Below are 72089 nucleotides of genomic sequence, written 5' to 3'. Positions count from 1 at the left end.
TGTGGTTGTTGCATACTCTCCACACTTAGACTCAGTTGGCAGTCCTCTCTACCTCCTCCTCTGCTGTCTTTCACCTTGTGAAATCATTATTTCATTTACATTTATGTAAAGTGGATCCAAAACACTTCTGAATTACAATTGTCCCACATTGCGGACACTTGGCAAATGTGTGAATGGCCACGCTAGGGGGCAAGGAAACAGAATTTCCTGTCTAGGATTTCTGAGCTGCAGTTTTCTCATTTTTTTTATAGTGCAAATGTTCTAACAAAAGTTGTGCTGCTGAAACAAACTCCAGTGAGTGCTTTCCAATACACTCTTCATATGAACATATTAAAATGACCTTTGTGTCAGTTTGACAGTGAAAAATATTTCTATCTGTAGGTTGCAGAAAGCTGGAGAAGTTCAGGGGATAGATACAACATTCTGTTTTTTCATCTGGCTTATATTGTTAGTAGTATATAATATGACAATATAATAGAAGTAAAGCGCGTATGGAGGGATTCTAACACTCAGTTACTACATCTGTCTCTCTACATTATCATCATTAGAGTATTTAGATGCAATTTATCTCTCTTCCCATTTGAAGGATTCATGTTCCTTTCTGTGAACTGGGCATCAACCCAGCCATGATGGTTGTGTCCATAGGGGAACACCTTCACTTTGACACCTGCTAGTAGCTATCAGCAGCATGGCAAGCTCTATTTTGATGTTTTGTGTGTGTGCAATCTTTAGCCAAGCAGGGAAAGAAACAGTGCATGTTTCCCTGATACAGAAACATTTCCAGAAGAGGAAACTAAGGGAGAAAAAATAAAGGTATGTCCGTTTTCCCACAGCTAACAGATTTTACAGCTCAGATATACAGAAATCTTATATCAATTTAGCAAAGCTGGGCTCTTCTACTATTTTAATTAAATAGAAAAGAAAGATGCTGTTGGGGTTAAGACCATTGGATGAGGCACAAGAGATCAAGAGTCAGACACTAGCAACTGCCACAGACTTACTGTCTGACACTGGGCAAATCAACCTCTCTGTGTTCCAGATTTACTAAATAGCTTATGTATTTACACTTAGAGTTCCTTTGGGCAGGGATTGGCTTTTATTACATTTTTCCCAGCATCTAGTACCCTTAGGTCCTGATCTCAGTGAGGTCATCCAGTTTTTATCATAACACAAACACAACACACACATACAAGTCCCTTGTATGCCTCTGTTCTCTGGCCTATATCTTACCCTGAGAAGCTGCACGTAGAAAGAAACTGAGGAAAAACACTTAGCTGAACCACAAAAAGTTTTCCTTTCAGGTCAAAATTTTCAGCAAAATATCATATTTCCATCAACTTAAAACCAAATCACTCATAGCTAATTAAAGCACGATGCAGAAAATTGTGGATAAAACAACTCCCTGTGTCGTCCAGCTTCCGAAGGCAGGCACAGCAAAGTGAAAGTGCCCTAAGGTGATCGAAAGTTCCTTGTAATTGAGTTCCAACAACCTAATCTTAAAACAAAACAAAAAAAATGGAGACAGGGATATTATTGTATTCCATACTTTGTCATATCTGATAACTTTCTTTGATAGTGGTCATTAATACATGTTTTTGGAAGGAAACTGTAGGATGACCTGTATTTCTGCTAGCCTCATCTTACTGGGATGTATCTCTGTAGGCGGTGCAATGCCTGCAGCTCGCATAGGTGTTCTCATGCGAACTTTAATCTAGAATCCAGCCTACACACGTTGCAATGACATATCCAATTGCAGTATACACAGATGTTGGAGACCAAGAAAAAAAAAGAAAAGAAAAGAAAAAAAAAAAGTAATTTGAATCAGGAGATCTGGGTTCTGTTAGTGACTCTACTATATATTTCCTGTATTGCTCTAGGCAAAGCATGCAGGACCTGATCCAGCCTCTGCTTTAATTCAATCATTCCCCTGACAGCATCATGAGCTGGATTAGTCTTCTAGTCTATCACTTCCCTCACTTTCCATACTCCTGAAAGGTACAATAATACCTACTTATTCCACAGGTATGTGATGTGGCTTAAATCGTTTGCTTGTAAAGTGATTTGGTACTTAGGCATAGCAGGAATATGCAATTGAATTCAATTCTTGATTCAGCAAAACTCTTAGAACTCTCATAGGCTTAAATCAAGTAAATACATACTGAAGAACTTTAGGTTCTGTGTCATTAGGTGTCCATATGTACTCTTAAGAATGCAAGGAAGTAAATAATTTCAGTAGAACTACTTAAGAGGCCTAATGTTAAGCATATCCCTAAGCACCTTACCGAAGACAGTATTACTGTTGCCCATACCTATGGGCTTAAAGTTGAGCATCTGCTCAAACGCATTGCTCAAATCATCCCTAAAAGCATAATATTTGTATGCTTTTTGGCACTGCATATACAAACATTTGATACTAGAAAATAATAAAAATAATTTGCATCTGGTTGTATGATATGTCATTAGTAATTATCTTTCTAGTACTTCTAAAGAAACACACAAAACTTAAGGCCAGGTAGCCCATGAAAATTTCCAGGAATCTTGCTTACCCTATAACTCTTTACTTTTAGATAACACTGAAATCACAGTACGGATTTATATTTTGAGGTAATTGTGTTGGTGGTCCCTTCATGCTTTGTGAACATCTAACAGTTAGCTAAGCAAACACGTGACTGATTAAAAGAAGAAAGGGAACTATTTTTACAGGGACCATTAAACTTTAACTACCATCTGGCAGGGAATGATTAGAGAAGATCAAAATTAAGGCAGTCAACACAAATACTGTGTGGATACCTCAGGGAATTAATGTGGATAGAAGACGGTGGACTTGTTCCTATGTTAAGAGACAGACAGAGAAGGAAGTGGTGAACACATCCTTTATGACTGCTGCCCTAATGGCCACATTCATAGCAACAGGAGCAGAAAAAGAAGAAATCAGGAACACCTGGGAATAATCAGACACTAGCTGTCATAAAAAAAAAAGTTAAAGCATTATACAACAGCCACACCATTTTGCTCCCCAACAAGTCAGGAAGGAAATTTTTATGTGAAGGTGTGTTGAAGTTGGCAGGTAGTTAATATTCAAATTAGCATACTAACTTTACAGAAGCATTTTAAATGGGTTCTGTAATAAATCTTTTAATTGAATGACCTTATGGAACATGGGCCTGTGGTTGATCTAACTGAACACTGGATGTCACTATTTATACATACTATTAGTCATTTTAGAGGCATTAAAAATGATCCAGCCATGAATTGAAACAATCAAGCCATGACTTTTTCAAACTAACTAGCATAAGTATCTTTAATTATTGTTGTTCTTCAGACAGTGGTTTCAACAAGCCAAAGTTTCCAAGCTGCCTATACCAGCACAGGCCACCTTCTACAGTAATTCCACTACCTGCCTCAGCTACACTGCTGTTAAGTGCTTTCTAACAAGCATACTATGGCCCACTTCATATTTTGTGAGCAAGATCTGAGGTCTGGACAGAGAGATACTGGACTACCTACTCACTGCAATATCTCACAGCTGAGAGTGTTACCATGCAGTCATATAAATAATACCATAAAATATTTAATTGTAGGCTAATAATAATTGAATGTAGTATTTCCCAGCACATGGGGCAGGTCTCTCTGATAGGTAATGTTAACAATAAAGGGGAGGCCAGGCCATAATACTACTATGAGAGAGTACTTTTTGGAGCCAAGGGAGGGAGGAGGGGGAAAAAAAAGTATCTCTAAGTTTAAGCAATAGGGAAAACAATTCTGAGCCAGGTCTAACAGATTGGCTTAGCTGTGAGAAAGACTAAGGACAGAAGAAAGATCAGAGGAGAGAAAGTCTGGGAATGACGATTTAGTAATGTACTGTGAAATGAGACTGATCATTTTTGCTTCTTACTCTCAACACAACATTTTGTTTGGCTTTTTGATAGCATAACAAAAGCATGTTAAATATGTTTAAAAGCCTATGAAACCTTGCTAACTGTATTGGATTTCCTAAACTTACGCTAAACAAAAAGAAAATACAATTGGAAATGTACTTAATTCTGATTGACCCAGAATTTAAACTACTGCTCTCTGTTACTGATATCTAAATGATTTAGATCTAAATGAGATCTAAATCTTTGATCTAAAGATTATTTGTAAAGATAAAAACAAGCTTTAACTAAAAAGGAAAATTTTGCTGAGTAATAGTATCAGAAGTTGATGTCTTCTCTGTTCTTGTGGGGAATAATTCATGCTTACAAAGTCCATATACTGAAAATAATGCTGAAGGTTTCTTTATCATTAATTCAGTGAGGCATTTGACATATCCTGCTAATATCTCTGTAGTTTACTTGTAAAAATCATTGGCTCCGATGGTTCTTATAGCTTCCCCTCAAAGTAGAAGTATATATGCAGCTAAGAGATTTTCATCCTGGTCCCCATTAATCTCTTCTCCCAAGACAGTATCTCCTTCCACAAATGGGTCATTTAATTCTAATGTTAATGATTAGTAGTTCCTTAACGTCTGATCGTGGCTACTAGATGTTTACCAGCTCATATACTCCAGACTGCATGATGTAGTAGTGGCTAGGTAGCTATGAAGCTACACTCAGCACAATTTGTCTCAGATTTCTCCATCATCCTAGAATCCTCTCTGCTCAGAAGACCATGCCATGGCCAGCTCATGTTACTACTCTGAAATGTACAGTTGGAAAATATTTTGTAATTTTAGAATCTGATTCTCACCAAAATTTTCCAACATTTTCAGGTATCCATTTGTCACTCCACATCCTTGAAAATGTTAGGACCTTTAAAAATTTGTTTCTTCTGAACATTCTTAAATGTAATGTTCTTTCAGGAAGATGTAGAACAGAATTAATGGTGTTACTTTAGCTGCTTTCCTAGAAAAGATTTGCATGACTGGCAAGTATGTAGTTCCATGCAGCATGTCCAAACATGGCCTTTCCTAGTACTATACGGTAAACATTCTTAGACACTATGAATGCAGGGGTTTAGAGTTTTTTGGTTTCTTTTCCCCTGATCCTGTCTGGACAATGAAATATCTAAAAACCAGTAGCTCTGACTGAAATGTATAGTTGGAAATTATCTGCCCTAAATCTTAATCTGATCCATTAAAAAAAATACTATGGACAAAATATTCTTTTGCCCTAACTACAAAATGATATAATAAAGTTGAGCATAATGATCTGACAAGATGAGGTTCTTGAACAGATTTTGCTTTGCTAAGTAATTTTTAGCCTTATACAGTATAAAGGAATTTTGCTAACACAAGTAATCTTTCCAGTGAGGCAAAACATGAGTCAAGTACATCCATAATAAATTATTATAATATTAAAGTTATATGTTGAATATATTGTTATAATACTTATATATAAGTATTATATAAGTATATAATATTGTTATAATACTTATATATAATATATATAATATTATATATATAATTCTATATATTATATATATAGAATATATAATATATAGAATATGTAGAGAGTATTTATATATAATAGAACAGAATATAATGTTATAATAAGCAGTATTGATGTTGCTTTAAATACATGCCAGCTTGAAATTGAGTGGGGCTAGAATACTCCTTTTTCACAACACTATTCAGAATCTGGATAGGCAAAAGGCAAAGCTGTATCATTCTTTCCTCAGAATACGCTATAGATTCAAAGCAATTGAGGGCCACCTGAAAAAGCAGCGCACTCTGGTAAACTTCTGCAGTTTGTTAATTCAGCTTTGATGCAGAAACCTGTTAAGGCTGCTCAGAGCATATAACGGCCTATGTTTCTCTCTTGTTAACAAGGTGTAGAGCATTCATTCTCCACATGCAGAATTCCAAGCACAGAGCCAAACTGAAAGAGCAATACAGTAGACATTTGTTGATTTTTTTTTAATAATGCCCACAAGCATCCACAGATGTGATCCCATGTAATGAAGCATGTGGCCTTAAGCTGGAATTATTTGTAAACAGCAGGGTCTCATAGTATCACAAGGTTGGAAGGGACCTCTGGAAATCATCTAGTCCAACCCTCAGCGTAGCCCATATGGGGACTGAACCCGCAACCTTGGCATTAGCAGCACCACGCTCTAACCAACTGAGCTAAACCTGCCACCAAGAGATGGCACTTGCTGTGTTATGAAAGCTGTCCCTCTAAAACCGTGTTTGGTTAGCACCTATGCCCTGTAGAAATTGGCACAGATCATTGTGAGTGGGAACAATGCCAGCACAACAGATGGGAATGGATGTAGGCAGGCCAGAGAGACAGCGTGTTCATCAAGTTTGAATATTACGGACAGAGTCCCTTCCAAGAATTTACAAATGGCAGGCTGTCTAGAGTTTCTGTACCTTAGGCACAGAATATAAGAAAATGATATCTCTTTTGCAACTATGAGCAAAATTAATTATCATAAATTTAAAATAGCTCATTTGGGCCACTCAAAGCATGGCAGTAATCAGCTGAATTAGAACAACTGCTTCTCAGGATCAGACTGGCACCAGATCTCAGAGGGCAGAATCTGTGCACTGTAGTCAGATGATTCCACAGGTTTTCTGCTAAGTGGTTCAGAGTGAAGAGTTTTAGGATGATAATGAATATTCCTCATTTATACAGTGCCTTTCAGCCAGTGATCCCAAAGCAATTTGCAAGTGTATCAGAATTTAGACTCATAGTTGAAAGGTATGTCATTTACAATTAAGAAAATGAATTTTGCATATATTAATGTCTATCCTCCCATCTACCCTCCCACCAGGGATTAACTGGAACTATATTTTCTGTGGAGAGGTGGAGAAAGTGCCCTGGAATGATTCTGAAGGATCCTTCCCCCAGGATCCTGGCATATATATGCATATCCCATATTTGCTCTTTACATAGCACAAAACAGTCACAGTAAAACAGTTATCCAAAATACTAATTTACTTTTGAAACAGGAATTAGTAATTCCTGTGTTTTTGGAGCACTGGACAGCTACCTTACACCTTGTCAACAACCAAAGCCTCTACATATTGCTCTAGAAGATTTACTTAGAACCATTTACACAATTCTGAGAAACAGTAAGAACAGACTAATCTCACAAAAACAGATTGAGTATTACTGCTTAAAAACTAAGAATCTGGTGCTGCAGTTTCCCCTGCACAAAAGCTTGTACTTTTAAAAGAGCCCAGTAACAACATATCACTCCATTTTGTGTTTTTTTTCAACTTCAGCAATCAAAATTCATGTGTATTTTTTGAAATACTGGCTCTGCTATGGCCAAAGTCTTGGCTGCCTGTGCTATTCTTGTTTTATCAGAAAGTGTGTAACATATGAAAGTGGTTGTAATTGGGTTGCTGACATCATATTCTAAACAATGTAGCTAATATTGTCAACAAACACCTTCAGAAGTACTTTAATTCCAAAGGTTCTGAATTTTCTCTGTAATTATTATTTTAATTAAGCATCATTGGATTTTTTCATTACTGTTTTTCCTCAAAAATCAATTTCCCAGAAATATTGAGTAGATACATACTAACATTTTTTAAATATATGAAAGCCCAACCTAACAGTAGTGACCCTGACCCACATGGTCTAATACTTGTGAAAAACAGAGTGAAACTGTTCATAAATCTAAATAAAATTTTTAATTTCACTTTTTTTCTTATGCTTTCCTACAAAGCTTCCCTTCCAGTCCAGCCAACTCAGCAATTAGAACTTCAACAGTACTTATATCCAGTTTGCCGACTCCTAATAATTAACAAGATAAACAGGTATTAAGAGTGTGTTGCCCATAGAATTTCTACTCAAAGCAGAGCCATCTAATAATGGATTCCTTCCTTCTTTCCAGAACTGAATTGATTTAAAAAATCTACAGCATAAAATATTCTGCTTTAGATAGCTTCTTTCCACTGGCATTTACTCCATTTATGTGAGAACATCTATGCATTCATGAAAAGGAAGATCTGAGCACACAGCTATGAATGGAAGGGGTAGGTATGTAAGATATTCCCTGTTTTGAAACACAAGCTAGGCTGTGAAAAACACTGAAAACCCCTGACTTTGTAAGTCAATATTAATCAATGCCCTGCAAAGTACACCATAAATCTGAAAGTTCTAGAGTGCTAACCCTGAGGTAAAGACACCTTGCATTATATAATATTTCACAAATATTAGAACAGTCTCAGGAGGCCTTTGATCCAGTTTGGTCTTTTGGGGCTCTTCCAGCAATTAAAGGTTATTGGAACATACTAGTTTTCTGGACACATGGATTACTTTTTATTTAGACTTTGAACAATAGGATTTTTCCTGAGTAGCCATGATTTCTCCTTCAGCAAATCTAGAATAGCCATTCATCTTTTATAAGTTAATAGTAATAAATGTTAAATTCTGACAAGACCTTTGGTGCAAAGCACTCTGGATATATTCACTTATTCAACGTTGCACAGCATTTTACCTCTTCAGCTTCTAGATATATTACTCTGAACCAATCTGCAATTGCCAAAATTCATCCATCTCTGGAGAAAAAACCAATCCCTATACACCAGGTATGCCAGTTTACTGTTACTGTGACCAATTTCCTTGTTATCTACTTTCTGGATGACAAATTGAACAGATATAAAGGCTTGAGAGGTCTCTTTAAAAAGCCACTGAAAAAATGTCATTTGTATGCAATGTCTCTTCTTCCGATACTCATGTATTCTAATAATCACAGTCAGAATTGTATAAATATCAATTCATTTCAGAATTGCAAAGTGAAACTGTGTATTTTGCTGTAGGATTGGTCGGTCACATGGTGTGTCTAGGAAATCAGCTTCTCAGCAGTGAAGATGAAAGATTTTTCCAAAAATAAGGATGAAATGACTAGAAGTCTTTGTGGTTTCAGTGGAAATCTTCAGGAGGCTCAGGGCACCTGGGGAGATCTTTATCTTTCCTTATTTCTTATTCTCACTCCCCTCCCTGGGTCTTCTCTCTCAGCTCTTCTACCTACACCCAAAACTATGCAGCAAGCTACTATTTACTTCCTCTGTTTCCCATGATGCTGCCAAGCAAGTGGAGGTGGCAAGAAGGTATTTCTGCTTTAAGAAATGGGAAAAGCCATGCTAGTGAACCATAGCTAGTAGGACTTACTATTCTTACTGTCCTTATACAAATCTAGCTCAGCAGCAAGGAGTTCTAGGAGAGATGTGGATTAGCTCTTCAGGCACCATACACTGCTCAACAATTGCACCCTATCTCCCTTGTCATAGGCAAAACAGGGAGCAAACCTCTTCTGGCAGCCTTGGCTACTGCCTACATGTAAAACTTGTCCAGTCTGTGAAAGTCAGTTTGAAAACTGAGAAAGATGAAACTTCCAACAGATTTAGGGAGGTTGAGATAAAGCTCTTAGAATTTAAGAGTTTTACAAGTTTGCTGAGCACTTAGGTATTACATTGTTCTTCAGTGCACCAATATACTTCTTTGAGGACCTAACAGCAGGTCTGCCTGGTAGGAAATAATGTCAGACTGACAAAATGTTTTTATGAAGATCTGTTTGAATGAAACTTAACATGTTCCCCAGAGATCAATAACTGCTACTCTGACTCTGCCTAAAAGCAACAGCTGAGTTGCATGTTAAACATAATATCAGCTGTTGTGCCTTAACGGGAACTAAAAGCAACAATAAACAAGTGTTTAATGGTGGTTTTGATGTTGTTGAGATCAAGTGGCTTGTGAATGCATTTTTGCAAAGCATTCCAGAGGGAATCATGACAGAAAGTGCACAATACTCATGAGACTCAAGGATAGTCTTAGTAATGGATAAAAAAGCATGGTATCTGAGATAGTCTCGGGGAGGGGGGGGGATGAGATTGCTTGAGCAAAGACGTAGAAGTTGAGACAAATATAAAATACACCTTCAGATTGATAATAAAGTTATATTGAGGCATACAGAGCTTAAATGCTTCTTTATGCATAACATTATATGTAAAGTCCACAGTAATCAAATCCTTCTTTATGAACCTCTAAACAAATAAATAACCTTTACACAGAAGACAAAATCCTATGCTTAAAATGTGAAAAATCCATTTAAAAGGAACCTCTGCTTTTTAAAATTATGTATCCAAAGAAGACAGTAATTGAATTCATATTGTTTGGTACTAAAGTTCCACACTCAAGTTACTGTTCTAAGCATCTAATTCAAATTAAGTTGCAGTTAAATAAGGGTAATAGAAGATGGTTCCATTTAACCCTTTGACTTGTGCTGTGCATGAAAGTAATGTCCACTTCCTTTTCTGTTCAGGAGAGCTGTGAGAAGATCCATTTCACACCTGGAGGTCTGTCTAGATCATTAGGTTCCCAAGAAGAAAATATGTCTCTAACGCCAGTGCATCCGGTTTGGCTTCCTTCCAAGAGCAGGTGAATTTCTTTGTTGCAAATGGCCTATTAACTGCTGCACTTCATAAGGAAAGTACACCACTTCCTAAACAGTATACTTTGTACTTCAAGGTACTGCAAGTTACATTTAAGTAACTCCACCAATACAGTATCCACATTTGCTTTATACTGATTGGTGGTACTGGAAATGACTGTTAGCACGATGGTATGTAGATTGAAATTAAAAAAAAGAAAATGAAAATGAAAAGTTCTGACTAATCAGTAAGGGTTTTGCCCTGATGCTTATTTCTTAGTGTTTGACAGTGGAAGCACCATGTGACAGGCACTGCAGATCTGACCACTTAGCTCAGTTCCCCAACATGGATGTAAGACTGTAAAAATAACAAATAAAATATAACAAAAAAGGAAGTAACACATATAATCTCTTTCACGGCCTTCATAGACTCCCTTCTTGCTGCTCTATTACTAATCTTAGAATAGCCATCCATGAATTAAATCATGCTTGCTATTGTGTTTGAGGTAGAGCACAGAAAGTTGAGAATATTGAGAATGTACTTTTGCCTCTCACCTTAGGACCTGCATTTGAGTATAATTCCGTTGTACCTAAGAATCAGAAGTAAAAATTCCAATGTTGGGCAGATAAGCAACATTATCCTTAACATTAGTTTGCAGCTGTTGAAAGTGGATATTGATCATGTTTGCTGGTTGGTGTTCAAGTTGATGATAGGGAGTATGTCTCGTCTATGTAGCATCTGTGGTTTAATCAGCGAGAGCAACAATAGTCTCTGTAAGTTTGTAACCAGCAACTAACTATTAAGACACAAAACAGTCAGTATATTACATGCCAATGTCCAAATATAATGCACATATTCTCTTACTCTTTCACTGAGACAGTTGCTAGCACATGGGACTGTTTTTGAATTTTAAATCATTTTTGTAACACAGATTGTATCAGAAAAAAAATTATCACTGTTTAAAAGTATGCTCCCCACTGTTTTACTCAAAATGTGCATTTTTCTGTATTTTTCCTACTTGGCACCAACATTACTACAGTGGTAAAGAACCATTAATATAATTATACCCCAAATCATGTAGGAAGCATCCAACAGGTTTTAAAGTGCTAAAAACTGAAGTCTCTGGAACTCAGCTCAATAATGATAATTTTGGTCTGATTAAATTTATATGAATAGGAATTTGTTACCTGTGTGTGAACCTCCTCTTCACATACCTTGACTAATCAAATAGTAAGGATTTTCTGTTCTATGTTCAAAGTCTTCCTAGTGTTAGTATATATTTTAGCTTTCTTGCATGTGCCCTCTTTTTCTGTCTAGAAATCTTGTCCAGATGGGTAGGAGCATTTGAATATTATGCAGTTTCTGAATGTCTCCCATACTGACAGAAGCAGGAGTTCCAATCAGGCATTAGTTTTCCTAGACACTGATTTTTGTTTCGCCTTTCTTCACCAGGCTATAGAGAGCCTTCCTAGCACCTTACGCGTTAATTGTGTACTGCAGTCTCGCCATGCCTTTTTTTTTCCCCCAGCTAAACAGACTTCAGCTCTTAGAAGCTCTCCCTAGAAAACAGCTTCTTCACACCTTCCGTCGCTGCGGCAGCGCCTGCGGGCATGCCGCTGTCGGCCCCGCAGGCGCTCACTGAGTGCGTGCCAGCCCGCTCCAGCCTTGCCGAGGGCGAGGCAAGCTCGCCGGCCCCGCTCCGCTCCTGCGGGGGAGCCGCGTCACGCACGCACGGTCCCCGCCACCAGCTCGCGGCGGCTGCGGCCTGCGCAGCTGTGCGCAACGGTCGCAACGGTCACACGAGCGGCTGCCACAGCCCGCGCCGGGCCCCGCGCGAGGGCGGCTGCGCGCCGCTGCGTGACGTCACTGCGCGGCGGCGCGAGCGCGCGGCTGTCCGCCCCCGCACGTTGCCAATAAAGTTGCTACAAAGTGACCTTGGCGGCGCTGGCCGCCTCCCCCCTTCCGCCGCGCTGCATCCGGGCGCTCGCCGCCGGCCCCGCCGCGCCTGCGCAGAGACGCGCCGGCCCCTCGGCTCTGTGGTGCGGCCGCCGGAGCGGGTGAGCGGCGGCGCGGCGCCCGCCGCCCCATCGCGGCGCCATCCGCCCCCATCGCGGCGCCGCCCGCCGCCGCCGCGCCCCGCTCACCCTCTTGCTCTCCCCGCAGAGACGCCGGATCGTGCCCCGGGGACGCCGTCCGCCAAGATGCTCGCCGCCTCGCCCGCCCTGGTGAGTCGGGGCGGCCCGGCCCCGCGGGGGGCCCGGGCCCCTGAGGCGGGCGCGGAGCCGCGCTGGGGCGCGCCGGGCCGGCGGCGGGCCGCCCTAGGGCGAGGGCAGCGGGGGGCGAGCCGCCGCAGGGCCGCCCCCTCCGCCGCCCCCTCGGCGCCGGCCTGGACCCCCTGCCAAGGTGAGGGGCCTTCCGGCGCGGGCGGGCGGCGAAGGGCGCGGGCACCGCAGCGAGCCGCTCTGGGGCCTGGCGCGCTCCGCGCCCCGCTGTAGGTCAAACTCCAGCCTGCTGCTTGTCCCGTGCAAGGCCGGGATTTTCTGCCCTTTCAGAGATTCTCCTGCTTCAAAATGCCCTTCCTGGCCTGCGGAACATCCCCGCTGCTTAGCGCAGGCACAGCTTTGCGCTGCAGGAAGAGCTTTGTGCGGGAGCCGGTATGACCTTAGAGGGCTGGACGCCCAAGGACACATGCAGGCCGCTTGTGAAAGAGGATTCATTCATTCATGCCTTGCAAGACTTAGAACTCTAGGTTACGTCTTTGCATTGAACAGCTTTAAACTGCATTGCGGTTCTTTTCATCTTTTCTTTGCAAAATGTGGATTGTTACCTGCTGGTCTGTCTGTGCCTCTTTGTCTGTGCCTGCCTGATACTGCTATGGTGCAGTCATCAAACTGCATGGAAATGCCTTCTTCTGTATCTTCTATTGTGTATCAAGATATGTATTAATTGCTGTCTTTCTACTAGAAGAAGTGGTATAGTAGATAATAGGCTCTTAATCTTACAAAAAGACACTGGGTAGGAATTGCTGTAATCAAATCGATTTTTTTTTTCTTTTTATAACTTTTTTCCTCTTGCAGATCCGTGCTGGATCAAGAGTCTTGTACAGACCAATTTCGGCATCTGTGTTTTCTAGGCCAGAGGTCAGGACTGGAGAGGTACCTTATAAACAAAATTCTGTATCTTCCTAAATTACCTGGTGAGCCTAAATGTCCTCAATCTAGACTTCACACATACTAATGCAAATATCTACACTGTTACACTTGATGTAGATGGAATCTCTTGCAGTACTTGTTGCTTTCTTTCCCCTGAGAAGAATCTTTTAAGTTTAATGTTGACTGCTTTCAGGTGGAAATAGAATATTCTGAAGTTCTAACTCTTAGTTATAGACTCAACATTTAAAAGAGTAACCAGACATTGGATGTAAATCATCTTTTAAAATTGAAAAATAACATTATATCAAAGTGGTCTTACAAAATAGTCTGTGCCTGAATATAATGCTTTTTCCATGTTTTGTTTTCTTAGGGCAGCTCAACGCTTTATGGGGCCCAAAACACTGTCTCCCGACTAGCACTTAGAGAATTCCAAACTAGTGCTATCAGCAGAGACATTGACACTGCTGCCAAATTTATTGGTGCTGGGGCTGCCACAGTAGGTGTGGCTGGTTCTGGTGCTGGTATTGGAACAGTCTTCGGTAGTCTAATCATTGGTTATGCCAGGTAATCTCTCTCATGAAAGTCTTGAATTGCATGCAGATTTTCTTGACACAGCATTTCCAGATAAGATAACTGTGTTGCAGTAAGGATAGTAGAGCTGCAGTAAATTTCCTTAATAGTGATGCTAAACATGGCTGAATAAAATAATATGAAACTGCAGTATATTCAGCAGCATGGGACTCCTGCTGAATTCAAAACTCTGTATAGTCTGTTCTAGAGAACAGTCATGAAAAAGATGAGATCATTAGACCTACTCAATGTTTTAGTCCCTGAAGTTAATGTTTCCAGTATTCGGTTCCAGAACTTAATTCAAAATCTAGCCTGAATCCTTTTCCCCTTTGAGAAGGGAGAAGAACTATGAAGAGAAATTGTATACGAACTGTTAATATGTAATAGGATTTTACGTGCTTTATACCTAGTAATCAGGATTGTTTTGAAGACATGGTTGCTTAATTCTGCTTTCCAGTGCCTTCAGTTTTGCATCTCTGAGTATGAAATTGCTCTGAATGATTAATTATTCATTTTAGGAATCTGGAGTAAGGCTGGGGAAATATAGTAGGAGGATAAACTGAGAAACTTATAGTGTAGAGTTTACGTTGTTCCTGTAGTACTTACAGTTCACATAGCACCACTGAAGAGCAGAATTGATACAAGTATAAAAGACTTCCCTGGAGGTTTCATGTTTTTCATTACTGTTTGAACCAGATTTATTTGTCATAAATATTTAAGCTTTACTGAAGACAAGGAAGTTCACTTTGTACTTGAAGAAACAGAAGTATTTTTCATTACAAAACTAATTATTTTTTCTGAACTTGGCACTGTTTATAACATGTCAACATGTGCAGGAAATCACTTAATAGTTGCATTTTTTTACACATGTTGTTTTCCCCCTTCCCCCCGCCCCACTCCTTGCATGGATAACTAATTGCATATTTGTAACAAACTGCTGCATATTTGTTTCTTTGCTGTAGATGGTTTCAGTTCTTATATTTAACTATAAGCTACTTGAGATATTACAGATTTAGGAACTTCCTTGGAAGATAGTTCTCATGCCACAGGTGTGAAATAAACTTATAAAACATTGTGCTAACACTTTCTGCATGAGAGTGAAGAAATTGTATCCAAAAGGACATACAAACGTAGCCAAAACTACACTAATTTGGAGAAGCTTTGTACAAGTTCTTAAATACAATCTGCATAACCTGAATCCAGTCTTAATTGCTAAATGATTTGTCTTTGGTGAAATGTCTGCAAAAGACTACTTCTGCTTGGATTTATTGGATTTTTCTGTTATGGCACTTGTGGCATGAGATCTCGAATCTGTCAGATGCATCAATCTATATATGAATATCTTAGTAAAGATAAAAAGGTTGTCTTATGCCTTCACTTTCTTCTAGAAATCCTTCTCTGAAGCAGCAGCTGTTCTCATATGCTATCCTGGGATTCGCCCTGTCTGAAGCTATGGGTCTCTTCTGTCTGATGGTTGCTTTCTTGATCCTATTTGCCATGTGAAAGGAGATCTGCCTTTAATATTGGCATTGGAATGTAATACCGCATATTTTACGGGACTCCCAAAATGTTGGTGTCATGGAAATTGATACCATTTCCGAAGTCATTTCATTAAAGATAACAACTTTAACTGTCAAACTGTTGCCTGCATTTATTCTTTCTCATTAAGATATCTGGAAGACAGCATCTTGTCATTCAATCAGCATGGATTTCTCCTGATCAGTGAATTACATATAACATAGGACCTTAAAATAGTGGCTTAAAATCAAACATGGAAGCTATAGTGCTGGCCTTTTCTATCACCTATGCTGCAGACTTATTCAGAGCTGTTTCTATGCACAAATTGTTTCTTCTTGTACTAGCTTGTGCATAAAGTGTTGTGGCATCCCTTGATAGAAGGAGCTAAACAATTTACAAATGGTGATAGGGAAGTTTTTGCATCAGTTTTCAGATACACTATAAATTTTGACCCTAGTTGAAATTTTCCAAGTGATTCTGATTACTGTCCAGGTTGAGCTATTTTTTTAAATAAATCTTCGCATAACTTGGTCCAATGTATTTAATTGTGGCACTTGAAAATTATGCTGTTACTTAGTGACTGCATTCTTGGCATCCTTTAATTAAAAGGGAGTACTTCTAGCTTCATGATTTTTAAGTCACTCTTGCATTATTTTTCTACTTTTTGTCTTAAACAGCAGTAGGATCAAAGTGTTTTTAATAACAAAATACTTGCAGTATCGAGCTTTGCTTCTCTAAATGCATTTCAAGACACTGTCTACGCTTCTAGCAACAAGCTTTGTGCTACTATATACTAAGTGATGGAGGCTTTCTGATAACACATCAAGCTTTCTATTCAGGAGATCAAATAATAGATCTGCTCATTCAGCAAATACAGATAAACTGAACTTTGGAAGGAGAAAACTTTATTATGATCTTTGGCATCTTGCTGTTAGATGGGTACTGAATTAAATCTAGGATGCAATATACTATAAGCTATAAATAGCCTGTCCTCAGGGAAACGTAAGAAAGAGCCTAGTGACTCTCAGGTCAGTGCGAAATACAAATATAGTGGGGTTTTTTTTATTGGAATTCAGGTACCAAATTGATGTTCATATAGTCTAACTTGGGAACATAGCTTATGAGGCTAATCTTCCCATATTGTCTTTGGAGAAAATAATGATCTTCTCAAAAGGATTAAAAACTTGTAAATATGGAGAACATCCACATATATAACGTGTGTGTGTGCACGCAAGTTCAGGAGTGTAAAAGAAGCAGTATCTTTAAATATTCAGCTCTAGCATAGTATTATTAATATCTTAAATGCCTGGATCTGTGGTTTTCTTATTATTTATTTATTTTTTAAGAAACAGGAGGCAAGGCCTGTAGCTGTCTTCTATGTTTATTCTCAAGCAGTGTTTTTTCTATGAACTTGCTATTGGCTTTTCTCATAAGCTATTCTCTTACAGAGCTGACATACCATGTATTTGCTGTGGATGAAAGCTGGATAAAGGTTACTTCTGGTCTAAAGGTTATGCTGCTGTCCTGGTGGACAATGCAATGGCTGTGTCTATTTGCCTCAATTTCTGTGCTCCCCTTGAATCTTAAACTACATTCTACTCTTTCAGTACCACAGAAATCTAAGGGTTGGTACTGAGCTTGGACCATAGTTTATCTTTGGAGGCATCTGTGTTGGAAATACATATTTCTCCAAAGCTATGACTACCCTAGGCTGAACTGAATTGCTTAACAGCACTAGTAGAGTGCTTAATGAGATTGTTTAATACAAGCTTTGTATTTTCATATTACTGGGATTTGGCCAGACCAGGTTCTTCAGACTCATCTCAGTCAAACCTAGCTCCAGTTCTGTAAATTACATTTATCAATAAGTGTGCTTGGTGTATAAATGAGTTCTGGCTAAGCTATTGCTCCGTAACATCAAGAAAAAAGCATTTTAAGTTACCGCTATCAGCTTTGAGTGGCAATTTGTGAATTCACATCCCTTGTGGTTGACCCTATCAATATGTACCCTTTTCCTTACAATCAGCCTTGTCTGAAAAGCAACAAACATCTTGGATGGCCCAGGATATGGATGTGAAACCTGTCTGTCTTACTAGTAGCATCTCCCCAAGCTTGTTACATTTTAAAATCACTCTTAGACTGCTTAACGTGGTCCAAAAACAAGCAAAACTGTTGCTGGCTTATGCCAGTCTTGAAGGAATTGGATCTCAGTGTTGCAGATAAAGACTAATTAAGGTCTTTCAAAACATGGCAACAAACCTTCAGACAGGATTATCCTCCTTATGGATGCTAAAGGACTTAGAGTCAATAAAGGATGGGTAGATTTTCACATCTGAATGATCCTGGGGCACACTGACTTCATCTATTTTCCCTGTTCTCAAAAAGCCCAGATCTTGGCTCTTCTGGTAACCTGAGCACTTAACAGCTTGATCAATTCCAGTGGTCTCCTAAGGACAAAAAGTTTTACTGAAATGCTCACTAAAAGGACAACTATAAATGTGTAAAAGATGGGATTTTTTGCAGCAATTGGGCAGTAGCAAGAACCAAAGGGTTTTCAGCCCTCTCCATAAGAGATTACATTATCAGAAAACCTTTTTCATGGGTTAAAGAAACCAGATTAAGAGTCTCATGACACAGTGCTGTAGACTTCACTTTCTTGAAGCCTTTGTCATATTTTCTTCTGATATGGACTACATAGACCTTAGAGATTGTCAGCTCAAGAAAATTCTTGTTACGGGTTCTCCAAATCCGAAGACTGTTCCTCGTTTGTTGTTGAAGCCAGTTAGAGCAGAGACCTTCGTTATCTCTGACTTGGACTGCTCTGCCAGCTGTTCAAATAGATCTGATTCATTCTGCCATACATTGAAAGTAAGGTGTACAACAATGCTTCTGTAATGTATAATGAAGGAAATGTTTAAGTTACCAGTTATGTTCTTATGTCATTGCTGCAGGAAGAAATGATTCATCCTTTCTATCCTGCTTCTTTCTTTGATTTTTCTTGCCTCTTTCTCTCTGCTTATGTTTTTTGGGGGGCCAATTTCAGACTGAGGAAGGGCAAAGAACTTGCAGTTCAGTTCTCTGTTCAGATTCAGGACTGGTGCTACCATGTAAAGATCTGAAACACTGGACATTTGTCTACTATATAGTTCTTGGTTGCTCTGTGTGCAAAGCCTGTAACTGTAGAAAGTACAAGATTTCTGTTCCTCTCTTCTCAGCACTCAGATGAAAGTCCTTCAAAACATACAATTAATAATAATCCTAACTTTAGTAAACTCTGTATTTGTAGTCAGGGTCCTTTATCTCGCTTCATCTCAAAGTACTTTACACAAGTCCTGCATAGTGCCTAGCAAAACAGTTTACAGGAGAAAATGGAATTGCTGTATATATTCTTCTGCAAGTTCAGACTGAAAAATTTGCTTATGACATTTGGAGTTAATACTATTTTTTAGAATATTTATTTATTTTTATTTATAGTCTCTTAGACTGACCTGTATCCTGATCAGAGACTGAGGGTCGGAACAAGGAAGTTCCAAAGTGTAAATGAACACAGAATTAAAACTGCATCCTTTCTTCAGAGCGGTTACCAGCTAAGCTGTGTTGCCAGAAGTGATGTGGATATTTTTTGGTTAATCCAAAATGTGTCGTTTCTTACTTGTAAAATTAAGATAAAGATGCTTAGCTTTTTACAGTTCTGTAACATTTTTGGTATGTGTTAAATGTCGAATGCTTAGCGGAGCTATGGCTTCAGGCACACGCACGGCTGCCACCATGAGAAAGGCAACTGTAGTGGTTAGGAAGACTGGGAAACCAAAGCAAAGGAATATAACCAGTACAAAGTTTTAGGGGTTATTCCAAAACTCTGATATGCTTCAAGCATCGTCATTAAGCATCCTCAGATGCTCAAGATCCCTAGCAGGGGGAGTGGATTTACCACCAGTCTAGGTAGTGGATATTGCACTGGAGAGCACTTAATGTGACTCCTTGCTCGCCATGGAGTTGAGATAGTGGCAGTCAAGGAGGCTCCAGCAGGTTCGGCCTTCCCAGCTGTGAGGCCGTTATTAGCATCGTGCTGGTTACACAGGATACCGCCACCAGGCAGGCAGCGCGGCCCCCGGTCGCCCATCCACGCGCGAGACCGAGCAGGGCCTGCTTAGCTAGAGCAGCGCCACAGCTCCCCGCTCTGCCCCACCCAGTCATTTAGCACTTCCGGCCACACAGACACTCCGGCACTGCCAAGCGCCCCCGGCGGCGGCGGCCAATCAGCGGCGCGCCCCGCCTCGCCTCCCGCCCCTCTCTGCCACGTGACTCGCGTTCCCCCGCTGCCCAGGGAGATGTCAGTTGAGTTGTCGCGAGATGTGACGGAAGCCTGTGGGGGACCCGGCCTTTAATGTGCGGTTCGGCCCCCGTCCCCGGGGTGAGTTTGTAAACAGCGCGCGGCGGCGGCGGCTCCCGCCCCGCCATCTCCGCGCCGCTCCCCGCGTGCTGCAGCGGGCGCGCGCGCGCGCACCGGGGCGGGGGAGCGGCCCGGCGTAGCGGTAGGCGGGGGTTACCCGGGAGGCAGTAACATGGCGCCGCCGCTCCGCCGCCCCGCCGCCCCCTCCCCCACCGCGGCCTGCGGCTCCCGCCGGCCCTAGAGCCGCCGACGCCGCGGCGGGGCGGGCGGCCTGGCCGAAGCCGCCGCCGCCGCCGCCGAGACCGTTCCCGGCCCGGAGGTAGGGCCCCGCGCGGAGCGGGCGGCGGCGGCGGGGGGCGAGGGCCGCCCTGCCGTGGCCCGCACCCGGAAGCGGCGGTGCCCGCCGCGGGCCGGGCGCTGCGGGCGGCGCTGGCGGGGGGGGCGGCGGCCCCGCTCCGCGGCGGCCCCCGCGCGCGCAGCCGCGGCGCTGGCGGGAGCGCTGCGCGGCCGGGCCGGGAGGGGCCGCGGGGCCGAGGGCCGGGGGTGCCTGCCCCCGCTTTGGCCGTGGGTGCCGTCTGTCTGGACCCGGTGCCCCACTGGCTTTGCCTGCTGGCGTACGTGGGGCTCTAGAGCTCTCTCGGCAAAGGTCGGCAAAGCTTTCATATGAAAAACGGTGTTACAGGTACTGCAGGAATGATGGTTGCACATGATCACATTGGCAGAAATATTCTGTGCTCCAGTGCAGCTATATTTGGAGTTGAAGGATATGTGTGTTCTCATGCTGCTACTGCTGTTTTATTCATATTACAACCTTTTTCCATCCCCATTTGTGAAATGGGATCCATGAGGATGTTACCATGTCCCATCCATGTGGCATGAATTATACTTTTACTTTTTGTTATATTACCGTCTCTCAGAAATGGTGTTAATCTTCAAATAAAGATATTATCACCTATTGCTTTGCTCTAGAATGGGAAATTCCAATAAAGCTAAAAATTCTGGTCGTCCACTACTTTCTAACAGGTGAAGTCAAAGTGTTTGTGTTTTCTTTTCCACCTTTTAAAATGTTAGGGTTTTTTTCTTCTGTCATACTCTATTCATGAGGTCTTGAATATGTTGTCCTAAGCTGTTGCCAAGTATAAAGCTAGATAGAGAAAAACAAGAGCAAATAAAGACTGAAGTCCTAATACTGCCTAAGTTGACATCTAAGATAGATGTAGTATCAGTTAATAACAGGAAGAAAACTTTTTCATGTGGTCTTGGTTTTCCTGCAACTTTCCACTGAAACACCTAATTTTTATTGAGAGGAGCGCCACTGCGCACATACTTTCAGGTGACAACACATAGTCAAGTGAGGCATTCATTTGAGTTCGTCTAGTGTTTATAGTTCTGTGTTCTAGAACTAAAGTCTGAAGATCCTCTTATTAAAAAAAAAAAAAAAGACCAATAAGTTTATCAGGGACTGCTTGCTGTGGCTGCTTATAATGCATTAAAAGATATGTGAAACTTAAAAAAAAAAAAAAAAAAAAAAAAAAAAAAAATTGATATATGTATGGGGTGAGGTAGCTTTTTTTTTTAAAAAAAAATCTGCAATGAGTATATGTGTTAATAGTGATATTACATCCTAATATTTGATCAACTAGTTGAGCCTTTGGTCTTTTTCACAGTGTAACTAATATTTCTATCCTAATGTAAATTCTAGAAAACTTCTTTGGTATGCCTCTTTCCAGAATCTTCTTGACTATGCAGTATCTAATATAAGGTGCTCTGGTATCATATCTGGCATAATTTCATAAATCATTCTGGTTTTTTTTAATGCTGCTTCTGTGCTTTTGTGACAAATTTAAGTGTTGTGCAACCCCAACCCAAATAATTTGGTATTGTTTTGATTCTTATTTAGTTAAGCTTTATGTCTCTTACATAAAGTTCATCTTCTCTCATCAGCTATTCTGTTTTTTTTTCCACTGTGAATTAGCTTAAGCTTACAAATTTAAAGCTTACAAAAACCTTTACTGACTTTTAAAGCTTTATCTGTTAGTCTAGAAATAAAACTACAGAAAAATAACAATCTCAACATGTTTATGGTCTGTTAGAATGATGTTGATTTTCTATATAAAAATAATTGAATGAGTAAATGTGTTTCAATAATGTAACTTTTCTTCTTCTAACAGTGAATATAGTTCAAGTTATTGTCTCCATGAGTAACAAAACTGCATGTTTGTTTTAAATTGTTAATGTGCATTCTAAGGAGACATTGAATGTAAGTAGAAGATAGAAATATAAGACACTATCAAACAGTTATGCAGTAGCTCGTATTTTTCAAGTGTATGCTGTACTGGTTCTGACAGTATTCTGTGTTTGTTTTAGTTTAGAAATTCAGACAGCTATTGGCTGTGCCAGAGAACTCCTCTACTAGCTTCTGCTCTGTCTATTGTAAATGGGAGTCCTGTAGTGGACATGATACATTTTACAAAATCACTAAATAATTGGGGGTTGGAAGGGGCCTCAGTGGATTATCTGGTCCATCCCTCTGCACAAGCAGGATCACCTAGAGCAGGTTGCCCACGATCATGGCAGATTGAATTTCAAATACCTCCAAGGATGGAGAGGCCACAACCTGTTCCAACAACCACTCTCGCAGTGTAGAAGTGATTTAAGATATTTACAGAGTTTTAATTAAAATTCTTAATTATTCAAATTTGCACTTCATAGATGCAGTCTGGGAAAAGAAAGCATTAAGTAGCTTTCTATTAGCCTCCCCCCCCCTTTTAACTGGAAATTACGTAGTAAAAGGAGACTGGGTTTCTGATGTCTCTTAGATTAATTGAAAATAATAGAACCTTGAAACCTAGAAAAATGAATCGGGGAAGGTAAATCATAACCTCTCCTTAAGCAAATTCTTAAAGTATCGGGGAATACTAACCCTGTATATTTCTTCTCAGAAGTTCATGTGTCTTTCATTTAACTGTGAGAGTTGTATTTACGTAGCATGAATTTTCACTAAGACAAAGAAAGATCAAGGTGTCTCTGAAAAATATTTAAGCCCAGGGATTGAATTAGGAACTACCATACTCACCTAACAGGAAGTGTTAGGCCTAAATGTTTTCTGTTTGTGTGTCCCTGTTTACCAGAATTTTACCCTCATATGCCTGAAAGCCTGTTCCTTCAGCTGAATTGAAATAACTTAATTGCTTTGTTTCTGTACAGCAGAGTCTCTGGGCAACTGGCTTTCTTGTTCTTATTTGAAATTGTTAGGTCAATCATCTTCACTTCTCACCTTCCCCTCGCACCCCTTGTTCAGGCGCTCTCTCCCCATCATAGAATGCCAGTTATGTGTTTTGCTTGGTTTGTCATAGACATCTGTTGCAAACAGTTAACTAATAACATCAGCAAAAAGTGTTCCACATTTGACTTTTCTTAAGAAGAAAATTGAGCATAGTGCTGCAGGAATTACTTTCTTCCTGATTCTTCCCCAGAACTTTCTGGAACAGATTGTGTGTTTTCTAGGAAATAGAACAGCCACTTTAGTAAGCAGCGAAGTAGCAGCAGTGAAAAAAAAGCTCTGTTTCCTCTTTCATGATCTTTTAAATTTACATCCTTTAAATACTCTGGATTATGGCTAATAGTTATGTTACAGATTCTACTGAATAACATCCTCGTGATCCTACTTGCTTTATAAGGAGGAATGTTCTTAATTTTAAAATTTTTCTCCCTCAATTTCTTCATCATTCAGTTTTCTTTTTGATGAATGCTGAATTCTATGGTGAGGTTACACAAAGTCAGTCAGAACACTTTGGAAAGTGGACTTTAACAGTGAAGTAATAATTAGACTGACTTTCCTTCACCTTTCTTCTTTTGAATTATAGGAAAGCGAAAAGAGCTGTTCCAGTCCCTCCAGGTAAGTGGTTCAATTTTTCTTTTCCCTTTTTAATACAAGTGTTTTGGTTCTGCTTTGTTTTTTTTAAAAACTTCTTAGTAAGTTGTATATTCCGTATGCTAACTTACAATCTTTACTGAAAGCGTAAGTTACAAGTCAGCCTCTACAAAACTTGGGGAAATAAAAGATAAGGTCAAATGGGGGAGGTGGTTAAAATTTATGCTGTACAATATATTATACAAGTATTGAAGGAGAAAGCCAGCTGTTCTAATTTTGGAAATTTAAATTTGGAAAACAAAATAGCTACATTTTTGTTAGCATCTCTATTAACATTCCTGTGTGGAGTCCAGCAGATCACTACATTCATCTCACCACAGGTAACCACTAAAAGAATATTTTTTGCTGTGGCAAATGTAGTGAGTATACTTGACTACTTTGAACATGAATATTCAAAATGAAATAGTTATTCGCCTCTAGTAGACTCTTAGAATTGATAGACTTTTGTCAGTTTTTGACCTTGCCTTTCTATACCTCAGTTTTATATTATAAAATGAAGTTTATTTTTAAAACTTTTACAAACTTTATCTTTTTTTTTAAGGATACTTCTTAAAGCCGTGATACACCATGATAAGGTCTACAGAAAAGCCTATTTAGGGTTAATAATTGCATATGTAGAAAGAGTTTTGTTCCTTTTGTTCTTTGCAGTGATAAGGGACAAGATCTCTGTCAAATGTGGAAAGAAATGTTGAATAAACAGTATTAGTCTTGATGAAATGCACATCTGTTAAAAAAAAAAATCGATGATGCTGTAATTTAAGCATTTTGTGATATACAGACCCAGAGGAAACTTTGCGCCAGTGGATTACTTTAATTTTGGTTTGTCTCAATAGTCTAGCAGTTTTTTGTCTTAACTTTCTCAGCTTTTCAAACCAGAAGGTACAGGTGTTTCTGGAGATGGAGCCACACTGAACCACGTGTGAGTGGTCGGTATATTTGAAAACTTTTATGTTTACATGACAGAAGTTTAAGCAGTAAGAGCTAAATCAACTGTTGCTGTAATTGGCAAGTTGTCCTCTACAGATTGTCCAGTTTAGAGGGATGACACATGGGAATGTGAATCTTTTTGCTGGCCATGAGAGAAATGCTGAAGTCGAAGTGTCCTATATTTGCTTCAAGTTCTGCTTAAGTGTTATGGTTGTCTGTCTTTTTTTTTTTTTTTTCCAACATAAGTCTTGTTTCTGCATTCAATTTAGGTTGCTTTTGTGCATCTTGTTTATTTGACAGCACTGAAATTATAGATGGGGGCAGTCTCTGCATTGCTGCAGTGCCTAGAAAAGGTAATTATAGGGGAAGACTGCCCAACACTTGAACGAGTTAGTACGTAGAGGTCTTGTGGCATACAGCATGTTTAATGCAGGTAAAGTGTTCAGAGTCCTTAGCTGCAGCTCTAACAGACCTTACTAGGGGTGTGCAAAGAATAATTTTTCTCAGAAACTTGCATAGTCTTTTTTAAGGGACTATTAATACGCACCTATACACTTTAAACAAGTATTTAAATGTATTTAAACAAATATTTAAAAACTTTTGAGATGAAGTGTCCACTGTGTTTTTGTTGCCCCTGACGTGTAGGGAATTAAGAGAAAAGAAAAGAAGCTTTAGCAGAAGAAGTGTACAAGGCATTGGTTAAGTCAGTGCATGATTCTCTTTTACATGTTATCTTCAGGAACATATTTTAGAAGCAAGCTTCAAAATATGCAGTAATAGTTTTCAGAGTATGTACTTAAAATGTTTAAAATGTCCAAACAAAAATTGTTGAAAGCTATTTGTAGCACATTCAGATACATTGTTTTATAAAACAATGCTTATTTTGCAACCCTTATTATTTTTATTGCTCTTCATATAGATTTTAAACATACATATTTATATATTTTACTGTACAATGTTCCCCCAATGTGATAAAAAATAGGCTTATGACTTTTTAAATAAGAATGTGCCTGAAAATATCCTACCATGGTGTTGAAAGCATGGAGTGAATGAGCACCGAAAATGTGGGACTGCATTCTGATAAAAGTACCAAAACTGATAACACTGCCAATGTAATTAGATGCATTTCCTCTGTTCAGCTCTGATCCTGTTTCTCCATGTAATTCAGAAGACTACAATAGAATGTAATCTATGGGAGTTTTTTGCTCCTGAAAACAATTTAGGTGAGGAAGAATTGTAAAAAAACGTACTTTGTTGGACTGTAGTAGGAAACATTTGTTTGAAACCAGCAGGTTATCTGAAGAGATAATGTCAGGCTGAAGTTTCGTGTTCAGATTGAATTACTTCAGCCTGTTTTTTTTTTTCTATGTTAGCTTGTACCTGGGTTGCCATCCAAGATGGTTATAATTCTAGCTAATGGTAGCTATTGGCTTAGACGTTCACATACTTAATTTCTCATTTGGTTGGGTGGGTAACATTTTGGTCAAGAAGGCATTTAAGTTACTACTTTTTGGGGGGGGGAAGAATATTTTTAAATTTCTCTTTAATTGTGATTTTCTGTCTTACAAAACAGATAGTTTCCAATAGCCTTTTGAAATTAGAATGATGTAATCAAAAACTTCTCTCTTGAAAACGTGTCCTCTGTATATTAGTCTTGCTTGTTATTTGTCTTAGGAAATAAACAATCCAGAAGGAAAAGAGGAGGCAAAAACAACAGATTTTTTTTTAATCTGGCAGCTACAGTTTTATTTGTTAGGCTGTAAAGTTAATAACTTAAGTCATTTACCACTGTCAGAACATTACCTGAGTTTGAGTACTGTTTTGCTGTTGTTCACCTCTGTTTCTAGCTACGACAGTGTCTTTATGGTATAGAATAATTTAGGACTCTGTAAATCACTTACCCAAGCCCCTGTTCAAAGCAGAGCAAACATCAGAATTAGGCTGGGTTACTCAGTGTCTTGTCCACTTAAGTTTTACAAGTTCTACTGAAGTCTGCAAGGATGGAGATGCCACAGCCTCTCTGGGCAACTGGTTCTAGTGCTTAACCACACTCACTTATATATATTTTTTTCCTTCTATTTGCTTGCAATTTCTATGCTGTGGTTTGTGAACATCCCCTCTCCTCCTGTTGTTGCATGCCTCTCTGAGTCTGGATCTGTTTTCTCTATCATGGTGCATTAGGTAGTGTAAGACAGCAAATGGATTCCTCCTTTGCATTCCTCCTGAACAAATCGCGCTCCCTTACATTCCTCTTGTACCTCATGTAGTCCAGCACCCTAACTATCTTGATGGACTCTCCCCAGTTTGTCAATGTCTGTCTTGTCTTAAGGGATTCAGAACTGGACACAGTATTCAGCTGTAGCCTTGTAAGTGCCAAATATAGGAGGGTAATCACTTCCCTTGATCTGCTTGCTATGCTCTTGCTAATTCAGCCCAATACACAGATAGCTTTCACTGCTGCAAGGTTCAATTTGTTGTCTACCAAGACCTACAGGTTCTCCAAAGCTGTTTCATAGTCAGTTTGTCTTCAGCCTGCACTGTTGCACGAGGTTAATTCAGTTTCAGGCGCATGCTTTGTGTTGCCTTTGTGATAGGTAAATGCAATCCTTACAGATTTGACTGGACTAACGGACTTGAGGCCTTTGTTTTCCCATCCTCTTGGATTCGGTTTCTGTTTAGGTTTCTAATGTCCAAAATCTTAATGGAATGCGTAAGTGAATTTTCTATTCTCTTTTAAGTGCGAAAATTACAGTACTTGAAGGTGATTACAAAACAATTTTTTTCCTCAGATGATAGCTGGAATCTCTTTACAAGGCATTATTTCACAAAATTACTTCAGACTGTGGCCTGCAGTCAAGTATTATTGCGAAGTCCAGGAAATAAATTTGTCTCTGATCTTTTCCAGTAAGTTATTCTGGAAGATAACATTTTTTTTTTCATTTTTTTACAAGGATTGATGTTATTAAAATCCACAAGCTTCACAAACCTTCACAACCAAAACACTGAAACTAGATACCTACTTCATATGCAAGTACATGTTTTGGTAATGCTACTTTAAAAGAGAAATTGGGTGAGCAGAAAAATTGGTCTTTACAGACTAGCCTAAGAAAAATACTAATGAGTACCTAAGGTGGGGTGAGGTGGGTTTTTTTTGGCTGATACTATGCACTTGTCAGAGATTGACAAGGAGCAATAATAGTACAGTGAAAAAAGTGTCCCATATGCTAAAAAAAAAAAAAAATCATACTCTTGGAAACAAGAGAGGCTTTTGATAAGGTCAGCCATTTCTGATGTAGTTATAACTCTTATATGCACAATATACATACATGCATGTATATTATATCCATATCCCCATTATCAAGGTTTAACAAAGCTAATCTAATTTATTATTCTGAAAAATATTCCATTAACTGCTAGTTTCAAAACAGCATTAATAAAATTCTGGATGATGCATAACTTAGCAAAGATAATATGCCCCGGGGTATATTCTAAGTGCCTGTTGAAATTTTAAACAATAGAAGGATGTAATCCTAAAGCTTCATTGATGATACTCTGAAGTTTTAGTCACTAAGTATTCAGACTTGCCCATGACTTCATAAATGTTCTTTTAATCAAAGTTCATAGTTCTAACAGTTCACGAAATACTGAATTCCTTCACAAACTTGAGATAGGTTGTAAACTCCTTGAAAAGAACAGCAGAACAATCTCCATTCCTGATTTGCCTTGGCATTCATTCTTTGAGACATCAGTGTTTCTCTGAGTTGTTGGTGCCAAAGATTCTTAAGTTTCTAGCAGCCATTCATCCCTTCTTGGCTGGTGATCGCAGTCTTAATATCCTTATTCTGTTGAATGTGTATATTTAGAAGTGACACTTTGGAATCTCCTCCACTCCATGTTTTTGCTGCTTTGCTATTCAGTGCCCATGGCCAAGGACATTGGACTCTCCTTTCTCCTTGAAGAAATATCTAAGAATTCTATACAGTAGAAGTTGCAGTACAGGTCTAGACAAAAGGATCAAGTAGTGTGTCCGCTACACATACAAAGCTGAGGTACTGTGTTTGGTGTTCTTCCCTCTCCTAGAGAACTGCCAGAGCAGACTGATTGTACTAGAGGGTTCATTTTGGTTTTCTGGAACCAGAAGGGAAGTCTTGTGCTACAGTAAGGTCCAGAAACCAGGTAAGTAGAAAAAGAGAAGTGGAACCCAGCATTAATTTGATTTACTAGCCATCCAGCAGATTGAGATGGGACGAGAGGGTTCATAATGATGAGGGGGAAAGTTCCAACTCCTACACACAGTTTCCTAAAGCTGTGTTGACCATTTATTCAAAAAATTAATACAGTATCAAGGTAAGGTGTAGAATTACAATGTTTTTTTGGTATGGTATCGTGACAGATTCAAATAGATCCCCTAATTGGCATACCAACATTTGGTACGAATATGTTGTGTTCTTAGTGACTGTGGGGGAGGAATTTAATTTTCTTTCTTTTTTTCTTTTTTTTTTCTTGCCCTGCTATGAGGGCAAACAGCATATTTCTTTTCTTTTTTCCACTTTTTTTTGGCTTCTTTGCACATTTTAATTCTAAAATTCTGACCTAATTGATACACCTGAAGCTTAAAGGAAAGGCCCTCTTTGCTTGTAAAACTTAATTTTCCTGATACCACAGTTTGTTGCAGGCATCCAGCTTTGAGAAATTTAGTTAGAAAAGATGTTAGTCCTTAAGTATTTTTACTCTTTTCAGTATTTTCTTTTAAATTTTATTAGGACTTTCTTTGTCCTAATTGAGCTGTTAGATTAATTTAAGGTCTGGCTTTTTTTTTTTTTTTTTTTCTTTTTTTTTTTTTTTTTGAATACTCAAAAATAAGGGGTACTGAAACTTTTTAAATTTTTTTTTAAACAAGAATAAGTAGAATGAAAGAATCTTTCCAAAACAGTTAATTGTAGAAGTATGTCTCCCTGGGGAGAAGGTAATACCAACTAACCAGTGGATGAGTTGAGGTTAACTATATATTTGAGAAAGCATTGTTTCATGGATGAGTTGTGGTTCCATTGTATATTATTATTATATATTATTATAAATCATGCAGGGAGATTACAAAAGAACACTCACATATTATTACATGTTTATTATGCATAATAATTAATGTCTCTTTCAATTACAGTTCATTGCCATGAAAAGGAGGATATGATAGTTTGTCCTATGAAACCAGCTTACATGTGAAATTTGGCAGGTATGTGTATATATGAGTATAGAACACAAGGTAAAATAGTGTTAATTTTTATTACTTCTTAAATATTGTTTAGTCTGTCAAATAGTAGCTACATATAATCAAAAAATTAATAAAGTACATATTTTTGTAGTTGCATTTGTGCAAGATAAAAGAAAGGCCTATTTGCCAACTTAATTTTAAAGATGAGCTTTAAGGATCATGCAAAAAACTAAGAAATCAATGGCTTCCTCTCATCTGTCTGGAGTGTATTCTTGACTATTCAGTTCTGTCTGCTGCTTTGCTCTTTTTTGTGGGGATTAGGTAATTACTGCTAACTATTTTTGTCTCAATAGTAAGCTGTCTTGCTACATTTTCAGATAGTTTTTGCAATTAATCATTTCACATACAAATACTTATATTCTTGTTCAAAACCTAGTATGTCTTTGTTTGATTTTGTGCATCTTCCTTACAGAGCTCTGAAACCGTATGTCCTTGAATCTCAGATATTTAGATAATTCTCAGTGCAGCCAGAAGGCAGAATTGTTGCTTAGGGATTATTAACATCTCCTTTGGATGTTGATGAATTAATAATTTGTTGCAATTATTGTAAATTCTGCTCTCATTTTAATACAGGTAACACAACGACCTGTGGAATATGAGTGATGACAAACCCTTTTTATGCACTGCCCCTGGATGTGGCCAGGTAATGGGCTGACTTGAAGTTATTAACAAATGTCAAATAGAAATGAAAAGTGAAACATATTTCCAGAGACTGTAGGAAAGGGGTTTTATGGTAAGTGGTAGAAAGCATATATTTTTCAGCTCTGCTGAAAAAAAATGACAGCAAGAATTTCTAGCATTTTAACTATGTATTTATTCAGGAAATACTATGCTTAAAAGGAAAAACTAATTAAATTATCCTGTTTGAGCTGAAAATAACTTCTTTTAGCCCTGCCTTTTTTTTTTTTTTTTTTTTTTTTTTTTTTTTTTTGTAAACACTCTAATTTGTATTAGGTAACCTGCATTTTTCAGAATATTCAAATTTTAGTTGTTGTGAAGCTTACAGTCATTCCGTCCTTAAAAGTTTAAGAAAGTATCTCAATTTTTTCTTGCTTTGCAATAACTTAAAATTTTGGTTAATTTTTACATCCCTTGTGACTGCAAGTATTTAATGGCATAGAACTTTAAATATTTATACAGATAGATATATAGAAAGATATATAGATATATATATATAAGGAAGATGCTAACAATATGCATGCCATGAAACGTAGTTCAGTTCCTATCGTAATTTTAATGTGTTTTATTAAATAGAATGCTGAATGTGAGCTGAAGAGAAGAATTGTTATTAATGAGCGTCTTAACAGATGGTTGCTTAAAAGGAAGCTGTCTTAACTCTTTAATTTTGTAACCAGAAAACGAATGAATCGACATTATCTGCTGTATGAGATTAAGACATCCCTGCTGCCTTTATATAGAACTAATTTCTTGAGCAAGCTGCATTTTTTTCATTATGTTAATGTACTTGGATTTATTTGGATTTTGAGTTCAAAATATTTTCATTTTTATTCTGAAGACTTTAGATTTTACTGTGGTTGACAGTATTGTTTCATTAATGGATCCTTTTATATTTAAACTGGGAAAGGACTAAGATTTCTTATTATGTCTAATATGTTCAGAGACTTCAAAAGTAACAGAAGAGGCCTAAATGTGTTTGTCCCAATGCTATTTGAATCTGCTTTTTATATAAACTCTGAAATAGAAATGTTTTGGCACCTAAACCTCCTAAAAGACGCATCATGGAGCTACAATTATTGTTGATACCAGTGAAGGAGAAGAAAGAAATTCATGTTCCTGAATATGGGCAAGGCTCCTCTAGATGCCAGCTAATAGTGTAGAATAGAGAGGGAGTCAGGATCTGAAGACACCATTCCCTCCAAAGGAGCCTGTCTGCCACAGAGTGGGGACAGGAAGATGTACTGAAAGTGTCTTAGAGTGAAAGAACACAAAGTTTCTGGCTTATGTTGTATCTAGAGATATGACAGAGAGGACCTCTAGATAGCAGGACATTCAGAACCATGACAAGCAGACTTCCTTTTTTTCTTTTTTCTTTTCTTTCTTTTTTTTTTTTTTTTTAAGTGTCCTCTCAATAAATTTTGCACTTGTCTTTTTAAATCCCTCCTCTGCTCCATATCTTGTATGTCCTTTTTCACTGAAGTACTTTGTAAAACTATACTCTAAGGTCAAGAAAGCTTTTTGTATTGATTTCTATGACACTTGATGAGTATCTGTTACAGGATGTATGTGGAGTGACTTAATTTATTGGGGGATAGTCAGAAACATAACTTGGATTTCAAATATTCCCAGAATATTTTGTAAAAATGGGATTTCTTTGTTTGTTTTTAGGAAACCTGCGTGTTGCAAAACTTTTTCTTAGTTTATCTCAGTTAACTAACTTTGCTGTGCATTTGGAATAGTAGTAAACCTCAAGGTATATTCTAAGTATTTTACAGCATTTGGTTTGTATGCTTAATGCTTTTTTTATAATCTGTGCCCCAAATTTTGGAGAAAGTATGCACAAAGGTGCTGTTTTGCAAACTTGACAGCTTTTTAAGTTGTTTAGTTCATTCACAGCTGTAAATACGTGAAGTTGTGTCAGTGTTTCCCATTCTGTTTTTTTATATTAGACAGTGAACAGTCAAAGGAGCGATGTTTTACTTTGTTTTTAGACTATTAAATACAGCAAAGCTTATTTTTATGATTACTGATCGATTTTCATTGTTATGATAATACAAACAACACAGAAATCGAGTAGTTATAGTGAATTACTAAACATTGTCAGGCTCATTACTACAGCAAATAGCTGTTTGCTAATGATTAGTGAAGTCTGCAGCACTCTGAAATTTTATTTTGGTCTTTTGATAACTACAGGTACTTATATTATCATTTCCCTAATATTGTTACTATTTAGTTGCTATGAACATTATTTATTTGAGCTTTATTATATTTTTTGCTTGGTATTGTTGACCAAGAAACAGGAGAGCTGTCTGTTAGTGTAGTTTAATAATTCTACATGTTGTAAAAATGACTTTCTGTAGAATTGTATTCACTTTGTTCACATTCAAAATTACAACTTGTTTTAAAAACTTTCTGCCACAGCGTTTTACCAACGAGGATCACTTGGCTGTCCATAAACATAAACATGAGATGACACTGAAATTTGGTCCAGCTCGTAATGACAGTGTCATTGTAGCTGGTTAGTATATACTTTTATTAATAGTTTGTTCACTTTTCTGCTGCAATGTGCATACATTTTGTGTATTTTCTTTACATAATGCATAGACTTCTGTCAACAGAGTACGAAAGGTTTTCTTTACTGTGTTTGACCACAACATGTGCTTAGTCAGTGTTTCCCTACATTAGTAACTTCTATTGGGATCTGAAGCCAATATTTTATACCTAAGTAACTTTTATTTGGGCTTGATATATAATGTTTTTTAAATCATCAGTGCTTTAATAATTGATTACATTATGTAATAGTCTTTCACAAGAGAACACCCATTGCTAAAGACCATGCCTAATGTGATCTGTAACCAGACTAAAACATGTTTACAGCTTAATTATTCTTTTTTTTTAATTCCTAGTACATGTAATGACATCAGAAGAATCAATCAGTAATAACTCTTAACTCTTTACATGGGGTAGTAGATTGACCTTTTTTTTTTTTTTTTTAACTGTATTTCCACATCTGAATTCACAGTATTTTCTTGGTCAGTTATGGTGTTAACTTTTTTGTTTGTCTGGGATGAGAAGTAACCACTAATGGATAATTGCATTCTAACCGTGAAATTGTAGTTGGACTGTTTTTCAGTGGTGGAACAACCTAAACGGATCTCTCAAAGACTTTCAAAACTTCCTTTTCTCCAAGCAACTGATTTATAATGAAGAGTAGACAAATAAAACTTTGCTACTCTTAAGCTGACTGTTGCATGTTTTTAAAATACTAAATGTGATCCTCAGCAATTAAACCATAAATTGGTCACCTGTCAAAAAATCAGGTGTGTAAGAATAAAATCATGCCAGCATTCTCAGTGCATACACTGAAATGCAGTTACAAAATCAGTCAAAACCTCTCAGTTAAATTAGTAAGATTGCATATAACACCAGTTATAAGATTTAAAATGCATTTGCTTTGTAGCACAACTGGATAGGACATGATTTCTAGTGAAACAAGGAGAATATGCATACAATCAAGAATTTTATAGAAAGACTTCTTTTGAAACTGATTCTTATAATAGTCAGCAAGATACCAAAAGTCTTGGGTTTCCAGCTTGCTTATATAAACATCTTAGGAGTCAATAGAGTTTTGTGTACTGTCTCACACTTTACTTCTAGAACTTCAGCACGCTTGAGAATAATTGTTACTGTTTTCATTATATGAGAGGGGAAAAAGCAAACTGTCGATGAGATGTAAAAGCAGTTTTCTCTCATGTTTGAATGAAGTTTAAAAAGTTTGAAAACAGAGCCTGTTTGTTCGCTGGAGTAGTATGCTGTCGTAGGCTAGGCACTTCCAGTCTCTGGATGCAGACAGAAGGAAAACTTTGAGGTCTTCCCAGTGCTGTGAGGGGCTTAGTGGTGCGTGAATTTCAATTACTGGTTTCCAGCAGGTGGAGTAACCCTTCGGGTTGACCTGCATGCAAGACAGAAAGGAGTATGCGTTTAGGACATAGACTTTTCAACCATATTATTTCTCTCTTTCTGTCTTATATCTGTTATTTGAAACAAGGATGTTTTCTACATAACCAAGATCAGAAATGAATGTCAACTTACAAAAACTAAACATATTCATGTGAATACCATATTACCTTTTTTTATATATATAAAAAAAAAATAATAAAAAAAGATAATCCTTCACATCTCCATCACAGCTTGCTTCCTGTCAATATCTATATCATGTTGACTGGATAAGAGTGAGGAGATAATTCTATCTAGAAAAGAGCAAATTTAGTGACAGGCTGATAGTAAAATTGTAGTGCAATACTATCACAATCATAGGATTTGGAGTTTATGACTCATGCCAGGGCATACTGAACATTTCTGTGTCAAAGCACAAATCAGCATTCTTTCCACTGTAAAGTTCATTCGTATTTTGAGTATGTTATTCTGAATATTATACATCATGAGAAAATCAACACAAAGCTGATAAGTATTGATTTTTAAAGATTTCTTCCTTTAACTTCAAAATATGTATTTAATAAACAATTTGTAAGAAAACTGAATGTAGAAGCACCCCAAACAGCCACATATACTTAGGCTTTTCCATGCACTTTAGTTTTTTTTGGAGAAAGTGAAGTAATTGAAGTCAATTGCAAGACAGCTTAAAATATTAATATTCGCATTCATTTATTATAAATTCGTTTTAAATAAATAATGAACCTATTTATAAATCAACTTTGTGTAAACCAAATACAAGCTTCTTGAATTTAGAGAGTTCTTTGGTATTTTAATCGTATTTTTAAAATAAAGGATAAACCTCACTTTAATCAGGTTTTTTTGACTATTTCTTAAAGAAAACCTGGGGCTTTTGTTTTAGTGAGTCGCTGATATTTAATCAAACAATTAATTAGCTTGATATGTTAATGCTATTTTCTTACTTTTTTTCTGAAAAAAATTGTAAGTTCATAAATTTTTTTAAAAACAAAATTATGTTTTTTTACCCTTCAGATCAGACACCAACACCAACTCGATTCTTGAAGAACTGTGAAGAAGTGGGGTTATTCAATGAACTAGCAAGTCCTTTTGAAAATGAATTTAAAAAAGCATCTGAAGATGACATTAAGAAAGTATGTTGACAGTATGGAAAATTTCCTTCTAACACTTTTTTTTCTCAGATCTTCCACTTTTTTATATCAGAAAATTGTTTAAAAATCAGATTTTGATATCTGTATTGCTTTCTAAGCTATACCAATAATCATTGTCCAACTGCTTATATATATTGTACAGAGCGAAAACAAATTTAAGATCTACTCTTCTGAAGATAGGTTTACCTGATTAATTTTACCCAGTGAGCATTGTCTGATTGACTTAATTTTTTTTTTAAGCTTCTGGTCTATATCTGTTGAAGTTACTCATTAGTTATTAGTTTTGACAGAAATTTCATTAGGTCATGAATAAGCAAATTATCTGCAAAGTAATGAGTTCTTATAGAAAGAAATGCTTCTGCAAGAAAGCCATGTGAAAAGAGTAGTATATGAACACTGATTATTTTGAATAAATGTAATTTTAAGTATAGAGGTTATTTTTAGAATAAGCGGTAATGATGGTGAGACTTAAATCCCAACAAAATTTAGCAAAAGCTCCGATTTAAAGAAGTATCAATAACTTTATGATAATTATATTCAATTTCTCAGATAAGCAATGTTGAAATCACTTTTACCTAGAAATATATATTGATCACAACCCAATATCTACTTTATTTTTTTTAACTACACAGATTGAAATTTAAGGAAAACTTGGAACAAATCTGTTTAACAATTCATATTTTCATGAGGAACTTCCCATTTGTTTAGGTGTGGTTTCTTCTCTTTATTTTAGTACTTCCAGTTGCTACTGGTACATGCAAACAGTTCCGTAAATAAAAAAATTTTACGTAATGTACCCTTTGAGTAACTTTTGTCTTTGATTATCTGGTTAGCTGTCATAGGTAATGATCAAAATTTTACTTGTATGTAAAGATTTTTTAGAATTGGCATCCAGTTTTCTCCACATCAGTAAAGATTTCAGTAGACATAAATATGATGGATTATTATCCATTTCTGACAAAAGCTTGCACTTACTTTGTTCCCACAATTACTTCAGATAATGATTTTTATTAGTGCATATGCACTGTTTTTAAAATGATACATGTGATGATATTGATCCTGGATTTACTAATACCTAATTTTCTGGAGTAATTCACTGCTACCTTTGGAGGAGGTTACACAGGTATCACAAAATATTTAACTTTTTTACAGTTTCTTTAATTGGTATTCATTTTCCAAGCTGATCTCTGTGTTATGAGAAGAAACAGTCCTGCCGTATCTCTGGTTGTGTAGCATAGGTAAGCAATCATGGCAAGGGGTGGAAAAAATTACTGTAATAGCACACTTCCTAGTTTTTGATATTTTAGTCTTTTCTGTAGTGTGTCTCTGAAAAGAGATTCGACTTTAACAATCTTCACTCTCCTTTAATAACGTGTTCAGTAGGAAAATTAGGAATTGAATTTTAAAAAGCGTATTGAAGAGTATAATGGAGGCTAAGCTTTGAGGGACCTTTCTTCTAATGGTATTTGGCATAGCAGGCTAGGCAGCAGTATATGAGGCTTTCAGATCAATACCATTGGTTTAAATATATTTCTAACTTTATTTCTTTATAGCATTTTAGATGTCTTGTTTTTAAGCCTATGTATCAATATAAAATTTGCTTAAATATTTTGTTTTCTCAACAATTTCTTTGGCATTTTTAATAATCATTTGCTGTACTGAGTTTGAAATACTTTGTCCACAATAGCCTTCCTAATATGGAAATGAAGTTAGTATTTTGTGCTTTGTGAGATGTGATACAGTAATTTGTAGGAGGATAGTGTCTTATTTTAAGTCTGACTTTTACATTTGAGTTTATAGTGCAATAGATGTTGGAGTGTGGCAACTGGATACTTAGTAGCACTTAGACATATATTCTGTATCCTTATTCTGGAGGGCAGTATGTATGAGGGGAAAATGTGTTAACTGTTCTACAGCATTTGCAGAATGATAACTTTGGGGGAAAGGTAGTAAGCTTGTGGAAACCTGAATGCCCTCCATAACAGGGTATGTGTTATGCTTAAGCTGTCTACCACATTTCTTCCTCAGCTATAATCTTCATGTGACTCTCAGGAAAGGAGTGTTTTTAATGCTCAGAAAAAAATATTTAGTCTGATACATTAAAGTTGCACGACAATGTATTGGTGAAGATTGGCATTCATGCAGCTACTGAAAAAATATACTTGATTACTAATGTGTTTGCTTCAAGATCTGCCAAACATCAGCACATCAGTGTTGTTTTAAGGCTGATATTCCTCTTAGTTGTTTACAGTATTCTTAAGTTTTTTTTTAAGTGATTGAGTAGTTTTATTTTACACTGTTGCTTTTAGATGCCTCTAGATCTGTCTCCTCTTGCAACACCAATTATAAGAAATAAAATTGAAGAGCCTTCTGTTGTAGAGACAACTCATCAAGATAGTCCTTTACCTCATCCAGAGTCTACTACCAATGATGAAAAGGTCAGAACTTTTTTTTTTCCTTCTTGGAATTCATTTTTCAAATCTTCTGATGATCTGTAAGTTTGTGTGTTGAGGTAGCTGCACTACTCAGCTGGTTGAAAAGAAAGGACTTGTAGTTAATTTCTTCAATTCTTTGTTTTACTTCGCTCACCACGAATATTTCTTTGCATCCCACAGGTTATTCTGTAAAGCTAGAACAGAAATCAGCTTTAATATTCCTTTTCTGTTGTGTTTTTTTTAATTAAATAAAAAGAGCTAGAAGGACTTTGTTCTGTTTTGTGCATCATGAAATAACACTCATGAAAAAGCACAAAAAAGTGCAGATTATTTAAAAAAAAAACAGCTTTTGAAGTCTGAGTTTGACTCTTCATGTCTACATTTTGTGTTTATTGTATTTGACCCTACATTGTTTTGTAGAACAACTGGTCTTGTGAAACGTACAGGAATGAATGGGCTGTCTTTAAAAGTTAAGTTTCAAATAATTTTGTTCCAAAAAGTATAGCCTTTTTATAGGCTAGAGCAATGTATTTAGATGTCATGATTCTGGACATTTGCTTTTTTTGTGTTTACTTGAGTATCATTGAAGAGTGGGTTCCTGAAGTGTTGTCTGTCACTAGAGGATGTTACTTTCAAATCAGTTTTAGAACTACTGTTCTACAGAAGAAATAAATAGTCTAATATTAATGATAAATTTTTTATGTGACTTGTGACTAGTAATGTTTTCATCACATGGACTTCTCTTGGAGAGCACAAAACCAAGCCAAATCAGTGAAATGTTTCTATTCCTAATTTTGGAATTAAAAATATTATGAGCAGAACATAATAAGCACTATGGTTTTTCTAGTCAGTCTTTTCTATGTGTATTATTAGTGGGCAACCTGCGTTTGAGGGACTTAGCTACCTTATTCTCCAAAATCAGTAGAACTTTTCTAGGATCACAAGTATGAAGGTAACTCAAGAGGCTCCTAGCCCAACCTCCTGCTCAAAGCAGTGTCAGCTATGAGGTGAGACTGAGTTACTTGGGACTTTTCCCAGTCCGGTCTTGGAACCTTCAAGGACGGAGTCTGCACAGTGTCTCTGGGCAAGATGTTCCAATGCCTGATTGTCTTCATGGTGAAAAGGTTTTTCTTTATAGCCACTCTGTACCTCTCTTGTTTCAACTTATATCTGTTGTTTCTTATCCTTCCAACATGTATCAGTGCGAGAAGAGTCTTAAGTGTGTGATAGAAAACAATAAGTGTAATAAAATTTCACTTTAAGCTCTATCTTTTGAACACTTCACTGAGTTTTATAAGCTAGCAAAGATGAGTAATCGTAGGTAATCAAGGCAATGCTGAAATCAAAAATGTATATAATTAGTTTAAAAGAATATATGTAAAGAGCTGCTTTGATGAAGCAAATCATAGCCTAAATTTTAAATTTTCTTTATTTCATAGTTTACCAAGGCTCGTTTGTTTTTTTCCCTGTGAATACTTACTGTAAACAGTCTGATTTTGGCAGGAGATAATACTAGTCTTCTATTTTACAGTAGTGGTTCAATATCTCATTAGCATCATTACAAGTGAAAATTATTTCTAAATGCTTGGCAGTAGTTATAAACTTGTCTCATTCATGATGTAATTTCAGTGTTGTCACTGTATTAGTGCTGAAGTGAAAAGCTGCTGCTGCTTAATGCTGTTCTGATGTCTGATTGTAGAGACAAGCTGAGCAAGGATGAGGGTGCTGCTTGGAGTGTGCTGCTGCTGAATGTGGCCTGCAGAAGTTGAGAAATGTGAGCAGAGTGATGTTTTTTCAGTTAGATTTCTATATTCTCCTTCTATACATGTACTGAAGGAGGGAAAGTATTTTTTTCAGGGCATAGCTGGATTTAAAATGTATGCCACTGTAACCCTTTTGTTGGCTGATTATGTTTTAGTAGCCTGAAATGATTACAGCCTGTTAATGTATACGCAAAAATATTCTAATTTTCTTTACAGTTTTTGAAAGAATTTCTTAGAGGTTCTTTAAAATTATACTCAATTCTTCTTTTCCTTCTGAGAGAGTTCTCTTAGTTCCGTTAGGCTTCAGTAAGAGTTGAAATTCTGCTTGTAATGGACCAACATATCATTAGAAATAGAGGCTTTCAAACTTGAAATAATAAGCAAGTGAAACCCAATCTATTACTCGAGAACTTTCAAACACATTATAGTTTCTTAATAATATTTTTAAAAGTGACTGTCAACCAAGTTTCCCAAGAAAGTTGTTCAGTCGCTGCCAGATAGCTAATTCCCTGATTAACTTAGTTATTTTAAAATCAATTGTTTTCTAACAGTAGTCATCAGTTAGTGGCAGTTGCGATCACATTTTTGTACAAACAAATGCAATTGTGACCACATTTTTGTATAAACAATTCCATGAATTTACTGATAGCATGAGGAAGTTATTGCACGATGTTTGCCTTTATGTACAAAATACTTGCAAATATACATCTCCTGAAATAGCTTCCTCAAAAGAAAGTAACCATCATCTTCTGTAAAGTATTTTCCAAACTTCAATCTGTTTAATTTCAAGGATTAAAAGCTTAGTTGTGGAGGTCTTTTCAGTAAGTCTGTAGTATCTTTGAACAGACTTAAACTTTCTTGCAAAGGTAGGTACAGGTAAGATCACTTTGGCTTAATTTCGTGATTCTGCCAGTTCATCTCTCTTTTTCTTGTTCTTAAACAGAATATACCTATAAACCTGTTTTGTTTTAGGCAAAATCTCGTTTTTAAAGTACTTACTTTATGCTTAATAATAAGAGCAATTCTCTGGCTACCAAGTAGTATCTTCTATGAGACTGGTCTGTGGTTCTATTTTTATATGTTAATAAAGCATCAATTTCTTATAGCTCTGATACTTCTTAGATCTACGGCCTGTATTACTGCCACAGTAACTAGTATATGCATGTGTTCCGGAGTGTAACATAAAGCAGATTAGTCTGTTAATGTGTTACATTCCTTTAATGTTTGTGGATTGTTTCTGTATTTTTTTTTAACAAAGTTCAAATGTTTTGCTAAGTAAGGAAATAAGTATGGACATATGAGGCTTGTATGTTTTCAGAATTTTATAGATTCAGATTTTATTAGAAATTTGACCACTGATGAAATCTGTCTTCCATAGGGGTTACTTTGTGTAATAGCTGTAAATTTCCTCTTCCCTAGTAGGCAGTCAAGTCAGGGAGAGACCTAGGTTATAACAAATGTTTATTAGAATTATTAATTAAGCTATTGTTAATAATAACCAGTAAGTATTCACTCGCTGCATTAACTTGCTCACTTGCTCTCACATACTTGCCTGGTTGGAGCAGCAGTTGGGAGGCCAACACCAGCTGTTTGCTCAGAAGTGAAGAGTTGTATTGACATGCCAATGTTAGGTGTTCAGAAACTTCCTCAAGGGGTCTGTTTTTTTCACCAGGTGCGTGTATAATCCTGTAGTCTTTGTCTGCATATAGCAGCCACTGTGTTCTTGGATGTGATCCGAGTTATGCAGTATGCTGTGCTGCAAGTTTCTATTGCATGCTGGTGGCCTTGTACCATTAAGCTGATATTCTGAGTTTATGAGTTATTGCAGATTCAACAGGACCATTAGTCTCTGGAGCTTGGAAGTTCTTGGGAGACTTTGACACACTACAACTCAACACATACTTCTCTCTTCAGCCTTGTGTATTCTGGTAACTGTTTCTCTATCCACATACACAGGTGCTTAAGAACATGCATACTCCTACAGGAGGGGCTTCTGCTACATCACTGTGGTTGAGAATGTACAAATGTCAGGTTAATTTATGCTTTTGTTTTAAAGCTATGCAGATGGATACATGGCTGCTGTTAACTAACTGACTTTTTCCTCTCTTTAGGGAAATTAGAATGAGTTTGTGTTGCTACTTATTTTGTGGGTGATGTTTTAAAAAAAAGTGACTATACATAAAAATATAAAAATACATAAATGATGCATATATTTTATAAATATGTATATATAACTTTCATAAAATCTATTTATATAAATTATACAGTGCATGTGCACACCAAATTTTACTGGTAGGCTGGGAGGCAAGAGGCAAATCTTACATGATTCACGGCATCAAGCAGTAGAGTTAGCTTGACTGTCATATCTTTGTCAGAGCTTGGAGAGCAAAAGATTGAAGTCTTAATGCTGTCTTGAAAGTGTTGTCTGTGACAAGCCTGAAAGTGGGACTTTCTACTATTTTATACTTACCAATTGCTTAAGACTAGAGCACCACTACTGCAGGTCTGCAAGCTGTTGATGGTAGTCATATTTTCTGTATGTGCAGTTTCTAGACTGTTGAGAGCCGGATAACTATTTAGGAGTGTGGTTGCCATGTCTGAAGATCTTTCAGGTGAAGGGAAGAACAAGAAAATGAGCTCCTAGATCTGTGCTGCCACTGTTTGGGGCAGATGTGGCTGTTCTTGTGTCAGATCCCTAGAGCGAGAATGGACTTTTCTGGTGGCTATCACATCTGTAGTGGAAGACAAATAATAGTGGCAAGCAATAGGCAGGGAAAAGTGAAGTTGAAACCAGTAAGGAATCCTTCAGTACTAATTTCTGAATTAACCATTGCTAAAGTTAGGTTATCACATCAAATATCCTCCCCTTATGTCTCTTTCCTCATTTCTCACAGTAAAGCACTTCAGTCTTCTCCATTTTCTCCATGCAGCCCTTCTCACAGATTAAGACCTTGGTAGCTCTTAGGCCAAAGTCTTTAATTGCACAGCTTTAATGTTGTCCTAAGAAGATGCCTTAGTCAACTCTTTCTACATTTCTTTTTTGTCTCTGCATTTCTCTACTGTTGCTTTTCTTCCTTTGACTGAATACTCATCCATAACTCTAAGTACTGTGGTTAAATATTATAACATATGTAACTACACTAGATTGATGAGTAAAGAAAAAATTCTTCACTCTCTTGATATAGTTCACTCTGTTATTCTCCTAAAGCTCTTGTTTGCTGTAAATAGGATCTTTTAAGTCGTTAGGGGAAAAAACAGAACAAACTTACTGACTCTGATGACGAATATAGCCTCTGGACTCTTCAGGAGAGCAAATTTCATCACCTAAAGTCCTTCTTTTTTTTTTTCTTCTTTCCCCCCCCCCCCCCCCCCAAAACCCACAATTTGCCAGGCCACTTACACTTAAATAAATGCACTCTGCTGAACGCTTTGGGATGAGCACAATGGACATATGAAAAGAAAAACAATCTGTAAGACAGCTAAGGCCCTACTACTTAAAGTTTTGTTGATGAATATTAAAACTTTACCCTTAATTCAAAGGAAATGACAGTCATTGTAGCCTATGTGACATAGTTACATGTTCTCTTGGTGAAGCACTCTTTGTTTAACAGTGGGACAGATTACGGCTGTACTAGTCTTAAGAGTGTAGCTTTGTGTGCCATTGATTGCTCTAGTCAGTGACAAAGGAATAGGTAACTTGGAAAAATCCTGTCTTAAGGTAAATCACAAGTAATGCCTCACAATATGCAAGGTTCTTTGGGAAGAAAAACACTTCTTTCAATAAGGCGTTTTTAGGTTCTCATGAACTGTGAATGCAGGTATTATATTACAGTTCCTAATGTATTTGATTGCTAATCTAAGAATTGTAGTCAATTCTGTCTGCTGTTTACCTTCAACCAAGGAAATTTAATTTCCATGCTTAAATCATTTCTATTGCCTCAGGATACTTGAATATTTTGCAAAGCTATGAATGTAACACTCACTATTTTTTAACCTAATAGTGCTCTAGTTAATGGAGAAGTATGTACCTGAGAGGGAAATTTTTTGAAGAGAAAATGACTTTTTTTTCCTCCCTTTTTACTAATCAGTACACTACTTCTGTTTCTGTTTTTTAAATCTGGAACAAAGGAAACTGAAATGAGTGTAAGGACACTATGACATCCTCTTATTCGGAGTAAGGGCAGCCTGCAGCATTGATGGTGCTGAAAGCACTGTGCGTTTCTTGGTTGACATAAAATCTTCATACCTAATCAAAACTCAAGTATTAGTAATTGCAGCCTTATAAGTTGAGCCAGAATTTGTTATAAAAACTAACATAAATGTCACTTGAACAATTTGGTTTTGATGGTTTAAATGATCAAAGATTTTTTTCTGAATTTTTTAAATTATGTAACTTACAATACTTGCATAATGTTATAGGTATTCTGACTTGTCCCATTAAACTATGTTCATTGAACAGTCTGAATTAATGGTCTATGATTGTATTTTACAAACTGATTGATCTTTGTTTTTCCCCAGGAAGTGTCACTGCAACAGACTGCACAGCCTACATCAACAATAGTTCGTCCAGCATCGCTACAAGTTCCTAATGTGCTGCTTACAAGTTCCGACTCAAGTGTTATTATTCAGCAGGCGATACCATCACCAACGTCTAGTACTGTTATTACCCAGGCTCCATCCTCTAACAGACCAATAGTGTAAGATACATAAATCTTAGTAAGATGTTTTGTTACGGATTCTGAAAACAAGACTGTCTTGCTTATTGTGACTTACTGTTTCTATAATTAATGTTCAAATCTGAGATATTTTAGTGTAATGTGGCAGTGCAGCAGATGTGAAATAAACTGCTTTCATGATATTTAAAATATAGTCCAATGTGCTCTACATCACTGAATCTATATTTTTTTCTAAATAAGTATTATGTTACAGCTGTAAAGATTCTTTTTTGAGAGTTAAGTTTTAGTCAGGGTTAAAATAAAATGTATTAAATTAATAAAATTAATAATGTACCAAACTTGTTCTCTTCTCGGTACAAAATTCTTTCTATACATTTCATTCCTTTTTCAGACCAGTTCCAGGTCCTTTTCCTCTGCTGTTACATCTTCCTAATGGACAAACTATGCCTGTTGCTATTCCTGCCTCAATCACAAATTCTAATGTGCATGTCCCTGCTGCAGTTCCAGTAAGTAAGCATGATGCTCTATTAATTTGAAAGTGCTGCAGATTTGCTGAAATGCAGTATTTATAGTTTTATAAGAACTTGATAGATGTTTTAACTTCAGAGGATAGTGATGTCATATACTTTGTTGTATGATAACATACTCAGGTTTTCTTCACTTTTGTACTTTATCCGGTCAGCTTGTTAGACCTGTCACCATGGTGCCTAGTATCCCAGGGATCCCAGGGCCTTCCTCCCCACAGCCAGTGCAGTCTGAGGCTAAATTGGTAAGTGAAAACTCCATTATTTCTCTTGAAGAATGACTTGATAAATTAAATTCTATTGCTTTTTAAAGGACTTTAACTTATTTTTTTAATTTTTGTTACAGTTTAAATTCTACAAGTACAAAATTTAATGAAAACAAAAATAATAGCTACACATTCATTTTAGTTATTTCCAATGTATGTTAATTCTGTTGCTAATGGTCATTCTGATCTTATTTTGTATTACTCTTTGAAGTGAATCAGAATTTTTTTTTAACTCAACCCCTTGCTCCTTGTAGCGGAGGATAGGAACTCGTATTAGTTGGAGGAAAGAAGTCTACTGTCATGTTAGCACTGAACTTCACCTTCAGAGAAGACTGTAGGAACAGGCTTTTTAGAAATATTCTCAATTTCAATTGAACATAATCCATTTTGCAAGTCTTCTGTAACCAGATATGAATTATTGTTACACGTAGGAAGTTATATGGTATGTGGGTAGTTCTGTTGCAGGGTGCTAGGGGGAGGAAGAAATAGAGGGTAGGGTTGAGGATTGAGATTACCTGGGAATATTGTGAGTAAAATAGACAGCTTTTTTTTTTTTTTTTTTTTTTTGAAGTAGCAGGGGGTAGGTGGAACTTCTCGAATGCTTGTTTTCTACAAGATTAGGTAGTTGCTTCTGGTTTTGCTGTTTTGTTTGTTCCAGCTATTCTAAAGCAATGGGAAATCTATTATTAAACAATAATTAACCCATTTATGTATTTGTAAGACGCTTCTGTAAACTGTTGTATAAAGTAATGTTCTTCTGACTTTTAAGTTGTATTGAAAAAGAATCAGAAACCTCTGCTACGTAAAATGCTTTTTCATACATCGATATTGATAGGTGAAATGAGAGGATTAAAGAATGTCATATTTTTCAAGAAGGCTTTCTCATGGCATGAGTAAGTCAGCCTCATCGTTACAGATGTTATGTATGGAGCTGCTAACTGACTGATGGGATGGTATTGAGGGGAGAATTGTGAATCCCCTTATCATCCTTTGATGTTTTGCTTCTCTTGACCTTAACCTGTGAACTTTCTTTTCTTACCTGTTTTTTCTGCCTAAATCACAATATAGTCAACAGTGAATCTAGGAACACTGATTATGCTGCTGCCTGGAGTAACAGAACTGCAGTAGAGTGGAAATACTATGGTCCACCACTACCGAAATCACTGTGAGGAGTCAGTCACCAGTGCACTGACTTTTTGTGATGCTGTGAGGTCATACTTCATTCTTCTGCTCTCTTCAGCATGATGATTTTTAAAAGAGTTCCTCTAGGAATAGGAAAAGGAATCTTCAGAGCTAGGAGAGTACAGACATGAATTTATCTTATCTCTGGGAGAGAAGAATGTAAGAAAGTGAAAATGTGAAGTGCAGAAATGGCACATTGCTTTCAATCAGGAGACTCACTCACTAAATTCTGCTGTGTGATCTTCAGAAGAAATTAATTCCAAATAATTTTGTTTAGTTGGGCAAGGAATTAGCTGCTTAAGCATATTTACTGAGTGATCTTTCTTTAGAATGTTTTATGTGGGGCAAAAATATATGCATGCAGGGAAGATTGGATCTTGCGAAGAAAGTAGCTATCACTCAGATGCAAAGAAAAACAAAGATCGTTAGACTTAAAATTTAACAGTCTCATTAGTTTTCTCGTTAGAATTTAGCTAATATGTGCACTTCAGTGATTGCTTATCTTTTTTTAAATGAAATTGTAGAAGGATATTTCAATATTTTTTCTTTCTTTCTTGTCTCCTAATATAAAGCGTGAGCAGAATTCAAGAATATCAGACTTATGTACATTTCTAATGCTCATTTACTTTTATATAGTGCCTATTCACAAAAATAAAAAGCTTAATTTCTTACCACTCTTATAGTAAAAGCAATTTAATGAGAAACTCTAATGTTTACAGAGAAAAGCCGACAGGAAGACTAACTAAACTGTGCTATGTGATGCGTTGTTGGCTGATATGCCATGGTTTATTAACTTTGAAGTTTCATTTAATTTTCAAAATTTAAGTCTTTGTGATGCCAGATCCTTTCATTCTGATGTCTCCTCCTGAAGAGCTATATTTGCTTGCAGTGTATCAGATTCTACAAATATATGGCAATCACACATATTTTTCATTTGTGTTCTTTGTTTAAGGCAACAGAAGACTTAGCTAATTTTATTCATTAAAAGTTCCATTTTAAAGCTGAAATGCAAGCTACTATGTTTAATTAAATTTAATAAGTAAATATATATATTTTAAGTATTAACAGCAGGCTACAATCTGTAGATGTTAGCAGAACCTGGGAATACTTGATAAGTTTTTTGTCTCTGATTTCATTCCTCATCTCTCACCTGTTTACAAAAGGCTGCTCTGTAGGTTTCATCCTTTTTCTTTAAGATGAAGGTGAGAACTCTCTGACCTTTACAAAATCAAATCACAGATTGTAATTATTTTGTAATAGTTATGGAGTTTAAGTATTTAATATAGATTTGGGAAACTTAATTTCTGATTTTTATTAGTGCAAAAATAACTCTTCTGTTTTGATAAATACCTATTATTTCCTTAAGAGTTTTATATACCAAGTTGCACATACAGCATCATATATTTCTTTATATACAACCCTGAGTGAGCTTTGATAAAACAGACATTCTGGTTTTTAAAAGCTAAAGCTCAAAATAACTAGGAGAAGATCTGTTTGGTAATGGATATAGGATGCCTTTCTGTGACACTATAAAGTTTTACCTTCTGCGACCCTAGAAGCCTTAAAATCCTTTGTGGGAACTAATGTCTGGCATGCCAAATTAGCTTTATTTGTGAAGTTTCTAGAGAATATATTTGCTGAATGTTTTGGGTTTTTTTCACTATAGTCAACTTCTGGAAACTTCTTCAGTTCCTAAATATGCTCTTTTCAACATTGAGAATATTTTTAGCTTAGAGTTTCTAGCTTCATTTTCATTTTGATTGATTGGGCAGCATTCTCTTCAATATACATTGTTTTGGCATCTCACTGCAGTATTGAGATGACACATCTGTAAGTGTTTATCTAGTCACAGCCAAAAGGATCATTTTGCATGGTTTCTTACCAAATAAAATATATTTTTAAATGATTTAATTTCAGTGCCTGAACCATTTCAGTGGAATATTTTTACCAGTGGAAGTCTGACAAAACAAATAAGCCAGCACCGTGTATAATAATCAGAATTGTGCATTTATTTCTGTATCTGATAAAGCTTCCAGTCTGAAGTGCCAAACTCCTTCAGAATGAGAATTTTGATTACTCATGTAAAGAAAGTTACTGACATGTCAGTTCTAGAACTATATTCTTTCTTTGCTGCAATGCTCTTTGCTCTGATCTACAGTAAAGTTGCTTGATGCAAAATGGTTGCAAGAATTCTGTAGCGGGACAGCTGCATGTGAGAACAGGTTCACTGAGTTACAGAGCAATAAAAAAACTGGAAGAATAACAGCTAAGAGGAAAAAAAATAGAAACCATGTACTTCAATAAAATCAAATGCGTTAACTCAGTTTTGTGATATTTGAGATGCTTAGAAGGTAGATGTAATAGCTGCAGTTAAAAAGAAAGGAAAACTTCCTCAATAAGGTAAGGACACATGTTTCTAAATATTTCAACTCAATCAGAATTGCTTCTGATTTGTTTGGAAGAAGATCAGAAATTGTATACTCTTCATATATCAGTGAGCTACTCCAAGTTGTAAAACATCCTTTTTTTGAGTATGCAGATTGTGGATGCAAACTTAATGTTCAGATCCTTCTACATGAATTGCAGAAGTTTCTGAAGAAATCTAAAAATTACTTCAACTTTTACACAGAATGTTTCCCTTCTTTCCTCCTCGCCATGTAAAACCTTTTGTCACAAACTGAGAAATACCTTTGCACACAGTAGTTAACCAGTAGGTTTTCTGCAGGAGGTTTTTACTGAGAACTGACAGAGGGCAGCCTGGTAAATGTTCAGAAACCTACATTAACTTGCTCAAGCCCGGCATGGGACCTTGTGTTCAGCAGAATTCTTCTGACCTGTCTCTCTGCATGCCGAGCTAATCAGCAAATACCTAATGAGCCTGCTCTAAAGAAACAGACCCTCTCACAATCTACTTCATTTTCATATGTTCTCTAGGGGTGGGGAGACAAGACTTCATAAGGACTGATGATGCTGCAAAGACCACAATAATGATAATTAACTTGCTGAATTTAGAAGATTATGCTGTTAATTAGTTGCAAAATAAAGATAAGTAATAGAGCAGCAGATGGTAGGATAACACCCAGGAGAAGGAGGGTTATTACTCTGATGAGCTTTTGTGGCAGATATGAAATATGGATCTGAGTTTTTCATAAATTGTTTCTGGAGAATATTGTTTCTGTGTGTGGTTGATGGAATGATCTAGTCCTACCAAATTTTGACAGATGTGATGATTTGTTTTCAAGCATATATGTGAACAACAAAACCTTACTAATAAAGACTTCAAAAGCTGTTAAACTAGTTGAAAATACTACTTTTAGTTTTCTTCTAATAACAAAATTAAATTAAATAAACTTTGGCTGTAATCAAGATTCCCCACGTAATAATATATTTTTCTTCTAATATTTGTTACAATATATTTGATTTTTAAAACTGAGGTTCTTAGTATTTGGGATGACTACCTCATTACTCACTGGAAGTACAACATCCATATAGCACTTTACTTCAGCATTACCTTCTGAGTTGTGAAAATTTCTAAACACGATACCTGATTCTCCTTATAAAAAAAACTGTAGATTAGATATTGCTCTGATTTTCACAATATTTCTTTATTTGGGGATAATTTTAGGCATAATAAATCTGTTAGAGATTCAAAGTTTATGAAATTCAATGGTATAAAACAAAACCAATGATTTTGTGTTTTTTATTTCTGTAGTAACCTCCACTTTCAAGTGCACAGAATTACAATGTTTAAATGTTAAGAGTTACAAAATGGAAAGCAAAGTCCTGCTTTGACTCTTTGCACATCCATTATGCCTGATGATATATGTTTTATGGTGTAGATAGTACGGTGCTATTTCCTACACTTTCTACTGCTATTTTCAAGTTAAATGTTAAGTATAGAAATATAATATATATGAACTTTATTTCTTTTTTAGTTTAACTTTTCAAATATGATTAATTCATTTCTATAACAGAAATGAAGAGGTAGACAATAATATACAAATATTTGCTTTATATGAAAAAAACAAATGCTAGTCAGTTTTATTTCATTTTGCAAATCTTCTGAGCTTGGGCACTCTCTCACTAAGGAAATACATATACTAGTGAAACTTTTTCTGATTCCAAGCAAACACTACTGAGCATTTTCATGACTTTGCATGACTTTTTTTTTTTTTTTTTTTTTTTTTCCCTGTGGCAGATGCTCACATCAACGTTCACTCATTCGATCACAGGCAGAGTAGAACAGACATGCAAGCCATACACATAACCATATAAATATGTAATCACTGAACTTCAGTATCTGGACACTTTAATTGGATGAAATTTAATCATTTTCATTTCTTAGAGTGGCAGAGGAGCAGACGTATAGTAGGTTGCTATGTCTTCACTGAGTAATTTTTGAATGACAGTAACTTTCTAGAGCTTGCTAGAGTGCTGCCTTGAAAAAGAGAGCATATCTTCAGAAACCTCAGTAGAAGCTGAAATAGTGATGGGATAAATTAGTTAAAGTTTCTGCTGTCTTGGTTTTGCTTCTTGGTTATTTGTCATGCATCTTGCTAAGCAGTAAGTTATAATTTAAGAAATACTTCCTAAGGTAATTCAAATGATAAATGAAAATACTTTGGAAAAAAAACAGATTAATTTGTGAAAAGAATATTAAATAAAACTGTCAAACTAACATGAACTGTTTGTTTCTTTCTTTAAAAGCAAAAATTTGCTGAGGTGATACGTCTCCCTGGTAGTTTAGATTATTTCATCATTTAATTTTCAGAATTAGTTTGAACATTAAAGAAAATAAAATCATTGCCAAATCAACCCTTGAATTCTTGTATTGGGATCATATTTTTCAGTAATTTTAGTTAAATAAGCTTTTCTACCTTTCTCTTATTGTTTAGCTGAGAGAGGAACTGAGAGTATTTTTGGTTTTCATGCAATGATTTAGGAAGGTACAAGTTAATTCTTCATGTCAGTTTTAGTGCTGTAAAAGAGTTAAGCTAAATATCTAACGGGTTAGAATTTTCAGAGTACTGACCGTGTACTAAGAATTATGTGCATGTTTTATCTTTGTTTTGTGCCTTTCTACTCCAATGCCTGCAGTTATAGCAGCTATATTCTTTTACCAAGAGCTGGGAGGATTTGGGAAATGGTTTGGGGGAATTGCTGTAAATTTGTCTTACATACTTTTCTAAAAGCACCTTCTTTGGTCCTGATGTCTCATCCGTGTGCTTTACAGAACAAAAACTTGAAAAAAACTCCCTATCTCTGCATTTCTGTATGTCTGTTTTGTTTGTGGTTCATCCCTATGAGCGAATGGTTCAGAGATGAGATTGTTTGAAATTTAAAACTATCGTAATATATGGCATCAATAGAGCTTACGTGAGTTTGTACAGATACTCTTAATTTTACAGTATCCAGCTTTTAATGATATAACTCTGATATATTTTGCTATTGTGTATTTTACTGTATTCTTAAGGGAAAAAATAACATTTTTTTTTTAAAAAAGTCCCACTTATTTATTCTACTTCATGGATTATAAGCCAGGACCCAGGCTTTTTAGAAGTCAACCATTTGTTTGGTTGACTTATATAAAGTTATGTAAAGAATGTCCATATGGAGCTGTAGGGATCTTTAGCTTTGGTTTTTGAACAAAAACCGTGAGCTGGAACCGTGACCATCTGGGATAATGTGTGCTGTCATATTCAATATAGACCAGTGATTAGAAAAGAGACTTACTACAGAAGTCACTGACTAAATACTCCTTAGCAATGAGGCGGCAGAAGAATGCTGGGAATTAGACTTTCTGGGTTCTTTTTGCCCCCTTCCAAGGGGGATATCTGCTGCTGGTGGTTAGAAACTATAGTCACCTGTATGGATTTGGTAGTAGACATAACTTCCAATATTACAGACGTAACTTCCAAGATTTTTGCCCATTCTGACAGATGTGATCTGCAATCAGTTTTAGTTGTAAAAGAGGAGCCAGGAAGGCCTTTGGTAATGTAAGGTGGGAGAGAGCTGTCACCAGTGCCTTAATGGTTGAGATAGGTTGTATGCTACAGTTTATAGAGAATATCTGCCTAAGTAAGTGCAGGGTCCTCTGTTTTTTGTTGGAGCTGATCAAATGCAACCTAGCTGCTGTGTTTTTAAAAGACACTCCATTAATATTGGTACTGTTCCACTTGGTCAGTATTTTCTTCGTGCTCAAAACTATGGTGTTACTAGAGCTCATCAAAAATCAGTTAAATGGTGATGTTTGGAAATTATGGACAAGTACATTTGGCATTAGAGGTGTGGTAGAAAATGGTTAGTTTCATTAAACTTCAAGAAACAAAAGTTAGGAATTAAAAGTGGAATTTATTAGGCAGCCTCAAGCCTTAAGTACCACTGCTTACTGAGTTCTGTGCCAGCTTTGTGTATTTCTGCTTCCCACTGAGGTTCAGTTAATTTTCATGTATTTCTTTGTAAGTGTCTTAGCTGAGCTTTTTATAAGAAGTCTAGCCAAGTGTCTGAAAACATCCACACTTGGAAAAGTTCCCCATCAGTTTTCATTCACCCCTCTATCTTCCCTTGTCTTCCTGACAGGACCCTACTTGCTTTGTAGATACTGCCTTGACCTAATAAGGATGAATATAGGCTCATTCTTTTGGTGGTTTTCTTGTTAATCTTCTAAGGCTTCTATAACATCAGTAGTTGCAGGAAGTGGCACATCTGTTCCTTGCTGTAAGACTCCAGAAATATGGCCACGTTTTGTTATATTGAGTAGTAAAGGCGGCATTGAGGCATTCTAAGAAGACTTAATTTTATTTCACTTCTTTCCTTTTAATAGAAAACTGCAGTGTGCTGTAGCAAAAATTGAGTTGTGTCATAAACTGTCATGAAATAATATTCTTTAATCTTTTTAATTTTTATTGGATTGTTTAAACATCTAGTACACACTAGAAAAACATTCTTTAATAATATTTATCTAGTAATGCAAATTCTCTCATAACATTAGAAAAATTACTTTCATGATATATGTTACAACATTCACAATTTCAAGAGAAAAAATTTGAAATTACAGATGGTCTTGAAAAAAAAAAAAGTAGTGTGACCTTTTACCACTTTGGATTAAGAACTCGTTGTAAACAGAATATGTTATGTTTGAAAAATCTTATACTTTTAACAGTTAGGTTTAGAGTGAAAAAAATAATTTTCAAGAGGTAGTCAATAAAGTGAGCTTTAAAATACTCTTTTCAAGCTTTCAGTAACTCTTGGGTGTACTATATACAGCTGAAATCTGAAGTTACTATTCTTCATAGTGGCTGTGTATAATTAAGGAATTTTTAAAAAAAATTTAGCAAATTTTTTTATTTAAAATAGCATGCCTATAACACCTTGCATATGTAATATATATGAATAAAAATATTTACATGTAGCTTAAATTTTGTATTGTTTTGTGCATTATCAATATACTTCAACAAAGATCTGTTCTCTCTAACAATTAATTACGGTTGCTCATAGGAAGCTTTATAGAGGTGAGTATTTGTAAACAACATGAAAAAGTGGAGTCATAACAAATAATTTAAAAATGATTGGAAAACACCAGCATTTTTAAACTATTTAAAAGACTGTGTTCTGTTTTTACCTGTGTTTCTCTCAAGTGTATTGTCCTTATCCTTCTGGCCTGTGCCTTGGATAATATCAGCCTCAGCAACTGTTTGTTCACTCCTTTCTAGTCATCTTCCTGTGGGCACAGGAAGATGTTTTCTGTTTACTGCTTCTGTTTAATTCTCCATACAGCTTACTATCTTTTTCTTTAAGATCTTTTGTAAAGCCTCATTGCTATAGTGATGCCTGCAACAATTTGTAAGCTGTTATTAGGTATATGGCTCGATCACTGTTGAATGCCTTGTAAAAAGCTTTTTTAAAAAAGCACTGAAACTTGGGAAATAGAAGCAACTCCAACTATAAATGATTAATAATGCCTGAAGTTAGTATGCTATAATATTTCCATTATGGGAGAACAAAAAGGACTTTCTTTTTCTCCTTTCAGAGACTGAAAGCAGCCTTGACCCAACAGCACCCTCAGGTAACAAATGGAGATACTGCCAAGGGACATCCAAGTGGATTGGTTAGGACTCAGTCAGAGGAGCCACGGCCACAATCACTACAACAACCTGCAACTTCAACAACAGAAACACCGGTATGACAACGAAGTGAAAATGTACTTCCTGTTCCCTTCACTGTTAGGCAAAAAACATTTATCTTTTTTTCCATCCTCTTGATGTGTAACATAAAGGTTAATATGTGCTTACAGACTGCTATTGGAGTTGGAAGTTTGAGGGAGAAGTAGAACGTGCTGCTGAAATACTGGGAGAATCTCCGAGTATAAATACAATTCGTCTAAAAGAATATTCTCATAATGCTGCAAAGAAGAGTTTTCAGGAGGAAAAGCTTACTATTTGGTTATTTTTTTGTAGTACTAGAAAGTGTAACAACTTTTAAAGCTGAAGAGTCACAGAAACTGTGTCTCAAGCCTGATTTTTCTAAAGTTCTATGGATAAGTCTGTATTTTGGTGGTTGAAGAAGCAATTACAGTTGTGTTAATGGCCTGAATCTCAAAAGTATTGCATACACTTGACTTATTCCTACAGTGTCTTTAACCCTGCCGGTTTTGAGGTCATGCCAAGTAAACATGGTATCTAGGGTAAAGTGCTGTTACTTATTGATTCAACCTGTAATTTTTATACAGCAAAAATTTGAGACTGGCATGTACCTACTTGCTATGGCAACCTCTGCAAATATGGCTTTTTCATAAGGTAGATATTAGTCTCAATCTTTCTCCTCAAGCGTACAGTCCTATAGATACTGCTGTGAAAAATCTCAGTGTCTTATTGGTACAAAGAAAACATTTCCAAAAGTTCCATTCCTAAACACTGGTTTGAGTACACAGATATTTTTTTTATCTAAAGCTAGAGCCTTAACAAAAATGTAACATGTTAATGTAATATGGTGAAGAGTGTAAATTCAGTAAAAGTTCTTTAAAAATAGCTATATAATTACATCATATAGCTTTCTGGAAAAGATATTTCTAAATATGTTCAGGTTTTATGCACATACTGTGAATGCTTTTCTAAAGATGTGTATGTTTCTATGAATTCTATGGTTTGAATCATGAATAGTGTTACACTGATAACCTCTTTATGTTTTTACTATTTTCAGGCATCACCAGCTCAGCCTACACCGCAGACAGCAAATACAGGTGGTCGACGAAGAAGAGCTGCCAATGAAGACCCTGATGAGAAAAGACGGAAGTTTTTGGAGCGAAACCGTGCTGCCGCTTCCCGATGCCGACAGAAGCGGAAAGTCTGGGTGCAGTCATTGGAGAAAAAAGCCGAGGACTTGAGCTCACTAAATGGCCAGTTACAGGTATACTTTTTATTTCAAGCAATAGCTAAGATTTTGCTTTCCTAGGCAATGATCCTGGATCAGTGGAGCATACACTTCCCTGAAATACTTCTGTAGATGGTGGCTCAGTTTGAAACTGAAAATTCAATATCGAAATGCACATATCATCAGTAAAATAAGAATATAGGGAAATACTTAATTTTCAAGACTTGTGAATCTAAGGATCCTACCCACTCGTCCTTTGTTCTGTTTTAAATAACTTTCGAGCTGTGGTATTAACAAGGATGATGATACATTGGCGTAAAGGCTCATTAGCCAAGTAGTAGCCTTAACTTGAACATCTTGCTGTTAACAATTTGTATCACAATCTGAGTTATTTAAATATATTCTATTTTGATTTCCTTTTGTCTTTTAGTTCTTTTTAACTCCACTTTTTTTTCCTTTAAAGTGAATATAGGGCTTGTGAAAGGTACCAGATTGACATCACTGGAAACTGAAGGCCTCTTTTACCCATAGAACAGGTACAGCACAGGCAGTGGCAGTGCAAATTTCATCACACTACTCTCCCGATGTATATAAATCCTATAGTAAGGGATGTATACTGTAAGAAGATAGTTTAGTGTATGTTCTCAGTCGTTTTTCCAGCTCCACTGGAAAACTCAGTCGTCTGAAAGTTGTGGTGTGGACACATTTTTCCCCTGAAGGACAATGTAGGACCCTTTTGTTTAAACTACTATTAAAAGATAAAGCATACTTTCTTAATGTATTCCAGCAAAACATAAGAATTAGCACCAAGTTTTTTTCAAAATAAAAAGTCTCAAAACTTTCTTTTAGAGATGATAAAAAGGAAAATTTCCTAAATAAAGAATTCTTTTTAAAACTCAATGGCAATTATTCTGATATTTAAAAATTTTCCTTCTTGTTCTTTCTTCAGAGCTTGTTGGCTGAGTTTGACCCAAGTTGATACATATTCATAGATATCCCTCATATTAAAATTATTCTCTCATGATATTTGATAAAGAAAGTGATATAGATAATTTTGAAGTTAGATTACTTGGAAATATATTAGTCTTCTCATACCTGTTCACAATTTCTAGATGTTCCTTAAATGTAATCACAGTCTTGACTTTAAATCCTCTGATGATGAAATTGTATGTAGCACCATAGCTTAAATAATCTAAGAAATAAGTGAAGATAGACTTATGGGAAGAAAAAGAGAAGGGAAAATAAAAGATTGGCCATATTTCAATTTTCTTAGTGAAAGAAATTTTGAGTATTAAATGAACTACCTTTAACTTAAAAACATCCATTTTTTAACTGAAAACAATGCAAGTACCATGTTGTCATTGGTAATAAATTGTCAGATTCTGAAGCCAATAATAAAAAGTCATTTTTATTTTTATTTGTCTACGTGTACACACTCATTATTCTCTGTAGCCACTATTGTAAAACCAACATTAGAGATGTACAGTTGCAGAATATCCTAGTAGTCTTTTGGTTTTCATTAACAGGAAAGAAATCCTGTTTTTGTTACATGCAGTATGTTCCAAACCCTGTTTAATAGATGAAGTGTAAACTTAGAGTAGTTCTCAGATATTTTAATAAAAATAATGCAGCTGTCTACAGCTATGCAAATTTAGCTTTTTACCTTGTTATCAGGTAGCAATGTGCCCTATTTAAAGTTCTTGAGTAAACACTTGTAGCAGTTTAGGGACTGCAGTTGAAGCCATTTCAGGGAAAAATTTAACAAGTGTTATCCCATACAAGACGCCACATTTTCTCCCCCGTAAAAGAGTCAGTTTTTCTCATTTGCCTTTGCCCTGTTTGTATTATGTGCTGTATTTAGTCTCCTTGGAAATAAAATTAGGGGTGGGATTTGAATGCAAAGTCAGAAAGGAATTTATTATATATTATTTATTTTAAAGTCTATACTAAAAACATCTGTTTATCCTGTGACTTTATTTCAATGATCTCCTTAAGGTCTTCTAACCTATTAATCTATAACTGTGATTGCCTGGGTAAAATATGAAAATATAAAATATTATGATATTTGTCCAGGTGCATTGTTTAGGCCTGTAATTGCATCTAAACTTTTATTCTGTTTTTAAAATATGTTTAATATGAAAAAAGCTTTAGATTTCAAGATTTCTAAGCTTAGTGAATTCAAGTAAAAGAAATTTCTTAGCCTGCCAAAAGCAAAACTGTTAACTGTGAAGAACAGAATGACTTGTAAAGAAAATTGAATGTCAGAGAAATAATTAAACTGTACTTTATGTGAAAACATTAATCAATCCTGTATTTCTTTAATAATTCTACACTTGACAGGCTAACAGAGCTGATCAGCATAGTGGGCAGTAATGACCCATGATTACTTACATTGTATTTAATAAGTTTAGAGTTTTACCTTAGTGTACAGTTTTATAGACTACATAGTAGGGTTTAGCAGTTCATATTTTGTTAATATCTAAATACCCTGCTCTGCTGAATTTACTGAGGTGTCATTCTTTCAAAAGTAAGTTAATACTAAAACAACTTAAAAATTTTATTGTATTGTTTTGCATAAGAAATCTTAGCTTCTTTTAACAGCTATTAGTTTTCTTAAGTATAAATTATTTTCAATGTGAAAACACAAACAAAAACTGTGTAAATTTAAAGGTTTTTAAGAAAGGAAACTCTTTAGCAGTGCATACATATCTTGAAAATATTTTTTTACTCTGATTTATGTTCATAATTCTCAGGTTTCTGTAGATGAACTTCTGTGCAAGAAAAGTCTACTTTGACTTTCCTTGATACAGCCCAGTTCCTATATTTATTTCTCTTTTAAAATGGTTGAATATAACTTCATTTTATTTAAGTATTATTCTTCAAATTTTTTATTTAAGAGAACATTTCCATCAGTTACATCCTGTCAATGATCTCTTTACATTAGGTTTTATTATTTGCCTTTACTATAGGCTGTATTCTGTAAATTATTTCATGCTTCACCTTTTAGAAGTTTTTTCTGCTTGCTTTTGTGAACTCTTTTCTCTTCTAATAAGTTGGATTGTTTGTGGAGCTTGAATTTGATATAACACTTTGTGTTGCCTCTGAGCTTGCATAACTGCTATTACGTGAAAGATGTTCTTAAGGAACTATTGACAGTCTGTCCCCAGTGGCTACTCTGTATTGCAGTATCAGACATCAAAGTTCATATATGGTCTCTGCTTATGTCTTGTTGCTTTAATAATCTCTACAGGGCATAATATTAATGAACAGTGTTTGTTCTGACTGGAAGGATGGCCTATCTTCCTTAGGAGGTCATTGCAGATTTTAAAGGACATTCATTAGCAGCAATCTGTGGTGGTTTGTACTAATGCTGCAGAAGCTGCTTGAAGGAGGCTAAATTGTGGAAAAAAATGCACATAAATAAAGATCCTTTTCCATACAGATATATCCAAAAAAGGAAAGGACAGCTAGTGTTTAACTCAGACTACAAGCTATCCCCTCTTTTTTGTAAAGAAAATCACACGTTAACAGTTTGGTTGAGATGGAGGGACTTGATAATATCACACACACAGTAAGAAAAATACAAAGTGTAAGGATGCTGGTTCAGTTCTAAGAATCCACTTTTATTACCAACCAAAAGTGGATTTTACTAGTAATAGATAGATAGCAACCGTTGATTGCCTTTCTGTGACATTCCCTGTACTGTGTGTCTAGCAGACGTACTCTTGCTGTTTTTGAGAATGATTCATAAATTAAGTATGGCACTATTGGCACTCAGTGTTTGTGTTAGTAGCAATGAAAGGTATGTATTCAATGATAATACTTCAGCATTTGTAGTGTGTATATAGGCTGTGCGGCTTCCATTTTTCAAATCTGCTTTAATGTAAGAGAACATATTTGGTTGTTTATATTATTGTTAGCAAAATTCTTAATACTTATAATACAACTGAAATTAATCTATAAACTGCCGTTTCAATCATTTTCATAAACATTAGTGTTATTTACACTGGTAAGCAGACATTTCATTTTTATATATGCTATTAATATGTAAAATTCTCCCTTAAAATATGAGAGACAAAGGTTAGAAACTTGCTGAAAACTTTCTGGATTGGGTCATTTATTTTATTGATGTTCCTTAAAACAACCAGCAGAAGTATGTTTTATATTCTTGGATGCTACTGGTTCTGCAGCAACTGCAGATTATCGATAAGTGTCTCAAAACTATACACGCACTTCCCTCTTGCCCCCTTCCAAACTTCGTTGATTTTGTGCAGCTTCCTGCTTGGCATCCAGACTTGTGGCTCCTCAGTAAATAACATGGTGAACTAAGAGGAGACCGATAACTGAAGATGTAAGTAGCGTACTTACCAGTGACAGCTGGAGATTTCTGGACATGTAATTCCAGGGAAGCCTGAAAGGGAAACTGAGAGCTGATAGTGTTTGGGTTTTTTAATTATTTTTATTGAAACGTTTATGTTTATAATCACTTTTTTCTTTCCTTTGAAATTTCAGTCAAGTCAGATTTTTGCCTCTCTTTATGCTCTCCTTTTTGTTTTAAATATCAAGTTTCTAAAAGAGATATTTGGCGAAGTAAAATGACTGAATAAAAAGCAGCACTTAGTTTTCTAAGAGAACTTTGCAAGTATAAATACTTGAAGAGTTTTATCTCCTCAATGGAAGAAGAGGACACAAAGAGAATCTTTGTCTTAACAGATTTTTTTTAATGTTTATGAATTATTATTTAGGATACTTAAACCAAATAAATTCTCTTAAAATTTCTTTTCCTTATTTTAGAATGCTTTTAGTTATAATTCATTTTCTCTTTGTATTGCTTCACATCTAACTTGTACGTAAATAGGCTGAAGTTGTCATGCATTTTTTCCACCTAAGTTTATTTGCAATACAATTTTCTTGTGTTATTTCCTTAACTTGCTCCTAAATGCAAAAACATATTTACTGAGCAATTATGACTGTAGTGTACTATGGTAGTGTTCAAAGGTTCTTATAGGCTAAGTAACTTCAAGTATTTCATATTGATGAGGAGGATTTACATTTAGAAGAAAAATTAACCCATGAAAAGCACACATAGTGACAAGATGTAGGGATCACAAAGCATTACAGATGGATTCTGTAGCTACATAAACATTTTTCTGCTCTTTTAAGTAAAAATGAATCTATCAAAATGACATACTGTTCTTAATTTGGATTGTCACGTATAATGCATTTATGTAGTGCTTCTTCATCCGTAGATACCAAAGTGCTTTACAAGGAAGGTAAGTATCTTTGTCCTCCATTTTACAAATGGGAAAATAGAAGCACAAAGAAGTAAAATGACCTTGCTCAAGGTCACTCAATATGGAGTGCTGTAGCTTGGAAATGAACCCAGTTACTAGATCCTGCAAGCGCTGCCTCCTAGATTGTACTCTGCTTTTGTGTCATAAGCTGACATTTCACGGTTTTATCATTATCAGTTATAGATATTCCTTCCTACAAGACTTAGTTTGTGCATGGTTACCAAAAATAAAATCAATGTAAAAATAATAGACACCTGCCAAATTTTTTTTTAATGTCACATAAGATTTCCTTTTACAAAATCTAAATCTAAATATAGTTGCCAAATATCATTCTGCATTGGTTAGCTTTTCTGTTTTGTTGGCTGTGGCATCTGTTAAAATGTGAGTAGTTAAATGTAGGCTTACTCTGATTAGAATTCATCACAAAACCCTGCAGAATATTCTTACAGTAGCTGCATCATGTGAATGAGAGTATATGCACACTCTGTAGTCTGCAAACTAAAAAATATGTTGTTGTTTAATGTTCCTAGTTTATGTAAAACATAGTCAAGTTTTAGCTAATATTTAGGTATTCTAAAGTTAAAAGGAACAAATTTTCAATGTATACCAAATGGAAATTTATTTTATTTACCCCTAAATGAACAACTGAATCCTATAAAACTTAATACTTACCTTTAAAATGTGTGTAGTTTGAGCCACGTGAAGTATATAACTTTCTTCTCCTTTAGAATGAAGTCACCCTGCTGAGAAATGAAGTGGCACAGCTGAAACAGCTTCTTCTGGCTCATAAAGATTGCCCTGTAACTGCCATGCAGAAGAAATCTGGCTATCATAGTGAGTAATGTTCCATTACCTATAGCCTTAGGCTGCATCAATGAAATACTGCCAAAGTGAACTGAATGAACATTAAAAATGAGAAGTGCTGTTCTAATATTGCATTAAAGATTAAAAAAAATCTCAAAGGTTATTGCAAGACAGGAATGAATGTGATAATATAAGTCCTTTCAGTTGAAATGTTGCATAATGTTAAAGGTTTTATGTTGGCTTCATAAATGTGTATGATAGTTAGCATTTAAAGACTATATGCTACTATACTTGCTTTGGAAAATATAATTAAAGTATTAATAGCACATGATAAACCACTTCTTTATACTTTATCTTAGCCGCCCCCCCCCCTTTTTTTCCATATTGTAATAAGATTTCAGTTGAGGTAATATAACGGCTGTCCTCATTTACCATAACATCCAGGATCAGTCAAGCCATTAAAATAATCAAATGCAGATTCATGGCTGTTACTGTACACTGTCTTCTAGATTGTTTTGGTTTTCAAAATTAAGCAACTACTTTTCTATAACCAGATATTTTCAAAAAGCAATTCTAATAGTTAAGGGAATACTGAGAGCTTCTGTAACATTGTATCTTTCCTAATACATACCTTTATTTTAAGTTACTCACTTGATTTTCATCCTTCCAGCACTTTAAAGGTTAATTATGCTTTTCTGACTTGTAACTTCATTTTTGGATATGATACACAGTGCTAGAACCAGCTGCTGCTGTTGTAGAATAAATGGCCAATTTTGTCCATTGTACACAAATTTGTAACAAATAACTGAGCTGGGAATGCATTAGGCAACATTCATAATATATAACCCACAGCTTTCGTTTTTATGATTTAGTGATATTTCAGGATATTTGTAAATGTGAAGATTGTTTCTGCCATATGTAGCCACTTCATTTTAATTTGCCAATGTCAGTAATGCAGGAGAATAAAAGAACATTTTGTATTGCATGCAAACAGATCCTCAGGTGCTTGCGATAAAACTTAATGGCCACCATCTTTACTTGTAGTCGTTGTAAGCAGTTTCATCAGAATGGGCAATATTTTTTAATTTAAAAGATTCAGGAGATTTAGCAACTATCTATTGCCATATATATTTAGAATACTGATTTTGTCAGTTTTGAGCTTATCAATCTTGGTCCTTTTGATCTCCAGTCATTTTGACAGGATGGAAAATAGCATCTTGGAATAAATTGGAACTGTACAGAAATATGTTTGGGATTTATATTAACAATGATTGCTGCAGGGATGAGGCCATTATGGCTCCCATCTGACAGAACAACATAATTTCATACAGAAGCTACTAGGGGATAACATTATGTATGCAAGGCTTTTTGGAAAGAAAAAAAAATGATTCTTGAATTTTGATGTTTTGCGGATACATATGTGTTCCTGAATTTGCATGAAAAACATGAAAACACAGATCTTCAAACTAGACTGGCAAACTAAGTGCATGCTAAGGATTTCTTTGTTAAAGTACTGATGATGGCCTGTTTAGTAATATTGTGTATTTTCTGTCCTCAGAAAAGGACTACAATGTTTCTAATTTACTGAAGAATGAGAAATAATAAGTACTAAAACACTAATCAGTGGGAACAACCTACACTTTAGAAAAAAATGAAATTATAGTGAACAAGAGAATTGGAGGCATAGCTCATCTAGTTCCTTTAACAGTCTTTTGAAAGTAAAAGTTAAGTACAAATGATAATTTTCATGTTATCTCTTTGAAGGCATTATCTTCATGTGACTGTTAGGAAAGCAGTTAGGCCAAGTGACCCACTTTGTAATTTGGGGGAGGGGAGGTGGAATTGTTTCAGCTAATGTGTTCATGAAAATAACATGGATAGAAAGTGCTTTTAAATAAACATTATGTTCATTAGGGAACAGTCATGTAAGTTGAATTGCTTCAAAAAGTATTGTGTGGTATAGCATTCTGTCTTTGTGGAAGTAAAAGAGACAGTGTTCCTGCAGCGCTGAATATTATACATTGCTGAGACAGTGCTAGTTTATACCGTGAAGACAGTGTTTTAACAGCTAAGTCCAATTCAGTGGAGTTTCACTTATAACACACACAAACAGGCACAAACAAGCTATGGTTTTGCAGGGTATTTTTGGTGCCTACCGACATATCTTCTGAGATCTTTCAGATTTCCTGGGCTCGTTTTTGCCTCACACCAAGTGAAGAGCACAAGAATGAAAATTCTTTTTTCTTCTTCTAAGACTATTCCTAGAAGCCATATTTTCATTATTTTAAATCTCTTGCACTTGCTCCGAAAGAGTGTTTTATCAGAACAGAAAAAACAAAAAAATGGTTATTACGTTTTGAGGAGTGATGAAATTCTGGTGCAGTATATGTGTTGTCAGCCAGTTTAAACTTCTTCATTCTCAAAGAGGAATGGTATTGATTTTGAGTGAATCCTTAAATATATATATGCATGCATACATATATATATGCATGCATACATATATATATATATATATACATATATATATATATATATGTATGCATGCAAATATATAGGAGAAACCTAAATGCTTTTCATCTAGGTTTCAGTTCCATTCTTCTGTACCAAATTATTTCTATAAGTCTCCTTTTATATCTTTTCTTGGATTTAAGGCAGGAATAAGTTGAGAACTTGCAGGAGGAAAATGTGGAGTGAAAATTCTGCTTATGATGAAAGCATTTCTTTCAAATTAAATTGACAATAAGCATACATGTTAAGGGATACAGATCAATGGAAGTAGCTCTTTTTTCTCTGACTGAAAGGTAATGATCTGCTTTACTTCCTGGCTATCTCTGCCTTGCGACATTTACAATTCACCTTTTTCTCTACTTAAGGATCAGAGATCCTTGAGGATCCCCAACAAGGGGAATCAGGATCAGCAAAAGAAGTCTAACTAGGAAGTTTGAGATTTCTGTGAGAGTAACAGCAGCTCAGAAGAGGAAGATCAGGTGTGACAAAATGAAGTTTATTTAATTCATGATGGCCCACTCACTGCCATTTCATTCTGCTACTGTCCTAATTATTAATCCAGTATTTTTTCAAGAAGTGGCTAAAATTTCCTTCTAACAGTTCCTCTTTACTTGTTTTATTTACATCAGATTGTGCTGTTCTTGATGGAAGTGTAGCAAAGATGAACTCCTATTGAATATTGTTAACTGAATTGGCACATGCTCATGTTCTGTTCTCTTTCTCTTGAGTGCACAAATCCTGCTGAGGATCACAAATGTCTTTCAGAAGTATTTTATGTCTCTTCATCTTGCTATATTCAGTTGCCACGTAATCTTAAGATACGTGGTAACTGTCAGTAGTCCTAGCTCAATTTCATCCATCTAGCTCCTTGGATGTTTGAAGGATCTATTTTTTTTTTTTTTTGGGGGGGGGGGCGAATACAATACATGTAAAAATAGTTAGCCTTGTGGGTAAGAACGTTGTGATACTTTCAAAGGATTATCTCTGTGCTCTTGTAAGAGGGATATAAAGAGAAATTGTTACCTTGTTCATGCAGGCACTGTTTCTTAGGAAGAAATATGTCAGTCTTGCTTGCTTACACATTTCTCTGATTGTACCTTGCTTTTCCAGGAGCAGCCAATGCTAGCACAGCTATTATTTTAGAATTTGAAGAAGAGTGTCCTTAGTATAAATGGGATTGCTTTAAAGATTTTCTTGTGTTGTAGAGTTGTCTTGCGAATTCAGTGACTTTTCATACCCAGCATTATATACAAACCTCAGTTCATCATAAATGTCATTTCATCATTTTGTTCATGCTTTGTATTCATTTTTAGTTACTACTCTTGGCCTGGTTTTGTATGGAAATAAGACAGGATGATCACAGTATTGTTCATTTTCTAGAGCTGATGTCATCTTATCCCATCTTTTCTATTTTCCTGGGTAATTTTGGAATTTGTAGGCCAATCTCAAGCAAATCTGAAAGGGATCCCAAGGACAGATCGAACTTTGTTCTGTTGCTGTGTCACAAGCAACCATTCGTACTTCTTCAGATAGTGTTTATGTTTTTCTGTATTGTGTTATACACTGGTTAGTAGTGTTTAGAAAAGGGCTTTTTGTCTTCCAGTTGTCCACCTGTATATTGGGTTTAGGTCAATACATAAATCTTTTATGAAAAATATTCGGAAAACACTAAGTAGTATGAATTGATGCCAGAAAAAAATTATATTTGGTATTCAACAACAGTAGGTTTGTTTTGTTGCTTTGCTTTCCTTTTTTTTTTTTTTTTTTTTTCCTGTCCTTAACTCTGTGTTTTGCTTGAGTGTTTGCATAATACCTTGGATAACTTTTGCATCTCTGAAAAAAGCATGATTTTAGCATGACTAAGACATCTGTATGAGGAAAAATGCTTTAAACTAGGCAAGTTTGTAAACTCTTCTAATCTGTTTGCCCTTTGTCATGAGAAAAGTTGGTGTGACTGTGTGGCTAATTGGCTAATTCACTCCAGTACTTCAGTTTTGTGTAGAATATCTAAAATATTTTTTAAACAAAATGTTAATAAATTAACTCTTATTGACAGACATTTACATAGTAAAAATGTTACTGAACTTCACTGTTAAAAGAATGTAGGTTGAAGTCTTTTGGAAGTATTGTCCAACTAGTAAGAATGGTCTGATTAATAGGAGTTCTGCACAATTTTTATGATACGATTTTCACAGCTATTATTAAACATAGAAGTAGTCTCTTAATTACTAAGCAAATACAGTAAGTGGTATGCTTTAAAAATCTAAATCTAATTTATATAGTATTAGGAGATCTTGTGATATTTTAATCTTTAAATACTGCTTATTGATACGAGCATTCCTCATTAGAATCAGATGTCAGACTCATCAGCTGATACACCAGGTGGGAAATTGGACAATTATGATTAGTTATGATTTTAAAGATGTGAAAATTTTCTTGTTTCCTAAATACTCCGTAATGCAGTCCATATTTTTTGCTTATAAGCTATATTTTTGAAAAAGTCTAAAAATAAGGGGGTTTTTTGCAATTTATTCTGCATTATACCATGAATTTTAATTATTTAGATGATTGCTGTTATCTGGAAAGTGGTGGTGTGCATTCCAGAAAAAAAAATAAATTAATTTTTCTTCTTAAGCTGCAGATAAAGATGACAGTTCCGAAGACATATCAGTGCCAAGTAGTCCACATACAGAAGCTATTCAGCATAGTTCTGTCAGCACTTCTAATGGAGTAAGTTCAACTTCCAAGGCAGAAGCAGTGGCCACTTCCGTTCTCACCCAGATGGCGGACCAGAGCACAGAGCCAGTGCTTTCCCAGATTGTCATGGCGCCTCCCTCGCAGTCGCAGCCGTCAGGAAGTTGATTAAAAACTTGCTTTGCATCAGTTTCTTAGATATACATTTGTGACTTTAAAGGGAAATCAGCAAAAGACCAGTCTCCATCTAGGAGAAATCTGTAGCTTAAAATTATTCATTTTTAAAAATCAAACTTAAATTTGGCTTTAATGATTGGCAGATGAAGATGAGACAGAACAACAGTTTCTAGTCTCTTAGTGAAAGACTTTTTCTTTTTTAATATTAGGTTTACTAGTTATTTTCTGTGCTCTGTGTGTAAAGTGTGTGTACAGTACAATGTGGTTTATTTCATTTTTAATTTGGTATTATTTCAACAAGCATTGGGGTGAATTACTAAGGGTCATCCCCAAGACTGTGATAGTAATATTATGTGACATTTTATACCAAAGTTCTGCATAGTCCCTATTGACTTTGTAATGTTAGCAAGGTCATAAAGCACTAGGCAAGAGAAAGACAGTAACAGTAAATTTGCTTTTAGTCTTTTTGCCTTTTTATTGTTTTGCACATTATGAGAGGAAGAACATTGGGAGAAAAATATTTGGGGTTTTGTTGTGTATAGCATTTTGTTTGGCTTTTTAACCGTCGGGGTGTTTTTAATTTGTTTAATAGGGCCAGTACAGTATATGAGATACAATACTCTTATGCACATACCTGTCCGAGATGAGGATCATTACTAAATAGATTTCTTTGAAAATTGATGTGATGTCAGTTCCCCCCCTCCACTAACACTTTCATTCTGGGGGGAGGAGAGCTTTACTTTTCCAGTCAGAACAGATATCTGTAACTACCCTTTGTTGCTAGGCTAAAACCAGTAAGCATATTGTAAAATACAGGGTTATCAAATATGGAATACTTGCTATTCCAAAGTAGGTTGGTATTTTATGGATTTTTGAGTCACAGACTAAGGAATTTACTCATGGTTTTGGATGCCAGAAAAGCCTAAAATCCTTCTTCAGACAATTCAAGACTTTTTTTGTCATTGTCTTGTATTTGCAAGCTAACTTGTACTTAATTCTTGTGTAAGCACTGTCATCTTTTAGTAGCAAAAATTTTGATACCTTTCTTGTGGAAAAAAAAAAAATCAGTATCTACCGTATCTTGGAAACAATGTAATTATGTGGTGTGTGTGGTGTGTGCGTGAGAATGGTTCAGTAGTTTATGCCAGCAGTCTTTTGCTTGAATGTTTAAAGATGCCTTCAATGTGATGCTGGCTGATAGGTGATTGCAGTTTTAAAATGTTATTTACTGTGCGAACTTGGATAACTAACATTCCATGATGTAGTTTGTTTCTGATGAGATGATTGTAGGTACACTTTTTCTCATTATCCAATCATCTGTAGGATACTGAGTTTTTTAAATGTGCCATTATCTATTTTGATTCTGTACTCATGTTCAAAATACCGTACAATATTTTACAATAGATTAAGTTGTTTTAAAAAAGTAGATGTGTGCTTTCAGGTCGGAAAACTATGTATAATAGCAAAAACAGAAGCATAGTAGCAACTGGCCGTAAAGCAGGATTCCTCTATGTATATAACAAAGATTTAATGCATTTATAATGGGTTGTGTAGTTCATTTGCTTTTCCTTCTCCACACTATACTATCTGTTTTAAGTGTCAGTACCATCAAATTTCACATTTGATTCAGTTTTAAACCTAAAATTGTAATTGATCACAGGAAAATCGTAATTTCTAAAATATACATACATACACACACACACACACACACACACACACACAACCGTACTATAATGAAAACTGGACAAAGACATATCTAAGTCATATATATATTTCATTTCAGGGCTTTAAGCATGAAAATAAGAATTCTAAGTATTTTGTATTTTTAAAATAAGGAAGTTGAGTTGATAACCTCGTGTGTTTAGAAGTCCTTCCCAAATTCAAGGAAAAAAGCTATAATGATTATGTTTCTGGGATGGTAAAATACAATCGACATCTTTTGAGAAGGAAATTAATTGCAAAGGCACAAAATGTGAATTCTGCAAGAAAGCTATACAGTTACTTTACAGTTACTTTTCATTGTAGTTTTGGTGGACTAGATAAGGCCTCATTGATTACACTATAATTTGCTCTCCTAAACACAAAGGCTTTTTAAATCATATTTATATAAGTGGAGTTTTTTATAACAAAACTATTGTGCTTGTAAAATAAGTCTACATAAGTGTATAGGAGACATGTAAACAGTTAATGAATTTAACAGTGGGGCTGGAAAAAGAATCATTCAAATCTGTGTTCAGCAAATAGAGAAAAGTTGTTATTCGTACAACCATGGATTCAGTTTTAAGACATTATGTCACACTACTTCTGTACTTAGCGTTTTGGGTCTTTACATTTGACATGTTTCACAAACTGTACTGTTTTTCTTTTATGTGCAGTTTGCATGAGTAAATCATCAAAGAGAATAAAATCTATAAGTTATGTTCCTATTTTAATGAAATTATAATTGTTCTAAAAGGCAGTGGTGTCATCAGACTCCTTTCTTCATCATTGCAATTATAAGCATCTTTGTGGAACTCATTATTATAATGTCAAGCCAATATTGTGTGAATAATGGCACATATGTTTCTTTAGAAAATAAGCCGAATTTCATCGCTCTGCGGTTGGGTTGCAGCAAAGTCTGAGGAATTAGCCTTAGCTCATTAGTTCCAGGAGCCTAAGGTAATTCTCTGAAAAAAAGGAGTTCTTAAACATAACTCGATGATCACAGATGTCGTGTGGCTGTTTCTTGTTGCAGTGAGTTCCACAGCAAAAATGTGTGTAATCATCTGTGCGTATACACAGTTACCAGCTAACTTTCAAATACCTTAATCACATCTTAATCTATATGAAGCTAGAAAATAACAGATACAGACAGACCACCTGCTCACAGTTTTGTCCTGAAAGTTTTAAAAGAAATCATGCCTTGCCTTTTTTTGCTTTAGAATATTAAAAATTATTTGGTTTTATTTATGAATGTTGGGAACATATTTATGCAGTCATGTTATATTGTCAACTGAAACGCTCCTGACAGACCTCTGACATGAAGGGTTTAAAAAAAAAAAGATAAAGTTACTATGCAGTTGCGATTAATGCGTATGTTGACTAGTGGAAATCAAACTGCACACATCTTTATAGGAGCCTGTAGGCCTCTGTTGCTTCGTTATGTTCTTTTCTAATCATGAGAGTTATATTTGTCACTTCAAGAATGAGGAATTTGTATAACGCAGGACAACTGTTTGGCAGTTTGTCTCCACCATGAAAAGACTTGGTTTTATATCTAATTATTCAACCCAAGTAATCTCCTCTCTTTCAAATCCTAGTAGAGGCTGGGCAACTGTAAATACTACACTGATGGAACTAGATGATGGAAGCATTAGATAAATGGTGACTACAGCTATCAGAATTGCAAAATAGTTTGCTTTACAGACGGACAAAAACATTTTAATTGGTCATCGTAAATGAGTAAATGTTGAAATTAATTGAAAGTAAGGTAGGTTAAATTGCACTGAAGGAAACTTCAGAAAATGCTTCTTGACATGATTGATATATTCATGACAATGTGTCTAATGAAGGTTGGTTGTATTTATGTGCTGCTTATCGTCTCCTATAGCAGAGAAATAATTCAGACTAAACTAATTTACATTGGAAAACAGTAATGGCAAGATAGGCCTATAGTAGTATCTCCTTAAAGTATATTTTTAACCACTGTGTCAAAAGTAACATACTGGGTGTGATTTATTTAACCAGTGTGTCTCATATCCTATGTAGGGATGGTCTAGATGACACAATCATTAAATAATTCAGATTTCCAAAGTTTTTATATCTTTAATAGATGATTTATTGTGCTTTTTGTTTTAATTTTAGATTTTAATGTGACTCCTCATTTTTTTCTGAATTTTAAGATCATGACCCTTCCTTGTCCTTAACCTTCTTCCCTTCCAAAATATTTTTATATCCATGTCATGAACCCATGAAAGTGTTTATGTTCAGTGTAGAATTTCTTCTTTTTGAACATTGCTTGCACAATGAGTTACAGTAACTGTTGCAAATTTTTATTTCAAGAAGTTAGTAATCAAAGAAGGAATTTCTGCATTTTGTATAACCTGATTCTTCTTCAGCTGAACTATCTATATAGGAAGCTTATAAAAGCATTGACATCTTCCTAGAACAAGATGTATTATGAGGTACATATTTAGGTCTGGAAGGATATCCTGAATGTCTACTAGTATGGAGTTCTCAGTGTTGCAGAAGATTTCATTACTATGTGCAGCAGAAATCAGAAACACTGCTAGTGAGCACAGGTCACTCAGCGCTTCTTAAGTGTGAAAAGTGCAAATTCATCTTTAAGAGACTTTCTAACTTCCTAGGTGTGGAATTATTTGTGATCTAGTTACATGAGTATCCATTTTTAATAGAATAATAAGACATAGATAAACTTGATGCAATTTGTGTAACTATTTTACTTTTAGACCTTGCTGAAATTCTTTA

General features: G+C 35.9%; 2 protein-coding genes across 10 annotated transcripts; both read left to right on the top strand.

Annotated features, from left to right (window-relative positions):
- The first annotated feature begins 12314 nt into the window (after positions 1 to 12314).
- Positions 12315 to 15726, top strand: ATP5MC3 (ATP synthase membrane subunit c locus 3). Its single transcript, XM_062578455.1, has 5 exons — positions 12315 to 12423; positions 12530 to 12591; positions 13444 to 13521; positions 13889 to 14082; positions 15477 to 15726. Exons 2-5 carry the CDS (start codon positions 12568 to 12570, stop codon positions 15589 to 15591), a joined length of 411 nt encoding a protein of 136 aa, XP_062434439.1. The 5' UTR covers positions 12315 to 12423; positions 12530 to 12567; the 3' UTR covers positions 15592 to 15726.
- A 4203-nt stretch (positions 15727 to 19929) lies between these two features.
- Positions 19930 to 70048, top strand: ATF2 (activating transcription factor 2). 9 transcript variants are annotated; one of them, XM_062578376.1, is made up of 16 exons: positions 19930 to 20020; positions 23866 to 23897; positions 26000 to 26083; positions 28941 to 29036; positions 30022 to 30090; positions 30703 to 30772; positions 33229 to 33325; positions 35794 to 35912; positions 38240 to 38368; positions 44647 to 44825; positions 45196 to 45310; positions 45487 to 45573; positions 54806 to 54955; positions 55975 to 56181; positions 62168 to 62273; positions 67387 to 70048. In XM_062578376.1, the coding sequence occupies exons 6-16, from the start codon at positions 30725 to 30727 to the stop codon at positions 67611 to 67613; spliced, it is 1464 nt and encodes a 487-aa protein (XP_062434360.1). In that variant the 5' UTR covers positions 19930 to 20020; positions 23866 to 23897; positions 26000 to 26083; positions 28941 to 29036; positions 30022 to 30090; positions 30703 to 30724; the 3' UTR covers positions 67614 to 70048. The 9 variants fall into 9 exon arrangements, with proteins under 9 accessions (XP_062434360.1, XP_062434358.1, XP_062434356.1 ...); XM_062578374.1 differs by lacking the exon at positions 26000 to 26083 and adding an exon at positions 24797 to 24852; XM_062578378.1 differs by lacking the exon at positions 19930 to 20020 and adding an exon at positions 20236 to 20318.
- Positions 70049 to 72089: the final 2041 nt, after the last annotated feature.

Source organism: Rhea pennata, chromosome 6, assembly GCF_028389875.1.
Source record: "Rhea pennata isolate bPtePen1 chromosome 6, bPtePen1.pri, whole genome shotgun sequence".
In the NCBI taxonomy this organism is placed as follows: Eukaryota; Metazoa; Chordata; class Aves; order Rheiformes; family Rheidae; genus Rhea; species Rhea pennata.
This window is presented reverse-complemented; position numbering and strand designations above follow the sequence as displayed.

Excerpts from the sequence above, each read along its gene's own strand:
- ATF2 (XM_062578372.1), top strand. The coding sequence starts at position 30,725 with ATGAGTGATGACAAACCCTTTTTATGCACTGCCCCTGGATGTGGCCAG. Across the intron at positions 44,826-45,195 it reads TCCTCTAACAGACCAATAGT|ACCAGTTCCAGGTCCTTTTC; the intron begins GTAAGATACATA and ends TTCCTTTTTCAG. Across the intron at positions 45,311-45,486 it reads ATGTCCCTGCTGCAGTTCCA|CTTGTTAGACCTGTCACCAT; the intron begins GTAAGTAAGCAT and ends TTATCCGGTCAG.
- ATP5MC3 (XM_062578455.1), top strand. The coding sequence starts at position 12,568 with ATGCTCGCCGCCTCGCCCGCCCTG. Across the intron at positions 12,592-13,443 it reads TCGCCGCCTCGCCCGCCCTG|ATCCGTGCTGGATCAAGAGT; the intron begins GTGAGTCGGGGC and ends TTCCTCTTGCAG. Across the intron at positions 13,522-13,888 it reads CAGAGGTCAGGACTGGAGAG|GGCAGCTCAACGCTTTATGG; the intron begins GTACCTTATAAA and ends TTGTTTTCTTAG.